At 40.6% G+C, this 72,089-nt stretch overlaps 1 long non-coding RNA gene across 1 annotated transcript; it reads right to left on the bottom strand.

Annotated features, from left to right (window-relative positions):
* Positions 1–19,562: 19,562 nt before the first annotated feature.
* LOC114676375 (uncharacterized) lies at positions 19,563–68,075 on the bottom strand. The gene is made up of 3 exons (XR_013414562.1): positions 67,861–68,075; positions 21,431–21,492; positions 19,563–19,655 (listed from the first exon to the last, which is right to left on the bottom strand). It is a non-coding gene; the product is annotated as an uncharacterized LOC114676375 (long non-coding RNA).
* Between the last annotated feature and the right edge of the window lie 4,014 nt (positions 68,076–72,089).

Genomic DNA, 72,089 nt, shown 5'->3' with positions numbered 1-72,089 from the left:
CTCCATCTTACACATGTAAAATAATAACCCAAGGTCACATAGACTTTCTGTCATTGAGCTGGATCTAGCAGTTAGGTCTTCTGATTCTCGGTTCAGTATTCCATTCAGTTAATGAAATAAATGCAGAAAGAGTTTGGGGGACGTTTTTAGTGTATTTTCTTTATGGAATAATACAGTCACATTGACTTTCATCAGCAGGCTTATTTAAATCCTACCTAGTTGTTCCCCTTTATTACCAACAATGCTTCTATAAAGTGACTTGAGGTACATGTAATTAAATGTTAACTGGAACATAGAATAACTGAATATGTAATTGTGGTGTACCAGGTAGGGTTACATGGTTACAAGGAACAAAACCTGGACAACTGAAGCCAAAAATGAATGTGTTGAAGGACTTGAGGGATCACACGGAATCAAAGCAACACTTCAAGAACAAGATCCTGAAGGGCAGAAAGCAGGGTAGTACTGGGGTCTCGTTATCCAGGTAGCAGAATTGGATCAAGCTTCTCCAACTCAGCGCAATTGGCCCTTCATATCTGTAGATTCAGCATCTACAGATTCAACCAACTACAGATTGAAAATGTTCAGGAAAAGCTAATAAAAATAATACAACAATTTAAAAAAGATAATACAGCATAACAACTGTTACATAGCATTTACATTGTATTATGTATTGTAAGCTAGAAATTATTTAATGTATACAGGAGGATGTAGGTAGGTTATATGCAACTATTATGCCATTTTATAGCAGGGACTTGAGCATCTGTGGATTCTTGTACCTGCTGGGGCAGATGCCAAGGATGAATGTATGAAGTTTTCATTGATGTTGAAGTTTTTTTGGTCCATGTATGACTCTGCTCAAAATTTGAATTTCCAGGAGGATGACTCTGAATGGCAGAACTCAGGGCACTTACCTATCCTCTGACATTAAAGCAAGACTGTGCATGTTAGGGAAATGGGAGATTAGGTACTTTGAAAAGTTCAGGATGAAGTTACCAACGGAAGGGTGAGAGGATGCTGGACAGCGGAAATCACTTCCATCACTCTTGGCTTCCCTTTAGGGCGGTAATACAGTCCTCTTTGACAAAATCTCTCAAAGTCCAAGCATCTTTAACTCAAGCACATCTTTTAGAAGATGTGACATAAGGACAGGGACAACTTTCTATGTTTCTTTAATGTTCTCCCCCCATCATCCTCTCTCCTCTCTTGCGCCACAACCAGGACTTAATAGGCACTTATTATTAGATTGACATGGACTGAACCACTCAACTAAAGTCATTTGCCTATTGAACAATTGCTCATGGAATGAGACTATTCCATGAGGTTTATAGTCTTATGGACTATTAGAGCCAGGAGAGCTACTTCATAGACAGTTGAAGTAAATATCATGGACTCTGCAGTGTCATGGTTGCACATCATTTAGTTTATTTGTATCATCAATATCAATGCTAGGAGGACTCAAAAGCACATGTGCCAAGGCCAGATTACCCAAAGTTGAGTACATTGTGCCATTAACCACCTATGTAATTTTAGACAAGTTATTTAAACTCTGTATGTCTCAGATTCCTCATCTGTAAAAATGGAGTTAATAAGCACCTATTTTATATTTTGTTGAGGAGTAGACAACTTAATATATGCAGAATACTTAGAGTACCTAGTTGATGACAACTTAGTTGCTGTCATTATCACCATTATCAACATCATCATGGAAACTTTCAGACATTTTAGTTGACATTTGAGTCAGGATGGGTTGCATTTTTCTAGTTTCTGTGCCCTTTTTGGGATGTGGCATAAGATGGGTTGTAACAACAAGATAATGTTTAATAAGCTAACTGCATTTGCAACTTGTGCTAAAGGTTTACTTTTTCCTCTTAAGCTCTTCCTTAAAAATTGCCTTGACAATTTTTACTTTCTTTGTAAATACAAAACTTATAAGCAGAATCAGCGAAATTCATGGAAGATCTGCATTTATTTCTTTGTAAGGGTTCGGATCTGCATTTACAATGGCTACACATTTAATCAGTGAATTGTGTTGTGATTATTCACTGCCCATTAATCAGCTTGCCCCCTTAAAAGGTGACAAATGGTGGTTCCTTTTAAGTTTCAAAGAGGCCAGTTTAATCTGGGCCTTCTGTTGCTTTGTTAGGGAAATCAAACTCCCAGAATTGTTCTTTGGCTTTCCCTTGTTGCTCAGAGGTCATGGGAAAGTCGATGTGAGAACCGCAGCGTGATTCATCATTGCCTGATGAAATAATGTGACGCCTAGAAACCACATTCTAACCAGTGGCACTCACATTCTCTGTTAAATCATCTACTAGAAAGCAAATGCAGTGGTGACTCTGAGCACGATAGGTAATATGTGGTCACTCCTGGTGTTAAAGCTGTTTCCAACTAGAGTGATATAAGTGACAGAAGATAATTGGGTTTTTCAACCCCAGTTTGTGTCTGCCTCTATGAAGAACATTTTTAGAACCTTCCTTCTTTCCTTGAGTCTTTACTTTTTATGCATTTGCAATAAAGGTGATAAAATAACTGCATAAATAAAACTTCGCAGTCCATGTCAAAGAACAGCCTACTCCGAGAAAAGGTATTTAAATATGGCCCTGTGAGCAGCTGTCTACGTCTTGTAGATTTTTATGCTCAGGATGTTCTACACAGTGAATTTCATTACACAGTGAATGTTCTCATTTTGTAGAAATTAGAGAATTGTCTGTTGGAGACCAACTTCAGTCTCTTGATTAGTGGTCAGCTTGGTGACTTCTATTTCCTCTCCTTTTTCTGGCAGAGAGCCTTCCTTGATCTCAGAGAGGGAAGAAACTTTCATCTTAGAGGCAGAAATGTATCTGGAAAATGCATCCAGTTATGACAGCTACATGCTTACATGCCTTCAGTGTACAACCCCTTTCTGCTCAAAACTACATACCTTTCTTTTTTCTCCTTTCTTTCCATTCTCTCCTTCTGTCTCCTGCCTCTCCTTCCCTCTCCTTCCTCCCCCTCCTCCCTCCCCCTCCTCCCTTCACCCACCTCCCTCCCTCCCTCCCTCCCTTTCTTCCTTCCTTCCTTCCTTCCTTCCTTCCTTCCTTCCTTCCTTCCTTCCTTCCTTCCTTCCTTCCTTCCTTCCTTCCTTTTCTCAGCATCTTGCTCTATCACCCAGGCTGCAGTACAGTGGCATGATCACAGCTCATGATGACCTCGACCTCCCCAGGCTCAGGTGATCCTCCCAACTCAGCCTCCCGAGTAGCTGAGACCACAGGCGTGTGCCACCATGCCTGGCTAATTTTTTGTATTTTTTGTAGAGATGGGGTTTTGTCATTTGCCTAGGCTGGCCTCAAACTCCTGGGCCCAAGCAATCCACCCGCATCAGCCTCCCAAAGTACTGGGATTACAGGTGTGAGCCACCATGCCCGGACCTTCCTTCCTTTTGTTTCTTCCTTTCTTCCTTCCCTCTCTGTTTCCTTCCTTTTTCCTTCCTTACACATATTAAGCATTTACTTTCAACTCCTATGTGTCATCTCTGTACTAAGCCCCTCAGAAAGAGACTAAGACAAGGTCCTGTCCCCTGCCTTCATTTTGCCCAGAGACAACTGGGGAAACAGACAAGTAAACTAACATGAAAAGGTTAGAGCCTCACTATTCCAAGTGTGATCCCCTGGAAACTTGTTAGAAATACAGAATCCCAGCCCCAACCCAGACCTACTAAGTGAGAGTCCACGTATTTGCAAGTTCCCCAGGTGATCTTGTTAGATGTATGTGCAAAGTGCTGTACTGTGAAAGTCTAGGGGCCAGAGAGCCAAGTGAGGGCACAGGCTGTGAAACCATCTTAACTCTGTGAGTTCCATGTCTTCCCACGCACAATCCCATAGTAACCCTGCAGTCCAGTTAGCACTGTGTCCTCAGGACCATGCAGCTGTACTGTGCCAAGAGTGTGGGGGAAAAGTAGGTCAAACTCTGCAGACTGCAGGCCACAGCTCCAGGGGGTGTGACTCACACCCCCTTATATGCAACACCATTAGGTATCCCTAAGGCAAAGAATAAGCCTTTTGCTCTTCTACTCACCCACAGTCCCTACAGAGGAAAGGGAAAAACTTAGGTCAAAGGTCAAAGCCCCTGAATAGCAGATTAAGTGAGGTTGATCTGGTTATATGTATTTCTCTAGTAAGTTTTCTGTTTTCACCCTCCTACTTCTAATACTTCTTTGAAAATCTGATGAAAGTTATGTGTCTTTTTCCCAAACACAGAGGGAAGATACATGAATTTATACATCCTTTAAGACACTTAAAAGACCCCTCAAACCCAATTCAGGACCCCTTAGGTTCACCTTTCTCCAGGAGGTTAAGAACCACTGACTTGCAGAAACGTTTGATGGATTTATAATAGCTACATTTTCTATAGCATATTGAAAGCTTTTACGCCATGCCAGAAATTATACTGAGCAATTTCCAAACATTTTATTGATTAATGCTTGCAGCAGTACTGTCTGGTAGGCCTTTATGAACATCATTTTACAGATGAGGAAACTGAAGGATAGAGAGGTTTTCAAATCGTCCAAGGTCATACCCTACAAAAAGACAGAAGTGGAAATCAAACAGCAATCTATTAGACTGCAGCACGCATGCAACTTCATCACACAACTGTCTCCTCAGGATGAAATACTACCTTTGAAAAAAAAAAAAGGCAACAAATACATGTAATGTCATTGAGCTGCATACTTAAAAAATGGCTAGAATAATAGATTTTATGTTATATACATAAGGCAACAACCAAGAATATATGCCTCGCAGAGCATGATGCTTGGAAATGTTCAATGTTTCCAAGTCCCTCTGGACTCCTTGATTCACCATCCTTTTTCTTATAAGGTAATGAAATATTGTCTGCACACGGTGGCTCATGCCTGTAATCCCAGCACTTTGGGAGGCCAAGGTGGGTGGATCACTTGAGGTCAGGAGTTGGAGACCAGCCTGACCAACATGGAGAAACCCCATCTCTACTAAAAATACAAAATTAGCTGGGCGTGGTGGCACATGCCTATAATTACAGCTTCTAGGGCTACTAGGGAGGCTGAGGAAGGAGAATCGCTTGAACCTGGGAGGCAGAGGTTGCAGTGAACCGAGATCGCACCATTGCACTCCAGCCTGGGCAACAAGAGCGAAACTCTGTCTCAAAAAAAAAAAAAAAAAAAAAAAAGAAAGAAAAAAAAGTAATGAAATACCAAACCAAAATTTAGGCATCTCTGTCCCTTGCTCACCACAATTGAAAACCCTAACTACAGAATGATCAAACTACAGACCTATCTAAAGTCCCCAAGTACTGTTTATAGGATAGACTTTCAACTTGTGGTTACCCTTGAATATGCCAGATATTTGATATATTCATGTAGGCCTTTCAAGTTATAGAACTTTTTTTATTTCAGTTGGTTTTCAGGAGCAGGTGGTATTTGGTTACATGAATAAGTTCTTTAGTGGTGATTTCTTAGATTTTGGTGCACCCACAACCCAAGCAGTGTATACTGTATCCAGTGTGTATTCTTTTAGCCCTCAAACCTTCCCACCCTTTTCCCTAATTCCCCAAAGTCCATTGTATCATTCTTATGCCTTTGCATCCTCACAGCCTAGCTTCCATTTATGAATAAGAACATATGATGTTTGGTTTTCCATTCCTGAGTTACTTCAGTTAGAATAATGGTCTCCAGTTCCATCCAGGATGCTGTAAATACCATTATCTTGTTCTTTTTTATAGCTGATTAGTATTCCATGGTGAGTGTATATATATATATATATATATTTATATATATATGGCTGAGAAGTATTCCATGGTATATAAATATGCAATATATATATCACATTTTCCTTATCCACTCGTTGCTTGATGAGCATTTGGGCTGGTTCTATAATTTTGCAATTGTGAATTATGCTGCTACATGTCCAATTTGATCAAGTTATAGAACTTTTAAAGAAACATCATTGTTCTTTATTCTATCCTTAGCTAGCAATATGAGAAATCCTATCGAATAGCAATGTTTAAGTATTTTATTCCCAGTGTTAAGGGCCACCTAGAAGAGTGGTTTAAGAGCATGGATTCCAACTGGTTCAAATCTTGCATTATTAGTTCTGCAATCTAGGGCAAGTTTTACCCTTTATATGGCTTCACTTTCTTATCAGTAAAATGGAGATAATAGTGAGATAAGCCTTCCAGGGTGGTTGTGATGATTAAATGTGATGATACAGTAAAATTTCTTGTAGAATGCCTGGTCCATGAAGAGTGAGTGCTTAACAAATACTAGTGTTGGTGAAAAGGGGATGATGATATCGTTATTCAGATTCTGAAGAGTCTCCTGAATCATTCGGCATGTCATCTCATGACTGACTTCCTTCAATACTCCATCCCTGTGACCTTGATCTCTGTGGATTTTCATTGTTGACAAAATAAGCACCTTTTCCATTTTATGAAGAATAATTGAAGTACACCAAAATACACATACTTAAAATGCATAAGTTGATGTGTTGATGTTTGTATTTACCCGTGAAACTATCACCACAATCAAGATAATGAACATATCCATCACCCCCAAAAGTTTCTTTGTACTCCCTTTGTTATCCCTCCCTCCCTCTCCCAACGCCAACCCCAAGCAACCACTGATCTGCTCTCTGACAGATTCCTCTTGAGGTATATTAAAGCATACTGAGGTTTCCTCTGCGTTTTCTATTTGACTGAGCATATCATTTTGCCCTCTCCTTAAATGTAATTACATATTTAACTTCTCTTAAAAGTGACAAGGGTTTCTGATGGGCAGGTGTTCAGCAACGTAGCCTTTCAAGATACATAATAGCCTTTCAAGATACATAAATCAAAAATGCCAACCTCTCCTCACTTTGAATTTCCATGAGTTATCCTGACAAATTTCGCAGATTCTCCTGCTGTTATTTGCGTTGCCTGCTGTGTTACCAGCAGTCCTCTGCTTACCACATATATTTGTGTTTCAGGATTGCATCACAGTATTACCATTTTAGAAAACACCTGACATGTTTTCTAAATGCATAAAGCAACTGTCAGGTGTCCCCAGGTTCAGTTAAGATTCACAGGACCACTGTGAGGTGTCGTTTCTAGAAATGCGTCCATTTACTTAATATGCAAGGGAAGATGACATCACAATTTATTTCTCTTCTTTGAAAGTTTTTTTTTTAATTTCAATTGTTAGATGCATCTCAATTTCAAAAATATTAAATATGGAAGGAAAGATGTGCATCTTAGGACCCAAGAAAGGTGGTAACTCTCAACTGCCATTTGGTACTCTTATTTAGCTTTTGTTTTGTTTAAATGATTTTCTTCCAATGGGGAGATGTTGGTCAAAGGGTACAAAGCCTCATTTAGACAGGATGAATATGCTCTGGAGATCAATTATACAGCATGGGGATTATAGTTAACAATAATGAACTGGATACTTGAAAATTGCCAAAAAAGTAGATCTTAATTGTTCTCAGCACAAAAACATTATATGTGTGTAAGTGGATGGATATGTTAGTTTGATTTAATCACTTAACAGTATACACATATATCAAATATCACATTGTGCTCTGTAAATATAACTTTTATTTGTGCCAGTTAGACTTTAACTATAAATTACGTTTCTTTATACTCAATATAAGGCCTAACACATTGCTCAAATGCATACGGACTCGCATACACAGAAAGAAAGTCGAACTTTATTTAATCTATTCCTCTCATTTTGCAGAGAGGCAAACAAATGATACATACATGCCTGGATTCACATCGTCTTTACAGAGTCAGGATTTGATTTTAGATTCCCTAGTTCTCTGTCTACTGGTCATTTTAGCACAGGCAGGATGGAAGCTGGGAAATGACACTTTGAAAGCTCCCCAGGCAGGTAATTCTTATATGCACTAGGATTTGACTTGCTGTCCACGAGATTCTCAGAATTTGCACTCTCGGTAATTCTAGTTTCAGCCATTTGAGAGATAGCAGGTGTATGAATATAATTGCTTATAATTTTGCTGAGCCACTTAGTGAAATTATACCGTAGGCTATAAAACAAATATTTGAGTGTGAGTCAATTACCTAGTGACTGAGGCTTACTGATCACCCTACATCTGCATTTAAATTCTGTGTCATTCATTCATTCATTTGTATATTCATTCATTCAGTCATTTATTAAGCTCCTGTTCTTCGCCAGGTACTACCCTAGGATTCAGACACCATTATGAGGATGCAGTGCTGAGTAAGACTGGCAAAGTTCCTGGCTTCTGGTGCAGAGGAGGTAAACAATAAATAAATAATTAATAAGGCAGGCAAATAATACAGCCATTGCAAGCCTTAACAAGCATTGCAAAGGAAAATAATAGGAAGTTGTATTCATCCTGAAACCTGAAGGAGGAGCAGAAATCATAGGTGAAGAGTAACTCTTGACAACATATCTCAATATTTTCTTTGGACACAAACACAATGTAATATTAATATCTAATCGTGACTCATACTCCATAGTTCTAAAAACTAGAACATGCCTAGTGTTTTTATTCCAGCTGTTATGTTCCAGACGCCTAAAAGACTCTAAGTAAACATTTTATAGATGCCTTGGGAAGCAGCAGAATGCCTTTGAAAGGAACTTGCTCATGAGCTGAAGTCCTGATTCTCTTTTCTTCTGTATCCCCAGCCCTCCCTTAGCAATGAGTATATCCTGAGTCTGGCAACCCTCCTTAAGTGTCTGAAGGAACCCTTAAATGTTGGTCATCCTTACTGCATTATAGGGTAAGATAGCTTTCAGAAGTGTTTGGGAGGTTTCAGCTCCTATGTCTTGTGCAAATTGAGTATCTGCTCTAATATACCCATGCTTCTCATGACATTTCTTTGAGTTTCATCCTAGTGAAGCTGTCTTCAATCATTTCTGCCTCCTTCAAGCATTTCACCTTATATTTAGTATTCTTTTATCCACACCCTTGGTGGAATGTGTGAGTTAGTTTTATTCTCTAGTACATATTTGGATGAATAGGTTTAAATTATTTGTTTCATAAACTTTTGTAGTTATAAAAATGTACTTTAGGCTGGGCACGGTGGCTCACATGTGTAATCCCAGCACTTTGGGAGGCTGAGGCAGCAGATACCTTGAGGTCAGGAGTTCATGACCAGCCCGGCCAACACGGTGAAACCCCATCTCTACCAAAAAAATACAAAAATTAGCCGGGCATGGTGGTGCACACCTGTAGTCCCAGCTGCTCAGGAGGCAGAGGCAGGACAATGGCTTGAACCCAGGAGGTGGAGGTTGCAGTGAGCCAAGATCGCGCCATGGCACTCCAGCCTGGGTGACACAGCAAGACTCCATCTCAAGTACTTCAGACTTTACAATTTGAGGTGAAACATATTAAATGTACCAGAGACATATGAATATCAGATATTTGGGGTGAAGCATATTAAATGTACCCAAAGACATGTGAATATCAGATAAAAAAATATTTTTCAGAGTCACGTCTAAAGAATTTTCGCTATGGGCTTGGAGCCAGCTGCCTAGATTCAAATCCTGGCTCTGCCATCTTACTTGCTGTGTGATGTGGGTAAGGTATTAAACTTATTTGTGCCTCAGTTTCTTCATATGTACAATGTGTTGTACAATGCTTATGTGCAATGCTTATGTAATAGCATTAGGGTTGTTATCAGAATATAGCAAAATGAAATTAGGTAGTGTATGTCTAGTACTCACATTAGTGCCTGGTGAATTATAAGCCCTGAATAAATTAACAGGTGTCATTATTTTCTCTGGTCTATTAACCAGTAGTACCTGATGAGACAGGATGAAATCCTCTGAGAAGTGAAACTCATTTGTTCATACAATACTATCGAAATGTTGCTATCTTTCTCTGTATCAACATCAGCCCTTAATTTTGGAACATGTAAATTCCTTCTTTGTGAACTCCAATGAAAATAAGTATTTTTTTACAAGACTGATTTCAGTAGTGCCATACAGGCAATTATGTGCAAATCATTTCAGATTCTTTAGAAACGATTGTTCCCAGAATTGCCAAAAAAAAAGTGTACCTGAGATACATAGGAGGGTAGCTCCTCCATGCAGAAATTATTGAAAGGTTAGCAACAGTAATAATAAACCACTAACTCATAAGCCTTTATTCTATATATATATTAGTCTGTTCTCACCCTGCTATAAATAAATACCTGAGACTGGGTAATTTATAAGCAAAAGAGATTTAATCGGCTCATGGTTCTGTAGGCTATATAGGAAGCATGGTACCAGCATCTGCTGAACTTCCAGGGAGACCTCAGGAAACTTATAATCATGGCAGAAGTCAAAAGAGGAACAGGCATATCACATGGTCAGAGCAGGAGCAAGAGAGTGAGGAGGAGGGCCACACAATTTTAAGCGAGCAGATCACACAAGAACTCACTATCACGAGAACAGTAATATGAGGGATGGCACTAAGCCATTCATGAGAAACCCACCCCCAGGATCCCATCACCTCCTACCAGGCCCCACCTCCAACATTGGGGATTACATTATGAGATTTTCGCAAGGACACACATTCAAACTATAGCAGTATATATTTTACTTTATTAGTTTTTCCCCTTTCTCCCCTTTTGCCCTCCCCCCACCATCACAAATCTCTTCAGGATAATAAATTGAGAGAAAATATATTTTTAAATTAGTATATAATGTTCTGTCATATAGAAGAGCCAGTTCACCCAATTCTGTCTATTCGATGAATGACAATAATTGATTTTTAAAATTTTGTTTATTATACTTTAAGTTCTAGGGTACATATGCATAATGTGCAGGTTTGTTACATATGTATACATGTGCCATGTTGGTGTGCTGCACCCATTAACTTGTCATTTACATTAGGTGTATCTCCTAATGCTATCCCTCCCCCCTCCTCCCACCCCCTCCCCTCTCCTCCCACCCCATGACAGGCCCTGGTGTGTGGTGTTCCCCTTCCTGTGTCCAATTGATCTCATTGTTCAATTCCCACCTATCAGTGAGAATATTTGGTGTTTGGATTTCTGTCCTTGCGATAGTTTGCTCAGAATGATGGTTTCCAGCTGCATCCATGTCCCTACAAAGGACATGAACTCATCCTTTTTTATGGCTGCATAGTATTCCATGGTGTATATGTGCCACATTTTCTTAATCCAGTCTATCATTGATGGAAATTTGGGTTGGTTCCAAGTCTTTGCTATTGTGAATAGTGCTGCAATAAACATACATGTGCATGTGTCTTTATAGCAGCATGATTTATAATCCTTTGGGTATATACCCAGTAATGGGATGGCTGGGTCAGAGAGTATTTTTGTTCTAGATCCTTGAGAAATCGCCACACTGTCTTCCACATGGTTGATCTAGTTTACAGTCCCACCAACAGTGTAAAAGTGTTCCTATTTCTCCACATGCTCTCCAGCACCTGTTGTTTCCTGACTTCTTAATGATCGCCATTCTAACTGGTGTGAGATGGTATTTCATTGTGGTTTTGATTTGCATTTCTCTGATGGCCAGTGATGATGAGCATTTTTTCATGTGTCTGTTGGCTACATAAATGTTTTCTTTTGAGAAGTGTCTGTTCATATCCTTTGCCCACTTTTTGATGGGGTTGTTTTTTTCTTGTAAATTTGTTTGAGTTCTTTGTAGATTCTGGATATTAGCCCTTTGTCAGATGAGTAGATTGCCAAAATTTTCGCCCATTCTGTAGGTTGCCTGTTCACTCTGATGGTAGTTTCTTTTGCTGTGCAGAAGTTCTTTAGTTTAATTAAATCCCATTTGTCAATTTTGGCTTTTGTTGCCATTGCTTTTTGTGTTTTAGACATGAAGTCCTTGCCCATGCCTATGTCCTGAATGGTATTGCCTAGGTTTTCTTCTAGGGTTTTTATGGTTTTAGGTCTAACATTTAAGCCTTTAATCCGTCTTGAATTAATTTTTGTGTAAGGTGTAAGGAAGGGATCCAGTTTCAGCTTTCTACATATGGCTAGCCAGTTTTCCCAGCGCCATTTATTAAATAGGGAATCCTTTCCCCATTTCTTGTTTTTGTCAGGTTTGTCAAAGATCAGATGGTTGTAGATGTGTGGTATTATTTCTGAGGGCTCTGTTCTGTTCCATTGGTCTATATCTCTGTTTTGGTACCAGTAACATGCTGTTTTGGTTACTGTAGCCTTGTAGTATAGTTTGAAGTCAGGTAGTGTGATGCCTCCAGCTTTGTTCTTTTGGCTTAGGATTGTCTTGGCAATGCGGGCTCTTTTTTGGTTCCATATGAACTTTAAAGTAGCTTTTTCCAATTCTGTGAAGAAAGTCATTGGTAGCTTGATGGGGATGGCATTGAATCTATAAATTACCTTGGGCAGTATGGCCATTTTCACGATATTGATTCTTCCTATCCATGAGCATAGAATGTTCTTCCATTTGTTTGTGTCCTCTTTTATTTCATTGAGCAGTGATTTGTAGTTCTCCTTGAAGAGGTCCTTGACATCCCTTGTCAGTTGGATTCCTAGGTATTTTATTCTCTTTGAATCAATTGTGAATGGGAGTTCACTCATGATTTGGCTCTCTGTTTGTCTATTATTGGTGTATAAGAATGCTTGTGATTTTTGCACATTGATTTTGTATCCCGAGACACTGCTGAAATTGCTTATCAGCTTAAGGAGATTTTGGGCTGAGACAATGGGATTTTCTAAATAGACAATCATGTCATCTGCAAACAGGGACAATTTGACTTCTTCTTTTCCTAATTGAATACACTTTATTTCTTTCTCCTGCCTGATTGCCCTGGCCAGAACTTCCAACACTATGTTAAATAGGAGTGGTGAGAGAGGGCATCCCTGTCTTGTGCCAGTTATCAAAGGGAATGCTTCCAGTTTTTGCCCATTCAGTATGATATTTGCTGTGGATTTGTCATAAATAGCTCTTATTATTTTGAGATACGTTCCACCAATACCTAATTTATTGAGAGTGTTTAGCATGAAGGGCTGTTGAATTTTGTCAAAGGTCTTTTCTGCATCTATTGAGATAATCATGTGGCTTTTGTCTTTGGTTCTGTTTATATGCTGGATTACGTTTATTGATTTGCATATGTTGAACCAGCCTTGCATCCCAGGAATGAAGCCCACTTGTTCATGGTGGATAAGCTTTTTGATGTGCTGCTGGATTCGGTTTGCCAGCATTTTATTGGGGATTTTTGCATCGATGTTCATCAGGGATATTGGTCTAAAATTCTTTTTTTGTTGTGTCTCTGCCAGGCTTTGGTATCAGGATGATGTTGGCCTCATAAAATGAGTTAAGGAGAATTCCCTCTTCTTCTGTTGATTGGAATAGTTTCAGAAGGAATGGTACCAGCTCCTCCTTGTACCTCTGGTAGAATTCGACTGTGAATCCGTCTGGTCCTGGACTTTTTTTGGTTGGTAGGCTACTAATTATTGCCTCAATTTCAGAGCCTGTTATTGGTCTATTCAGGGATTCAATTTCTTCCTGGTTTGGTCTTGGGGGAGTGTATGTGTCCAGGAATTTATCTATTTCTTCTAGATTTTCTAGTTTATTTGCATAGAGGTGTTTATAGTATTCTCTGATGGTAGTTTGTATTTCTGTGGGATCAGTGGTGATATCCCCTTTATCATTTTTTATTGCATCTATTTGATTCATCTCTTTTTTTCTTCTTTATTAGTCTTTCTAGCGGTCTATCAATTTTGTTGATCTCTTCAAAAAACCAGCTCCTGGATTCATTGATTTTTTGAAGGGCTTTTTGTGTCTCTATCTCCTTCAGTTCTGCTCTGATCTTAGTTATTTCTTGCCTTCTGCTAGCTTTTGAATGTGTTTGCTCTTGCTTCTCTAGTTCTTTTAATTGTGATGTTAGGGTGTCAATTTTAGATCTTTCCTGCTTTCTCTTGTGGGCATTTAGTGCTATAAATTTCCCTCTACATACTGCTTTAAATGTGTCCCAGAGATTCCGGTATGTTGTGTCTTTGTTCTCATTAGTTTCAAAGAACATCTTTATTTCTGCCTTCATTTCATTATGTACCTAGTAGTCATTCAGGAGCAGGTCATTCAGTTTCCATGTAGTTGAGTGGTTTTGAGTGAATTTCTTAATCCTGAGTTCTAGTTTGATTGCACTGTGGTCTGAGAGACAGTTTGTTATAATTTCTATTCTTTTACATTTGCTGAAGAGTGCTTTACTTCCAACTATGTGGTCAGTTTTGGAATAAGTGAGATGTGGTACTGAGAAGAATGTATATTCTGTTGATTTGGGGTGGAGAGTTCTGTAGATGTCTATTAGGCCCACTTGTATAGAGCTGAGTTTAATTCCTGAATATCCTTGTTAACTTTCTGTCTCGTTGATCTGTCTAATGTTGACAGTGGGGTGTTAAAACCTCCAATTATTATTGTGTGGGAGTCTAAGTCTCTTTGTAATTCTCTAAGGGCTTACAAAGTCATATTTTGACATATTGTATCTTTATCATTTAGTAAAATTATGTGCCAATTTTCTTTACAACTTTTTCTTTGATCTTCGAGTTATCTAGAAGTATACTGTTTAATCTCCAAGTATACTGTGTGTATATATATACACACACACACATATGTATGTGTGTATATGTGTATGTGTATATACAACATGTATATATATGTGTATATATGTGTATATATATTTTAAACTTATTTCTGATTTAATTTCTGTTTGGTCAGAGAACACACTATGAATGATTTTATTTCTTTTACATTTGTTGAGATTCATGCTGTGGCCCACCAAATGGGTGGGGTGCATGTATTAATAATTAATATGCATACTTGAAAAGAATGTATATTCTTCTATAAATGTCAACTGGATCAAACTTTGATACTGTGTTCAAATCTTCCATATCTTTACTGATTTTTTTTCTATGTAGTTGTTTTAATTGCTGAAAGAGGAAAATTAAAATATCTAAGAACTCTGGATTTCTCTATTTCCCCCTTAAATCCTGCTAATTTTACTTCATGTATTTTGATACACTATTATTAGGCATATTTGCATTTATACTTGTTACACCTTCCTGATGAATGGATCCTTTACCATCATGAAATATTCCTATTTATCTCTGGTAATGTTTTTGCCTTGATGTCTATTTTTTCTAATGTTAATATACTTACTCCAACATTTTAAGGCTTACAGTTTGCAGGATGTAGCTTTCTGGTCTGTTAATTTTCCCCTATCTCTCTCTTATTAATATTTAAAATTTGTCTACTATAGACAGCATATGGTTGGATATTGCTTTTTTTTAATTCATTCTGACAAGTTCTGCCTTTTAATCGGATCATTTCATCTATTTACATTTAGTTAAATGATGTAGTTCAATTCAGGTTCTACTATTCTGTCATTTGTTTTCTCTATGTCCACTCTGATGTTCCTTTGGATCTTCTTCCTTGCCTTTTATTGAATTAATTGGATATTTTTAAAATTCCATTTAAATCTATCTGTCGACTCATTAGCTATCTCTTTTCATTACTTAGGGTTTCTTCAGGGAATACATTCTTAACCTTTCACAATCTACTTAGACTTAATATTGTTTCATTTTACATAAAATGTGTGGGACGACCATTGCAACATTTATTACTCTATCACCATCATTGTTGCTATCATCATATTATTGCATTTATTTGTTAATTAATTTATTTATTTATTTGGAGATGGAGTCTCACTCTGTCACCCAGGCTGGAGTGCAGTGGCACAGTCTCGGCTCGCTGCAACCTCTGCCTCCCAGTTTCAAGCAATTCTCCTGCCTCAGCTTCCCACGTAGCTGGGATTACAGGCATGTGTCATCACTGCTAGCTAATTTTTATATTTTTAGTACAGACAGAGTTTCACTATGTTGGCCAGGCTGGTCCAAACTCCTGACCTCAAGTGATCTCCCTGCCTCAACCTCCAAAAGTTCTGGGATGACAGGCATGAGCAGAAATTGTGCCACAGCACTCCAGCCTGAGTGACAGAGCAAGACTCCTTCTAAAAGGAAGGAAGGAAAGAAGGAAGGAAGGAAGGAAGGAAAGAAGAAAGGAAGGAAGGAAGGAAGGAAGGAAGGAAGGAAGGAAGGAAGGAAGGAAGGAAGGAAGGAAGGAAGGAAGGGAGGGAGGGAGGGAGGGAGGGAGGGAGGGAGGGAGGGAGGGGAAGGGAGATTGACTGTAGTTCTTAGGTTTTACGTTTTTTTTAACCCAGTGGTTCTTTTAGAAACAAGTTCTTAGATTTGATCGTGTGTCAGAGTCTCTATATTTCTTTTGAAATTTTTAAGGTCTATTTGAAATGCCTTTATTTCACCATTTGTCTTAAATAATTTTTTGCTGGATTCAAATTCTGCATTTTTTTTTTTTTTTTTTTTTTTTTTTGAGACAGTCTCGCTCTGTCACTCAGGCTGGAGTACAGTAGTGTGATCATGGCTCACTGTAGCATTGGCTTACCAGGCTCAAGCGATTCCCCTACCTCAGCTTTCCAAGTAGCTAGGACCACAGATGTGTGCAACCATGCTCAGCTAATTTTTTTTTTTTTTATTTTTAGAAACACAGTTTCCCTATGTTGCCAGGGCTGGTCTCAAACTCCTGGGCTTAAGCAGTCCTCCCATGTCTGCCTCCCAAAATGCTGGGATTACAGGCTTGAGCCAATGCACCTAACTTTGGATTTTTTTACAAAAACTTTTAGCATTTTAAAGATATTGTCTTATGACCTCCATTGTTTCTGATGAGAAGTCAGCAATAATTCAAATTGTTTTCCTATAGGTAATATATCATCTTCCTCTGGCTGCTTTAAAGATTTTCTCTTTAATCTTGGTCTTCAGCAGCTTGATTATTATATGCCTAGGTGTGGTTTTCATTGAATATGGCTTTTGGTTTGCTGACATTTCTGAATCTGTTTGCTTTTTATCAAATTTGGAGATTTGTTATTAGTTAATAATAAAAATAATATAAATAAGATAAAAATAAAAAATAATAATATTAAATAATATAATAAATAATATAAAATAATAAATAAATATAAAATAATACAAATATTTATAAATAATATAAAATAATAAATATTTATAAATATTTATAAATAATATAAAATAATAAATAAATAATAAATAATAATATAAATAGTATAAAAATAAAAATAATAGTTATTATTTCCGTAAAAATGTTTGCTCTATTCTTTTCTTTCATTCAGAAACTCAAATTATATGTAATTTAAATAGTTTTATATTGTCCCACATGTCCCTGAGGCTCTCTACTTTAATTTTTTTTCTAGTAGTTTTCCTTTGTGGAAAATTTCTATTAATCAATTTAAAATTTACTTACTCTTTTTTCTGTCATCTTCAATATGCTAGGCTCTAACAGTTCATTTCAGATATTATATTTTTCAGTTATTGATGTGGTTTGTACCTGCCAAATCGTATCTTGAAATGTAATCTCCAGTGTTGGTGGTGGGGCCTGGTGGGAGGTGTTTGCATCATGAGGACATATCACTCATGAAAGGCTTGGTGCCATGCCCTTGGTGATGAGTACGTTCAAGGGAGATCTGGTTGTTTAAAAGTGTCTGGCACTTCCTTCTCTCTCTCCCACTCTTGCCAGGTGAGATGCCTCCTCCTCCTTCACCTTCTACCATGATTGTAAGCTTCCTGGAGCTGTTAGCAGAAGCCAATACCGGCACCATGCTTCCTGTAAATCCTGCAGAAACACAAGCCAGTCAAACCTCTTTTTAAATAAATTACCCAGTCCCAGATATTTCTTTATAGTAATGCGAGAATGGCTTAACACAGTTATGGACTTTATGTTAGGTTCGTTTTTATTCTTATTTTGAGACAGGGTTTCACTCTTTGTGCAGGCTGGAGTGCAGTGGCGCCATCTTGGCTCACTGCAACCTCCACCTCCAGGGCTCAAGCAGTTCTCCCACATCAGTCCCCATAAGTAGCTGGGACCACAGACTCATGCCACCATGCCTGGCTTTTTTTTTTTTTTTTTTTTTTTTTTTTTTTGTATTTTTTGTAGAGATGGGATTTCACCATGTTGCCCAGGCTAGTCTCGAACTCCTGAGCCCAAGTGATCGGCCTGCCTGGGCCTACCTTCTTGCAAGGGAATTACAGGCCTGAGCCATCAAGACCAGCCTGGGTTCATTTTTAAAGTTCTATTTCTCTGCTGAGATTTTCTTTCTTTTTACTCATTATAAGCATTTTTAAAAAAAACCTTGACATCTGGGTTATCTTGAAGTTGGTCTCTGTAGATTTTTTTTTCTCTTTTACTGGATTACGTTTTTTATTTCTTCATATTTTGAGTAATTTAAGATAGGATTGGAAACATTGTGAATGATATCATAGAGATTCTGCATTCTGTTGTCTCTCTCTGAAGAGTATTAGGGTTTTTTTGTTTTTTTTTTTTTTCAAGTAGTGCTTAACTTGACTGAACTCAACTTGATAAGTTTGTCTTCTCTGCAGTGGCTTACAGCTAAAATGTTAATTTGCTTCTTTTTTAGCCTCACATGGGCTACTTGGAGTCTTCTACTCATGCACAGTTCAGAAATCAATTTGGGCCAAAGTTTTTTTTGGTTTTGTTTTGTTTTTAAACTTTCATTTTAAGTTCAGGGGTACAAGTGCAGGTTTGTTACATAGGTAAACCTGTGTCATGGGGGTTTGTTGTGGAAATTATTTCATCACCCGGGCATTAAGCCTAGTACCCATTAGTTATTTTTCCTGATTGTCTCTGTTCACTCTCCAACAGGCCCTAGTGTGTGTTGTTCCCCTCTAGGTGCCCATGTGTTCTCATCATTTAGCTCCCACTCATAAGTGAGACCATGTGGTATTTGGTTTTCAATTCCTGCATTATTGGGCAGAATGTGTAAATAGAAATGGGTGCTTTCATTTTCTGAATCTCTTCTTTTTGGAATTTTCTCCATTGTTTTCCAACACCTCTAGTTTCTCTAAACTTTGTCCTCTGTTACCTCAAGCCAATAAGACTACAGGTGTTCTGTCTGAATTTAGCCAGCAAGGAACAGACCAAAACTTAGCATCAGGCTGAAGGTTGTAAAAGATCAGGAAATTCATCCAGTGCCATTCCCTTCTTGCAAGGGATAATTCCCCTCCAGTATCAGTGCCTCCAGAAAACATAAAAACATACTTGTTTTTATGTTTCTATTTATGTAAGGGCATTGCCTGTTAGGGGCTACGTGGTCACCACTAGAATCAGAATCCATGTATGTATTCTTGGTGCCTCTTTTTTCACCTTCTCTTGCATATTCACTTATCATTGTATTGAGAACCTACATAATATACTCACATTTTTCTCCTTGTTGTGGAATATCCTTTACTGTTATCTTTCTGACAATCTCAATATCCTATGGAATAACTGCCAGATTCCCGACAGCTCAATGAAATATTGATACTCTCACCAATTAAAACTTAGAAGTGGATATTCAGACAGCTTTTTGGTTCAGGCAGTTTACTCAGTGCCTATGTCCTTTCTCTGTTGACAAGGTGGAGGGTATAATAACCACATCTACTTGTGGTAGAAATAAATATCTTTCCATGTCAGGCAATCAGGTTCCCAAATCAGAGTAAAAACTAGTATGAAACATACGTAAGGATTAAGCTAATCTTTATTTGAGTTCCATCTCTGCAACTTTTAAGTTGTGTGACTTTGGGCAAGTGGTCCTGGGCCTTGGTTCCATCATCTGCAAAATCCAAAAAAAAAAATAGTTTTGACATGTAGTAAACCATTACTAAATGTTCACTGTATATATATTTTGCATTTATGTAGATTGATTACACTGATAAATTTGATGTAGTGGGTATATCAGTCAGGGTTCTCCAGAGGGACAGAACTAATAGGATGTATGTATATATCATGGAGAGTCTTTTAGGGAGAACTGGCTCACACCACCACAAGACCAAGTCCCACTATAAGCTGTCTGCAAGCTGGGGAAGAGTAGTGGCTCAGTCCAAGTCCAAAAGCCTCAAAAGCAGGGAAGCTGACGGTACGGCCTTCAGTCTGTGGCTGAAGACCCAAGAGCCTCTGGCAAACCAGTGGTATAACTCCAAGAGTCCAAAGGCTAAAGAACCTGGATTATGATGTCCAAAGGCAGGAGGAGCGGAAGGAAGCATTCGGCATGGGAGAGAGAAGAAAGCCAGAAGACTCAGCAAACCAGTTTATCCCACCTTCTTCTACTTGCTTTGTTCTAATTGCTTTGATTGAATGATGCCCACCCACACTGGGGGGAGGGTCTTGCTCTCCAGTCCACTGACTCAAATGTCAATCTCCTCTGGCAACACTGTCACAGACACACCCAGAGTAATACTTTACCAGCTATCTAGGCACCCTTCAATCCAACCAAGTTGACATCTAATATTAACCATCACAGTGGGGAATCGAATTATATGAAGACCTGATTTCAGACTCTGCCATAGGATGGAATTTTGGCTGTTGGTTTATTGGAAGGGATTTTATTTCATGATATGATATGATAATATGTTCTTACTGAAAAACAAAACAAAATAAATTGTTTCTTCCCTTTAGAAGTGACTTACTGGATCAGGTGTGGTGGCTCACACCTGTAATCCCAGCACTTTGGGAGGCCAAGGCGGGTGGATCACAAGGTCAGGAGTTCGAGACCAGCCTGGCCAACATGGTGAAACCCCGTCTCTACTAAAAATACAGAAAAAACAAACAAAAAAAATTAGCCAGGCGTGGTGGCACGCGCCTGTAATCCCAGCTACTCCAGAGAGTGAGGCAGGAGAATTGCTTAAACCTGGGAGGTGGACATTGCACTGAGCAGAGATCATGCCACTGCACTCCAGCCAGGGTGACAGGGCAAGACTCCGTCTGGAGTGGGGAAAAAAGTGATTTACTGTCATCTGTCATTGGGGACCAAAAGGAAGGGATTTATAGGCTCTTTGATGTCTCCTTGCTCATTGGTTCAGGACCAAAATAGAAGGTGAAGAAGTTCTCTGTGTTCTGGGACGTGGAGCTCAGAGCAGTTTTGGAAAGCTAGAGAACAAGAACACACTGGCCTTGGAAGTTTAAGTGTGACAAGTTGGGCCTTTCTAGAGCTAGAGAAAGCTATTGGGGTTATTACAGAAAGCAGAGTACCTAAGGTTTTCCTACATGCTTTCCCACATTCTGGCTTAAAATTTAATAAAAAGATTTAAGTACTAAATTAAATAACTAAATTCTGTCAGTGGTATAGTACTTCATTAGTACACATCACACATTGTCTCTTTTAAAAGGAATCAAAGAGAACAAGGAAGACTAGGATCTCTTAATTCTTGTAACTTTAGAAATCTTAGGAAAATAGAAACCATTCAGACAAAACATTTATTAAAATCTAACTTCTATTATAAAATAATATCTGATACTAACTTATGCCCTTATTATAGGCTAAATGTCTACTAAATAATAATGTTACATGTTAATTACTACATCTTCATAAATGATCATTAATAATAATACCTTTCACTTTTCTTATGTTTTTCAAAGTAGCTTCTTACAGCAGCTCCTTGTTACAGTACAACCTTAAAAGGTAGATAGGACAGGTATTATTAGGACAGGAAGCTGGCACATAGGGAGATACAATTATTTTTTTTTCTTATCCTTAGAGAGAAATAGCTGAGTCAGGTCTAGGACACTGTCTCCTTCAATTCAGGTAGAATGAAACACGGTGTTCTGTCTCCTGAAGAGATAATTGCCGTTTACATCATTTGTTACTCAAAAGAAAACAAATAATATAGGATATCATTTACTTTTTCTTATGAGAATGGCAATAAATGCCATGTGGAAAATACAGAAGAATACGAGAATCAAATTGCCTTCTTATTACCCAAGATAATGTATTCTTTGATGTTTGTTTTCTGTGCATAAACATGGAGACTTATATCAAATTTATTTTACTGAATTGGAATATTGTGTAATACTACTTTTTTTTTCTTTTCGCTTTACGGTGTTGGAAAACTTTTCCATGTCTGCAACATGACTGTTAATAGCTCTTTAATTTTCCATCATGTGAACAGGCCAAAATTAATGTAATCCCAATGGTACTTTTAGTTTCTCTCTACTTTTCATGCTATTATTGATAATATGGCCTTGAGCATCCTCAATGCACATCTCTGATAATTTCATTAGAACATTTTTATAGAGGTAAGGCTACCAAAACAAAGGATGACCTATACAATTTTAAATCCTATATTACTTGTATGGCTTAATTAATAGACAAAGATTTGAAGTCTTCCCTCACTATAAGATCTTGGCTTTTTTGAGCTTTTACAAAATGCCCTGGAATGCTAGCTTTCTGGTTATATGATTCACTTTGCAGGAAAAAGACTTACATGTCGTATTTCCCAAAATATTATTTAAACACTATAAATGTATATTAAAATGATTGAATTCAACCTAGATGTGTTTTTAAAATTTCATAATATCCCCTGTGATAATTGATGACAAATACATATCAAAACCAAGATTGGGAATTAGTGGTCTAAAGCCCACATAGCACCAAAGGATTTATTTAGGCTGGTGACTTTGCTAAAACATTTCTAAAACGATTTCACTTTATATTGCTAAGTTTTAACAACTATCAATTTCAGTAAACTATCTGTCCAATAGAAATGAGCATTAAACCCTCTGCTCAATTATATACATCTAATACCAGTTTTCATAGCTTCGGCCCTTCTGTTATAATTTGCGTAGTTTAATATGATCAGAGTGCCAAAAAGCTTAATGTGCCTGGGTGATTTCACAGGATAGATGATGATCATTAAAATATTATGTTGTTTATTTCACTTGAGATAAAAATGAGTGATTAAGAGCTGAGAGATGGAAATGTCATTGAAATGACCCATTTCTTCCATAATAGCAATAACAGGTTTTGTTTTCTGCATGGCAATAGTGTGTTAGTTGGGACTTTTAGTCCAGCAGAGCAGAAATACAGTGCAGGTAGCACAAGCAAAAGCAAAGGATTGTTATAAAGGATAGAGATGCAGCTGGCCTGAAAACTGAGCTAAAATCAGTGCCTTGAGCACAAGGAGAAATCCTGGGAGTCTTCTCCATCTTTCATTTCTGTGACTCCTTTGTATTTTAAGACTACATTGTGTCTTTTTTTTTTTTTTTTTTTTTAAATGGAGTCTCGCTCTGTTGCCCAGGCTGGAGTGCAGTGGCGTGATCTCGGCTCACTGCAAGCTCCGCCTCCCGGGTTCACGCCATTCTCCTGCCTCAGCCTCCCGAGTAGCTGGGATTACAGGCGCCCACCACCACACCCGGCTAATTTTTTGTATTTTCGGTAGAGACAGGGTTTCACCGTGTTAGCCAGGGTGGTCTCGATCTCCTGACCTCGTGATGCACCTGCCTCGGCCTCCCAAAGTGCTGGGATTACAGGCGTGAGCCACCACGCTGGGCCCATTGTGGCTTTTTTATACTTCTACCGCAGAGAAGAAAATGGTCACCAACAATAGCTAAATTTACATTTCAGCCATTCAAGAGACTAGGTAAACTGAAGCTGAGATTGTTTCATCTTTATTTAAAGTTTCCAAGATGAAATTTACAACAGCATCAAAAAGAATAAAATACTTAGGAATAAATTTAACAAAAGGTATAGAAATGTCCTCTGAATACTACAGAACATTGTTGCAAGAAATTAGACATCTAAATAAATGGAAACATATCACATCTTTCTCCCAAGTCTTCATAGATACAAAAACATGGTATTTGTTAAGATTGTAATGCTCCCCAAGTGGAACTACAGATTCAAAACAATCCCTGTCAAAATTCCAGATGCCAGTCTGGCAGAAATTGATAAGCTCATCCTAAAATTTATATGGAAATGCAACAAACCCAATATAGCCAAAACTGTCTTAAAGAAACAAAGTTAGAGGACTCACACTTCCCCATTTCAAAACTTTCTATAAAGCTATGGTAATCAAGGAAGTGTGGTATCATAGATCAATGGAATAGAATTGAAAATTCCATTCAAAAATAAACCCTGGCATTTACGGTCATTTGACTTTCTACAAAGGTGCCAAAACAATTCAATGAAGGAAGAGTAGCTTTCCAGTAAATGGTACTGTGGCAACTGTTCATCCACATACAGCAGGATGAAGTTGGACTCCTACCTCATTTCAAACACAAAAATTAACTCAAAATGGACCATAGACCTAAAACTATAAAACTATTCAAAGAAAACACATAAATATATCTTCATGACTTTGAATTAGGCAATACCTTCTTTATGAAACATGAAAAGCCACAAGTGACAGAAGAAAAAGTAGATAAATTGAACTACATCAATACTTCAGAAAACTTTCCTATTGTAAGAAAATGAAAAGAGGCTGAACACAGTGGCTAACTCCTGTAATCCCAGTGCTTTGGGAGGCTAAGGCAGGAGGATCACTTGAGACCAGGAGTTCGAGACCAACCTGAGCAACATGGCAAGATTCTGTCTTTTAAAAAATAAAAGAAAAAAAATAACTGGGCATGATGGTGCACAGCTGTAGTCCTGGTTACTCAGGAGGCTGAGGCAGGAGAAATTGCTTGAACCCCGGAATTCAAAGCTGTGATAAGCTAGGATTGTACCACTACATGTTTGCCTGACAGACTGAGACCCTTTCTCTACAAGATAAATGAAATAAAGAAATGAAAAGACAATCTAATGAATGAGAGAAAATATTTGTAAATTATACACATAATGAGAGACCTGTATCAAAAATAGATACATCTCAGGCTATATTGCTGTTTAAGAAAAAAATATGTTTTTATTGAGTTATAAGATATATATATAATAAATTATATATTTATATGTTATATATGTAATATATGTTATATATTATACATAAATATATATAAGTTATATAAGTTATAGATATATAATATCTATAACTTGCAACTCAATAAAAAATGAGCAAAGATTTCAATAGACATCTATATAAAGAAGGTATACAAGTGACCAATAAGGACATGAAAAGATGCTCAACATCATTAGTGGTTAAGGAAATGCAAATAAAAACCACGTAAGATATCACTGCATACCCAAGTGTTGGTGAAGATGTGGAGAAATTAACACCCTCATTCTTTGTAGATAGGAACGTAAACTGACGCAGCCATTTTGAAAAACAGTTCGGCAGTTCCTCAAAATGAGTAATCACATGAGTTACCAATTTTCCTCCTTGGGTAAATACCCAAGACAAATAAAAACATGTCCACACAAAAACTTACATGCAAATGTTCATGGCAAGCAGCATTATTCATAATACTCCCAAAGTGGGAACAACACAAAGGTTCATCAACTGATAAATGAACTATGATATATCCATACAATGGGATATTATTCAGCCATAAAAAAGAATAAAATTGGTACGTGCTACATTGTGGATACACCTTAAAAACATTATACTAAGTGAAAGAAGGCAGTCACAGAAGACCACATATTGTATGATTACATTTTCATGAAATACCCAGAATAGACAAACGTATAGAGACAGAAAGTAGAAATAGTGGTTGCCTAGGCCTGGGGATGGGAGGCATTAGGGGAGGGCTGGGGTTGAGGAGGAGGCGGAATGAAGACTGATTTCTAATTGATATAAGATTTATTTCTGGGTGATAAAAATGTTCTAAAATTGACTGTGATGATGGTTGTACAATACTGGGAATACACCAGAAGCCATTGAATTGGGAAAAAAATTCCCTAGGGATAGAACTTGAATGATCTGGTTTGGGCTATATATCTACCCCTAGAACCATCAGCTATGGCCAGGAAGATGTTTAGTGAACATATCTACTTCCATAAATATGTGGACAGAAGGATGTGGGGGAGGGGGGAAGGGGTAGTTTTCAAAAAGAAGCTGCCTAGATAGATAAGTAACACATCAGATGACTCAGAGCTAAATATTCTCTCTAACAGCACACTAGTAGATTAGTATGATGAATATGAATACATTATTTAAACTTACCCTTCCCTCTTTTTTATTTAGTCCATTGTAGGGTAGCTAGAATTTGTTAAAAACATTACTGGATAATATAAGCAATATTTTAACTTACATACAAGTTTTGACTCAATATTATTTTTCTTTTGTCTCTGAAAAGATATTTTTAACCAAAGGCTGTTAGTGAAAAGGCAACTGACGTTTGCTTTATTTGCCTGTCCTCTCAGAACACAAATACTCCTATGTGAAATGCCACCTGGAGACAGTGGCTATGGCCCATAAATTTAATTACTAACCTTTAATTCATAGCTGGCAAGATCAGTTCTGGAAGCATCTAAGCTAATCAGGCTTCTCTGACAATGCTAATCAATTGTTCAGCAGTCTACCTTTGGCTTAATTACTCGTGCACTACATTACATTTTCAAAATGTCAAGAATCCTCTTCTGGAAATGCAATAAATCATGCCTACATGGTGTAGTAGAGAGCCCGTTATTCCCTCACACCTGACCCTGGCTGCGTGAAGTTGAAATTGATCATTTACTGCAGTGGTGCAATGTTACAGAGAAAGGAGCTTCAATAAGAATCATAGCACAAAAGAAACAAAGAAAAAACACAGGAAGGGTTTTCAGCACATCCTTTCTTCAGCTGAAATGAACCAGGTGCCGTCAGATGTTTTTAAAGGTTTCTACGTCCGCAGTAGTATTTTCTGAAACAGATGAGTGTTGAAGCTTTTACACTTCTGAAATTGTTATCTAAGCAGCATAAAACTACCATCTCAGCAGAAATCCATTTTGAGTCTCACTAGAAATTCAAATCCAAAAATGACTGCTTCTTCTTCTGCTACTTTCATGTAAATTTTGTTAAAAGTCATCCACAAATAATTCTCAGAAAATCAAAAGAAAGGAGAAAGGCGGGAGAAGAAGTTTCAATGTTGAGATTTAGTATATGGTTTAGAGTTGGACCTGGGTTCGATTCCTGTTGCACCACTCAGTATCTGCATGAAGCGGAGCAAGTAATTTAGCCTGTGTATGCTTCATTAGCCTCATTTGTGCACTGGGTGTAGTAATGGGTTCATGCCTCTAAAGAAGTGGTTAACCAGCAGTGATTTTGCCCTCCAGGGGACATTTTGCCATGTCTGGAGACATTTTTGACAACCACAGCTGGATGAGGGGTGTATCAAGTGGGTAGAGACCAGGGATGATTCTAAGCATTTTACAGTGCACAGGACAGCCCTCATTACAAAGAATTACCCAGCCCCAAATGCCGATAGTGTGGGAGTTGAGAAGCTCTGTTCTAAAGCACTTAGCACAGTTCTTGACACAGAAGAAATATTCAGTGAATCATTACTATTACTATTTTGATTTGTTTGATTTAAATAAAGCCACTCCTACCACAAATAAAAATTCCCTCTCTCTCCTTAGCTGATTGATATTAATACATCATCAATAAAATATTCTATCTGTAGATAATATTAGAGTTTTTTTTCCTTAATAATAAATGAAATAGGGCTTTTTCTCTTTACTAGTATTTAGTGCCTTTAAATGATCTCAAAATAGTGATTGAGATAGTGGTTTTTCAGTTTTAAAGTTGTCTACCATGAGTGAATATGTAGATCAGCTTTTAAAATCTCATTCAGTCTTTCAAGGACAAATCTTTCTTTGACTCATAGACTCTTGGAGGCATGTCACAGGATGATATAAGTCTTAGATGTCATTGGGTCTGATCTAATACACAAAGCAGAACTCCATTGGGTTTAAAATAATTATTCCATGATTATAATAAATCAGTAGCTCGGTTCACTTCTTAGCTTACTGGTTCTCACATGTAGGTTGGAAGACAGAGAAGGCAGAGTTTCCATGGGTGCCCTGCCTGGTAGGCCTCACTACGAGTCACTCCCAGTGATTACCAGTACATCTGGCTGGGGTACTGTCCAGTTGCCGTTCGCCACCCTTCCTCTGCTCTCCTTTGTATTACAGGGGTCTCTCTCTACTTATTACATTCTCTAGGCTCCCTTGCTAACTGATCTCTGACTACATTAACCCATGACAGCCACTGATGGGACACAAAACAGGAGAAGGCAAGAAGCCAGGGCGACGGCTTTCTGTCTCTCTCTCTGCTTCAAAAATCACCTCTCCATGGTCCTGCCTCCAGCTAGGTGGCCCTGATTCCTGGATTCTGGTATCAAGCATCTCTTCACCTTGTCCCTTAGCTGAGCGATGATATATACTTCCATTTTGTTAATCCCTGAGTTGTCTCACCATCCCATTTGAGATCTTCCAGCATCTCTTTTTGCCAGCATTTATTTTGTAAACTAATTTTTCCATGTTGAACATCCTCACTATATATATATTATATTAGAGAATATTTGATTCTGCCATAGGAAACAAGCAAGTAAAAAATGATAGAATTAGGTATAGAAGCAAATATCTTACAATGTGTTAGGCATAGAAAGACCTTGTCCAACCTGTGACCCATGGGCCACATGCAGGCCAGGATGGCTTTGAATGCGGCCCAACACAAATTTGTAAACTTTCTTTTTTTTTTGAGATGGAGTCTTGCTCTGTCGCCCAGGTTGGAGCACAGTGGTACGATCTTGGCTCACTGCAACCTCTGCCTCCCAGGTTCACGCCATTCTTCTGTCTCAGCCTCCCAAGTAGATGGGACTACAGGTACCGGCCACCGTGCCTGGCTAATTTTGTGTATTTTTAGTAGAGACAGGGTTTCACTGTGTTAGCCGGGATGGTCTCGATCTCCTGACCTCATAATCCACCCACCTCGGCCTCCCAAAGTGCTGGGATTACAGGCATGAGCCACTGCGCCTGGCCATAAATTTTCCTAAAACATTGTGGGTTTTTTTGTGATGTAGCTATTATTAGTATTAGTGTATTTTATGTGTGACCCACAACAATTCTTCCAGTGTGGCCCAGGGAAGCCAAAAGACCGGACACCCCTGGCATAGAAAATGTGAGCCAAGCACAAGTGTGCTTGGAAGGCATAGAAGGACCAATACAACTTTAAATGTCTCTGAAGCACCAAATATTCACACTACACCAAATAAACATGAGGCTCTGGAAGCTCTCAATATCTGTGATGCTGTAATTGGTGACACCCATTCTGGCCCTTCATCTCCTCTGCCCACAAAGCACTGGCTGATTGGTGAGTCACATCTGTAGCTGGGTGCACTTGACCCTACACCCCTCCCACAGAGCAAGCATGTTGGCTCTGAGCTCCTTCCACCTGCCAGGCCCTTTGCTGAAACTTTAACTCTTGTCTTTGTGGCTAGTGGGGAAGGCTGATGCAACACAGTTCCTAGCCTAGAGTAGGACATATAAACATGGCATATCCTCAGTCAAGCACAGTGGCTTACGCCTGCAGTCCCAGCACTTTGGGAGGCTGAGGCAGGCAGAATGCTCGAGCTCAGGAGTTCGAGACCAGTCTAGACAACATGGCAAAACTCCATCTCTGAAAAAAAAAAAAAAAATTAGCTGGCTGTGGTGGCACCTGCCTGTAGTCCCAGCTACTCAGGAGGCTGAGGTGGGGGGATCACTTGAACCCAGGAGGTCAAGGCTGCAGTGAGCCATGATTGTTAATGACACAGGCAGACACTGTCTCAAAAAAAAAAAAAAAAAGAAGAAGAAGAAGATTGCGTATCCTAGGTGTGGTCCTTCCAGCCCACTTGCACCCTAATCTAAGTGTTAGTCCACATCTCTCACTTCTTGCTCTTTGGTAAGTGTTGTAGATTAATTCAAACCAGGTGCTTCCTGACTCTTAACTAGGCCCATGAGCCTTTCTTTTCGATGGCTTCTAGGAGAGCTTTCCTCTTAGTATACTGGGAAGTTACCATCCATCAAGGTAGTTTCCCACATGCCATTTTGAATCAGGCTTTGGTTCATGTAAAGACCCTGACATGTTTCTAGGGCCCGCATGTTGCCCCTCAGGAACCATCTCTCCAATCCAAATAAGAGACATTTTCCATCAGCTTTCTGAAGAGTGAAATCTCAGTGTGTCAGAACTCAACTTGGATTTTATGTTCTCTAGTAAAGCACTGGGAACCTAATCTGGTAGGGCTTTTGACAAGTATGGTCTAAAAGTTCAACCTCCATGAAAAGCAAACCGGCCTGAAACTGAAGGCCGTTCACCAAAAGAACATACATACTACGTCAGGCTGGCCAACAGTCTTTAAAACCTGTTGTGGGTCTTGGTTGGTAGAGATGAGACAGACATCCCAGGTGAATAACAGAGAAACTAGTTTAATGAGGTCAACAATGCACCTAAAATATGCCCAGCTCTGTACTGGGCACTTTATATAATTATCTCACTTAATCCTTGAATAATCCCAAAGGTAGATAATATAATCCCTATTTCACAGAGGAGGCATTAGAGGGTCTGAAAAGTTCATCCCACAGTCACTGAAGCAAGAAGTGGGCATTTCGTGCTGAAAGCACAGACTATGGAACCAGGCTGTCTGCATTCAATTCCCAGTTCTGCCACTTTCAAGGTAGATAACCTTGGATGTTTTATTTGTTCTCTTGGTTTCTTTGTTTGCAAAATGGCGCTAATTACAGCTTCTACTTCAGTTTCCTACTTCATTGAGTGAAGATTCGATTAATATTTTAAAAGAATGTATAACAGCTCCTAGCCTAGAGTAAGTGCTAAAATGTTGGTTAAATTTTTAAAAACCCAATCTTCTTGACCCCAAGTCCACTATTCAGCTTTAGCTCACTCTAGAGCACTCTAGACTTGCTTGTCAGGGTATGGCCTGCAAATGTCTCTAGTGGGTTTACTGGAAGCCTGGCTTGAGATAGGGTTTCATATGGAAGTACAAGGCAATGCCCTCTGGAGAAATCTTTCAGGAAGTGAGGGAAGCAAGTGAGGGAAGGAAGTGAGTAAGGTATGCAGTTTCAGGTGAGGTTTAGCTCCAGCCTGCTCCCACTCTGCTGAGGAGCTCTGAAGCAGAAACTATACCCTGAGTTTGGCATCTTGCGGCAAGGGGGCTGGGCTTTTGGGCCTCTGTATCTGTGAGTTACTGGATACCAATTGCAGAGAATGAGGTGGGGAGGGGCGAGACATGAACAATAGCCCAAGGGCAGTCCTTCAGAGACTTTAGCAGCAAAACAGATATCCACTGGGGAATGGATACGCTGAATCTGGTAAAAGGAATCCCAGTGGACCCACGTAAGGCACCAACAGCTAGACTCCTCCACTTTGGAATCCGTGGCATTGGCATCACCTTTTGAAACAGGAAACATTTCCTTATTCCCTTTGCAGGGCATGCGATGGGGGTGTGGCTCGCTTCATTGGTGCCCCGCTGCTCATACCTCCAGGGGGAGCATGCAAAAGGTCAGGTTGTGGGGAGTGCTGACCCCACAGCAGCATCTAGGCTTGAGCCTTTACAGCTCTCGAAGCCCCAGTGGGTGTGTGTTACAGCGTGCGCTTTCAGTTTTGCCATCTGCTGGCGGCTTGTGTTAGTCAGCTCAATTAGACCCTCTGCCTAATTGCAAGGACAGAGGGCTTTCTGTATTCCAGGTTCTTGCCTTAGTGTACCAGAAAAATCCGATCACGTGTGGGCTTGGAGAATAAGTGCAAGGTTTTTTATTGAGTGGTGATAGCTCTCAGTGAGGTGGATGGGGAGGTCAGAAAGGGAAGGGGGTAGGAAGGTGGTCTTTCCCTGGAGTCAGACCACCCAGCAATGGGACTCTCCTCCAACCGAGTTCTCCTCGGCATCCATGTTGTTCTGCCTGCCGGAGATGGCCTGCCAACGTCTGCCGGTGTGTTCCTCTCGACGTCCAGCTGCTTGTGTCTGTGCCTGCTAGGGTCTCGGGTTTTTGTTTTTTGTGAGATGGAGTCTCACTCTGTCACCAGGCTTGAGTGCAGTGGCATGATCTTGGCTCACTGCAACTTCTGCCTCCCAGGTTTAAACGATTCTCCTGCCTCAACCTCCCGAGTAGCTGGGACCACAGGCATGCGCCACCACGCCCGGCTAGTTTTTGTATTTTTAGTAGAGACAGGATTTCACCATATTGTCCAGGATGGTCTCGATCTCTTGACCTTGTGATCCACCCGCCTCGGCCTCCCAAAGTGCCGGGATTTCAGGCATGAGCCACCACACCCAGCCAAGTCTCGGGGTTTTTATAGGCACAGGATGGGGCATGGTGGTCCAGGGTGGTCTTGGAAAATGCAACCTTTCGGCGCAAAATCAAGAGTGCCTGTCCTCACCTAGTTCCAGGGACACAGGCCCGAGGGTGAAGCCCTAGCCAGGGACCCCACCTTTCTCTACCTAGCACTTCCCTTCCCCCCTCCTGTATCACTTTGAGTTTGTTGGAAACAATTTCAGGATCCATCCCAGACCTTGTAGGTCAGAGACTATGTTTTACCAAGCTCCCCAGATGTTTGTTCGTTGAGGATTGAGAAACTCTTTTTTAAAGAAGTTTTGTGTGTGTGTGTGTGTGTGTGTGTGTGCGTGTGTGTATATACGCCCATGCACATGAATACAAATCTTCAGTACCACCTCCAAGTCAAAAAACATTTCTATCAGAGAATACCTCTTATTTCCGTATTCCAGTATTTGGTAAACCACACCTGTAGCATTCCCTTCAACAAAATGGATAAGGAGGCAACAAATATTGTGTCTTAAAAACAACAAATTGGAAAACAAGAACCAGATGCCGAGCTTTAACAGGGATCCGTAGCTAAACTTTGCAGTTTTCCAGAGCTGGAAAGCCTCCAGGAGCTCACTGAACCGTATGAGTAGGACGTGGCATGTGCCAGCAAAACACATGCTCTCCAGGGCCTGGCTCTGACCTGGCTTTAGAGTGGCAGTCGATGAGCTTCACAAATATTTGTATTCATTTTACTGGAGGCAGAGCTCTCCCTGACATGGGGCCAACAGAAAGCTACAAAATGCCCTGGAAAGAAAGATCCAATTTAGAGTTCTGATCAGTGGAATTTTTACAGCCAGAGCAGGTGGCCAGTATTTTGCATCATAATGTTTGTGAGGTCTGGCCTAGGGATTTAGAATGGTTGTACTAAAAGAGGTGAATTCATACGCCATCAGTAATTTTTGCCAGGCCTTTATACTTTAATAAGAATTTAGTGGAAAGGTTATTTGTGATATTCTTACTTTTTAAAAACCCAGAATGCCTTCAAACTTCTTTTTACCCCAAGATCCTACATTTCTGACATCTGCATACATCTTATAGTGATAATACTTTAACTTTGTGCTTCTTGTAAACCAGGCATACACACACAGAAGAGGTGACAAGTGACCATCCATCTCTATTTCTCACTTACTCCCTGGAGAGTAGATTTTCCAGATCCTTTTGGTTTAGACACACCCATGTGACTCCTGCCCAATGAAATGTGAGTGGAAATAACACATCAACCTTTCTGGATGGAAGCATCTAAGAATCAACGTGCTAACCCACATCCTCTTTCTCAGTGATTCAAGTTGGAGAGGATCTGGTTCTCTATTTCACAGGACAGAGGGAGTGCCTTCTGACTGACCTGTGATTGACTTTGCATGAGTGAATAATTTTCTTTGCTGAGCCACCGAGATTCAATTTGTCTACTGTACAATCTCAGTTCCTTACCCTGTGTATTACAACATTAGCAATCAAGACCATGGAATTTTGTTGGCTAAAATATTAAGATAGCCTAAGAGTTGTGGATTTGGAGTCAGAAGACACAGATTCAAGTCTCAGCTCCAGCACTTACTAAGTGTGTGACATTAGGAACACCATTAACAGTCTCTGGACTTAAGTAAAATTAGATTGAGTTACATAATCTCTAAGATCCCTTCTTCCCCAACTCTAGCATTCTATGATTCTTTAAAACCCCATACCATGTTTTCTCCTTTTAGACTAAAGCTACTCCCTACACACTTTTATTGGAAAATGATTAAGTCATTGCATGTATACACGCAAGTGTATATATTATGCAAATTCTACAAGGATATTCTCTATAAAGAGTCATGGAATCAGTTGGTGCCTCTAAAAATACAGTATTTTTTTCTGTGGAGAAAGTTTTATAGTTATATAAGCTATATTTACAAGACCATGCCTTATATTTGCCTGACTTATTCATCTACCCGATTCACAACGGAGTCTAAAGGAGCCATTATTGTCACATTGAGGGGTCTGCCCAAAAACGAAACTCATATGAAACTGAGCTATTTTTGCTACCACTAAACGGATGACTTTCCATCTAGATTTAACCATAGTCTAATCTTCAACTTGAATACAGGAGATCAAGGTAGATTGCAGCTGAGAAATGTATTCTCTCTCAAATTTTAGGAGCTATATTGACCCTGACTCCTTTGAACTGCAGGTTACCACTTAGTAAATTACTTGTATGTAGATTGATTTGGGGGTCTTCAAGTCTTCCTCTCCAAATCCTCCTTTTGTTTTCAATGCTATTGCCATGACACTGAGTCTCTCCTCCTTGTTCCACACATGCATTCACCACCTTCTCTTTTTACTCTTGCCTTTGATACGTCAGATCTTACACTCTAGAGTTTGGACTGCAGCAGACACCAGACTTCTTATTCACCTTTGAAAAACAGACACAAACATTCCACATTGAACATGAAAGAACAGCCTACTATAGGTTTTAAAACGCTGAGCTCTCGGCCAGGCGCGGTGGCTCGTGCCTGTAATCCCAGCACTTTGAGAGGCTGAGGCGGGCGGATCATGAGGTTGGGAATTCAAGACCAGCCTGGCCAATATGGTGAAACCCCGTCTCTAATAAAAGAAAACAAAAACTAAAAAATTAGCTGGGTGTGGTGGCAGGCACCTGTAGTCCCAGCTACTTGGGAGGCTGGAGCAGGAGAATTGCTTGGACCCTGGAGGCGGAGCTTTCAGTGAGCTGAGATTGTGCCACTGCACTCCAGCCTGGGCAACAGAGTGAGACTCCGTCTCAAAACAAAAACCCTGAGCTCTGAATATTGATCTGAGGGAAAACTCAGGGGATTGAACTGGCAGAAGGGAGAAATTGGGGTGAGGAGGGGCAGGTAGGAATAATGCAGTGGTAATTTCATATGGTGCATTGTTCATGAAATGAATATGTCCTCCCAACTTGTTTCATCTTTTCAGAGTTCTTCTGAAAACAGAATGTATTTGGTTGGTGCAAAAGTAATTGTAGTTTTGCCATTACTTTTAAGCAAAAACCACAATTACTTTTACACCACCTAATATTTGCTTTCTCAGTGCCTATTTATGGTTTGTCCTTTCTGGGGCTGTTCCAGCCACTGGAGCCTCGATCCCTGCTGCTCCTAGATTAATTATCTTGGGCCTCCTGTTTCGGTGAGCCGCTATTTCAGAAGGAAGGCCCTTTTGTCCCAACCTTCTCTGGCTTCACAGCTCAAATGCATATTCAGGAGTCCCAGAGAAGAAAAAGCACTTCCATCTACGAGGAAATGCAGAGATAACTGCTTTCTCGCTACAGGGCAGAAAGAAAATAGATTTTTCTCATCTTTTCATAGTGGGTGAAAGTCTGTGAGGACAGACTTTAAAGTAGCAGACAACAAAAAATATTGGTGGAGTTTTGGGGATTTTGTTTTTCTGCATTTGGTCCTTTTGTTTTTGTATTTCGGAACTGGATTGGAAATCTAGGTACTTCTAAGTTGTTCTTTATCAAGTTTGGATAAATAAAAGCTGCTATTGTAAAAGGGAGCATTTTTCCAAAAAAGTCATACTAAAAGGAACATTACATTTAGTTGTATGTTGTACAGTAATTTATTCTCCTATAGTCTCTGAAGTCCTTGTAATCTTTAGAGCTAAACTTTAATCTTATTTTTATTCTTTGACTTCAAGCACACATGTGTTGTTATTGAACCCCCTGATTTTGTCTGTCCCCATATTCAACAGACTTTGAAATTGCCTTTCTATCTCTACAGGTTTCTATTGCCATTAGTCCTCTAGAGTTTGTTGTCTTCCTTCCTTCCTTTTTTGGAAACATTTCAATGTATCTTTTCTTTTAAATATTGTTGTTCTACGCCCCTTTCCTGTCTAACCCTATTTCCAAGTTCTTAATTATTCTTTGCCTTTTTCTTTCCAACTTGTCTCAGAATCCAAATCAAATCTACTTCCTTTTATCCCACTGTTAGTTGTTACGAATTATATTAGAGTGCAGAATAACAAAATATTTGACTCATTTGTTTACCAAGAAATTTAAGTGTTTGTGATTCTTGTAAGGGTAACATTCCTTCTGTGTGCTGGTAGCATAAGGAAGATAAAATTCCATCAAACCCAACTCACCATAATCTTATTCTTCATGAAATATTGCTAATTTATCTTGATAGCAAATTAAAGATAGCCAAAAATGTTTGATCTCCCATTTAGAAATGGGATGTCCTCCTGAATTGGGATGGACTCTGACTTCTTTAATCCATAAAATGTGGTAGAAGTTTGACTGTGCTCAGTCAAACAAAAGTTTGACAGTATGAGGGCTCAGGCCTAAGAGACTGACACCTCTGCATCCTCTCTGTTGGGACACTCATTCTTGAAGCCCTAAGTCACCATGAAAAAAAGTCCAAATCCCCTTGATGATGCTGGAGAAGCCATGTGTAGATGTTCCACTCAATCGTCCCAGCTGAGCCCAGCCTTCTATGCAAGACTCCAAACACACAAGTGAAGCTATCATGAGCTCCAGACCAGTCCATCCATCAGCTGAATACCACCCCGGAACTTCCAGTTAATGCCATAGGGAGCAGAGGAAGCACTCTGTAAAGCCATACCCAAATTTCTGACCCACAGAATTCTGGAACATAATAAAATAGTTGTTTTGAGACATTATGTTTTGGAGTAATTTGTCACCTAGCAGTTTATAACTATAATACCTTTCTTTAATGCCACCAAGCTTGACCATGAACTGGTGGGCCAAGAGGTACTCTTGAAGGAAACATAGTTTTCCCTTGGGCCAACATGGAGACAGAGAAGCAGTTGACCATACTTCTTCCTGGTCACTTGAGCAAAAGGATTATATCCTACTTGGCCTGAGGCCAGTCTAGGTGATTTGAATCTCAATCTGCCATGTCATTGTGTGAGAGATTTAAATTTATTTTTATCCAAACAACTTCTTCTTTAAGCTTTTATTCCACTTCCACAGTGATCATGGAATCCTTCCCTTACCCTGGGATCAACAAACTATGACCTATGGGCTGCCTGGTTTTTTTTAGGTCCTCCAAGCTTAGAATGTTGATGTTATTGTTTTACATTTTTAAACTGTTGTTTTAAAAAAGGAAAGAAAACTATGCAGCAGAGACAATATGTGGCCTGTGAAGTATAAAATATGTGCTGTCTGACTCGTACAGAAACAAGTTGCTAACCTTTGGTAATACCCTGGGTATTGAGAATGATATATCAAAGAATGTGTTGGTGAATATTTAGTGTCAACTTGACTGGATTGAAGGATGCAAAGTATTGTTCCTGAATGTATCTGTGAGGGTGTTGCCAAAGGAGGTTAACATTTGAGTCAGTGGAGTGGGAGAGGCAGACCCTCCCTCAATCTGGGTGGGCACCATCTAATCAGCTGCCAGCGTGGCTAGAATAAAGCAGGCAGGAGAAGCTGGACAGCAGACTTGCTGAGTCTTCTGGCCTCCACCTCTCTCCCATAGTGGAAGCTTCCTGCCCTCGTACATCAGACTCCAAGCTCTTCAGTTTTCGGACTCTTGGACTTACACAAGTTTTGCCAGGGGCTTTCGGGCCTTTGGCCACAGACTAAAGGCTGCACTGTCGGCTTGCCTGCTTTTGAGGTTTTGGACCTCGGATTGATTCACCACTGGCTTCCTTGCTCCTCAGCTTGCACATGGCCTATTGTGACTTCACCTTGTGATTGTGTGAGTCAATTCTCCTTAATAAACTCCCTTTCATAGATACATCTATCCTATTAGTTCTGTCCCTCTAGAGAACCCTGAGTACTACAAAGAGGCTCTGGATTCTGTTATGCTCCTTTGAAAACTATTTTTGGTTATTTTTGCAAGCAGCAAGTTCACTTTGCTGAACACAAAACTGCAAACTATTTCTCCCCTGCTGTGAACAGCAGCTGAAATCTTAGTTCATTTAGTCTTAGCTGGATTTCTGGGCATCTGACCCATGCATGTATGACTTGGGACCAGCCACAGATTACGACAGCATTTATACACAAAATTTGCAGCTCCCTCTCTCTGGCTCTCTCCTTCCTATTATATACCACACCCTTACCCCCAACCCTGCCATTTTCCAGCTACTGCAATCCCCTCAGACCCTGACATCTGATTTTTCAAGCTAGTATAACCGCAAGTGTTCTGAATGTATCAGTTGCCCTACATAGCAGACTACAGACTGCCCTCAGGCAAAAAAAAAAAAAAAAAAAAAACCTAAAAATATGGGAAACTCACCAAGTGCCATTCCCTTGTTTTGAGTGTCAACTCTAATGCAGTATCTGCTTTCTTCTGATTTTTATCCCATGCCTTTAGATAGTTGTTTTGTTGTACTTTGTCCAGAGTTTATAGTTATTATCGCCAGGAATGCTGGTCAACTTAAAAATACTCAAACAATGCCCAAAACAGAACCCTCCCACTCTTTTTATAATTCTTCAGTTACTCATATATCTTCCATTCGTTGGAGAGCCCTTTACGAGGCTGTATTTTGTTCATCTGTATTTATGATGCCAAGAGTCTTTCCACTCACTGTGTGATCCCTGGACCAGAAGCACTGGCTTCGCCTGAGAGCTTGTTAGAAATGCAAAGTCTCAGGTTCCATCCAAGACCTACTAAACCAGAATCTGTGCTATAACAATGTCCCAGGTGATATCACTGCACATTAAAATTTCATAAGCACAGACACAGGGCACACTAAGGGCCACATCATGGGCACTTGGAAAATGTTTATCGTAAAAGTAAATAAAGAAATTCCTCAGCTCAACATCCTTTTTCATTTTTTACAGTTTTATTAAGGTATTATTGACACACAATAAATTACACATACCTAAAGTATAAAGCTTAGAGATTTTTGACATGTTTGCTCTGTGAAACCATCACATAATCAAAATAATAAACATTTGTATATTTCCAAAAGTTTCCACTTAATCTTTGTTACCTTTCTGTCCCATTCCACATCCCTTTCCAGGCAACTACTGATCTGCTTTCTGAGACTGTGTATTAGTTTCCATTTCATAGATGTTTACATGAATTAAATTGTGTAGTATATACTCTTTTCTGTCTAGCTTCTTTTCAGCATAGATATTTAAGATACATCTTGTAGTAGTATGTATCAATGGTAAACTTTTATCATTGTGTAGTATTTCATTATAGGGATACATCACAGTTTGTTTTATCCATCTGCCAGTTGATGGACATTCAGGTTGTTTCTAGTTTTTGACTTTTGCAAGTAAAACTGCTATAAGTTTTTGTCTGAATATGTGGTATATCTAGGAATAGAATTCACTGGGTCATACAGCAGGTCTATGTTCAACTAGTTACAAGCTGCCCAGTAGTTTTCAAAGGTGGTTGTATCATCATACATTTCCACCAACACTGTATGAGAGTTGGTTAGAAGAATAACCTTGTTTTTCTCAAATTATAATCAAGAATTAGTACCTGACTCCTCAGGGAATAGAAATTAAAATCCTGAGTAATAGTCCCTTGAGGACCTTTTGTCTTCATTAAAAAATTATATGCGGTTGGGCGCGGTGGCTCACGCCTGTAATCCTAGCACTTTAGGAGGCTAAGGTGGGGGGACTGCCTGAGGTCAGGAGCTCAAGACCAGCCTGGCTAACTAACATGGTGAAATCCCATCTCTACTAAAAATACAAAAATTAGCCGGGTGTGGTGGCGCATGCCTGTAGTCCCAGCTACTCTGGAGGCTGAGGCAGGAGAATGGCTTGAATCCAGGAGGAGGTTGCAGTGAGCCGAGATCATGCCACTGCACTCCAGCCTGGGCAACATAGCAAGGCTCCGTCTCGAAAAAAAAAAAAAAATTCATGCTAAATGTACCAAGCAAGGTCTCCTGGAATGAAATTCTTTTGATTCCACACAAAAATAAAAAATATGTTTTGAATAAATTAAATAATTTGCTAATGATTTTGGAGATTGTTGACTAAGCCATGGAAATGCCTCTTCAGAACAGCTCATATCTTCTGAGGATCTCAGGTCAACATTTACTACTAAGTAAGGCATGCTTGCATTAAGAAATCATTTTCCTTTCAGATTTCAATGTCAACATCTAATTCCAAATATTTTCCTCATCAGAAAACTCTTCCTAAACAGGTGGGAAATTTTGGTTGATAAATATGGGTGTAAACAATAAAGCAGAACTATTTTAAAGTTCTGTCTAAACACAGAAAATGTGACCAATGCCGGCCACTTTGTTTAGAGGGGTGCCAACATCGTGTATGGTTGTAATTGAAATGAGAAATTTTATGGATCAATTTTTCCATCTACTTTTCTAAAAAGTTTCTCCCCCAACCTCTAGGCTGGAGATGAAAATCTCTCTCAAAAAAGAATCTTCCACCCCCACTCTATGCATAAATTCACCCAGATAAAAGCATTCTTCTTCATTGGCAAGCAAAGCTGATGATAATTATGGTCTCTGGCAAAGCAAACCCTGTCATAAAAATATTTCTGATAAATGTTTATAGTTTAGGAAACTACAAAATAATTTGCAAATATAGAACACAGAAAAAGCTTGACACAAACCAATTGAGTGTACTCCCTTTACATTTAAAAATGATCCTACCCAGGTAAAATTTTCTTCACTCACCTTCACCTAATGGTGTCCTTGATGTGATTTTATGTGTTGCCTTCTTTAAAGGAAAATTATAATTTAGGAGCATCCAAATGAAAAGCCATGCCAGTGAACAAAAAGAACCAATAAATACTGAAAAGTTACAGAGAAAGCAGACAAAAAAGACTCATCAAGAAGAATTTGTAAAATATATACAAAGAAGCAACAAAAACATGTTTGTGTATGTGAACCTTGATCATTGTTTGGCCCATGAACAAGACAACAATGTCAAAATTCTTACCTATAATGAAATTAATTAGTCTAACATTCCTCCCTTTCAAAGTGATCTGTAATTCCTATTACTACATAGTAGGCATAAGCTAAAGTAGTTATCTCTTTTTTTATTCTGGGTGTATAATGTTATTATTTAAGAGTAATTTGTAAAAACGATGCTTCTAAATAAGAATGGAACAACACATTTAATAATAAACTGTCTTCAAAATGAAAAACGTCATTTCTATTTGAATGTCAAAGCAAATGCCTTTCTTAATCAATATTTAAAATAGCTATCAATATTTGCAATCAGCTAATACTTGGTAGCCATGCGTTCTCAAATTCTAGAAAAGGAGAAGCAATGGAATGACTACGGAAATGAAGAAATAGGTTGTCAACATTAAAATGGACAATTTTCAGTTTTTAGTAGAAGTGGGTATTAGTATTGGCCAAGAATGTAACTGTTAGCTAATTGTACTAATTTGTTGAAAGCTTTAGCCAGATCCCAGTGGACCAAGGGCACAGAATCCCTTCCCCTTGACTTTCAGTGGGCTCACTGCTAATGGAGAATGTGAGTCCATTTCTATGGATTTTCTATTATTGAAAGATCATGAGTTAGCAGCATGAGTTCTAGGGTCAAACAGTTTAAACTGGCTCCACCATATATTAACAATGTGACCTTCTGCAATGTAATGAACCATTGGTTGTTTTAGACAAGGTCTTGCTCTGTCACCCAGGCTGGAGTGCAGTGGCATAATTATAGCTCACTATAACCTCAAACTTCTGGGCTCAAACAATCCTCCTGCCTTAGCCTCCTGAGTACAATGTAGTGAACTCTTAAACCTCCATTTATCTTTAGAATGAGAAGGAGTTATAATCTCCCTCATCTCGTAGGACTGTTGAAAGAATTAAATGAGACAATTCATGGAATGTCATTAATTATATTATTATAGTGCTTAACATGGAGTCAGCAGTCCATGAGTGGTTACTTCTCCACCTCCTTCTCCTCTGTCTCATCCTCCTCCCTCTGCTCTTGCCATAAGATTTTCAGAATATAAAATCTGTTCAGTGGGTGGTAAGTGATATGGAAGTAGGAATAATTTCACACTAGATACTGAGAGGTGACAGTGTGCTAGCAGCCCTCACTCTCAGCACCTCCTCAGCCTCCACGTCCACTCTGGCCACTCTTGAGGAGCCCTTCAGCCAGCCATGGCACTCTGGGAGCCCCTCTCTGGACTGGCTGAGGCTGGAGCCGCCTCCCTCTGCTTGCTGGGAGGTGTGGAGGGAGAGGCACGGGCAGGAACTGGGGCTGCGCTCGCGGGCCAGTGTGAATTCCAGCGGGCGAGGACGCGGACTCGGCAGGCCCCGCACATGGAGTGGCCAGCCGGTGCCGCTGGCCCAGGGTAGTGAGGGGCTTAGCACCCGGGCCAGCAGCTGTGGAGGTTGCGCCGGGTCTCCCAGCAATGCCTGCCCGCCGGCACCTCACTCAAATTCTCGCGGGGCCTTAGCTGCCTCCCACGAGGCAGGGCTCGCGACCTGCAGCCCGCCATGTCTGAGCTTCCCCCTGCGTTGGACTCCCACGCGGCCTGAGCCTTCCCTACGGGAGCCACCCCCTGCTCCGTGGCGCAGGTCCCATCCACAGCCCAAGGGCTGAGGAGTGCATGTGCCGCTCCAGACTGGTGGGCAGCTCGGCCTGCAGCCCCAGTGCAGGATCCACTGGGTGAAGCCAGCTGGGCTCTCTGAATGGGATGGGGACTTGGAGAACTTTTATATCTAGCCAGAGGATTATATGTGCACCAATCAGCACTCTGTATCTGGCTAACCTAGTGGAGACTTGGAGGAGTAGCACTCTGTGACTCTGTGTCTAGCTCAGGGATTGTAAATGTACCAATCAGCACTCTGTGTCTACCTTAGTGTTTGTAAATATACCAGTCAGCACTCTGTGTCTAGCTCAGGGTTTGTAAATACACCAATCAGTACTGTGTCTAGCTCAATGTTTGTGAATACACCAATTGGTACTCTGTATCTAGCTAACTCTGTATCTAGCTAACTAGCACTCTGTGACTCTGTGTCTAGCTCAAGGATTGTAAACGCACCAATCAGCACTCTGTCAAAACGGACCAATCAGCTCTCTGTAAAATGGACCAACCAGCAGAATGTGGGTGGGGCCAGATAAGGGAATAAAAGCAGGCTGCGGGAGCCAGACAGGGGCAACCCGCTCTGGTCCCCTTCCACAGTGTGGAAGTTTTGTTACTTCTAAATTTTGCTGCTGCTCACTCTTTGGGTCCACGCTGCCTTTATCAGCTGTAACACCGCGAAGGTCTGCAGCTTCACTCCTGAAGCCAGTGAGACCATGAACCCACCTGGAAGAAGGGACAACCCCAGACGCGCTGCCTTTAAAAGCTGTAACACTCACCACGAAGGTCTGCAGCTTCACTCCTGACAGCCAGACCTGAACCCACCAGAAGGAAGAAGCTCCAGTCACATCTGAATGTCTGAAGGAACAAACTCCGGACACACCATTTTTAAGAACTGTAACACTCACCACAAGGGTCCACGGCTTCATTCTTGAAGTCAGTGAGACCAAGAACCCACCAATTCCGGACACATTACCAGCCTTAATTCTAGAATGATGTCTCGAGCAGCATTGTCCAACAGACTCCCTGTGATGATGGAAATGTTCTAACCTGGGTTGCCCAAAATGGTAGCCACTAACCACATGTGGCTAAGGAGCACTTGAAGTGTGGCTAGTGCAACAGAAGAGCTACATTTTAAATTTTATTAATTTTAATTAATTTAAATATAAATACAACTAGCTGCACGTGGTTACTGGCTACTGTATTGGACAATGTAAATCTAGAGCAAGAATCACAAGCTCCAATACAATACATAACAAGAGCAGACGAGTAACATAAATGAATGCAATGTGGTCAGTAGCTAATAGGGCCAGTGGGACTTGTGTAACTTATGCACACATATCTTGTCTAAGGGACTCAGCCAGTCTTAGCCTCAGCCAATGCTGCTAGGTAGATATAGGTCCAGTTTTCTAATGTTTGAGAAGAAGCTAGAAATGCATGTTTTCATGCGAGGCCTCCCTATTCTTTCAAGTATCAAGTAACTAAAAAAATTTTGGAACACAGTGCAGGCCAAACAAAACATATTTACTAACCGAATGTAGATCACAGAACATGAGCATGCATCCTTTACTTCGGAACCTACCCCTGAAATCATGGAAAAGTCTTCAAATTAGACTGTCCGAGGGAAAAGCAGGGAGCATCAATCTTGTTACACATGAGGCCAGATTTGGGAACTGCGTTAATATTAGCCTCACTGCCTTCAGTGGGCTTAGCAAACCTTCAGAAGCTATCTCAGTCCTGGGACCTCCTGAAAATCAGCTAGTCTTAGAAGAACCTTGCAAAGACATCAGTGCTTCCTGGTGCAGCTAAACCCCAATGCTGAGTGTCCGCTGATGTCAGCATCTCCCCCAAAGAGGAGAGTGAGAGGGACAGTAACCAGGTCAGACCTCCATGTTGGAAATCCTTAGGACTTGAAAGCAACTAACTCCCAATTGATGGAAAAATCGAAAAGATTTGTCTGGCTTTAAACATGAAGCTAACTGGACACTATTAAGCTACCAGAGTTCCCTCCAGTGTATTTACTCATTCCTTCATTGATTAAACACATATTTTTTAAGCGGCCCTTCTGAATCACCAGCGCCATCTCCGTGCCCACCACATGAATCTGAATGGTTGCAGAGTCAGCTTTCAGCCTGGTTTTCCTGGAGGAACTAGATACAAAGGCAACAGAGCACCGAGGTTAACAGCATTATCTTTGGCCTCAAACAGGGCTGAGATTCAGATTGCACACGTCCTATCTATGTGGCCTTAAGCAAGAGACGTCTTTACTTCTTAGTCACTCATCTACAAATTGGGAAAAGTAAGAGTGCCTTCCTTATAAATTAGTGAGTAGATTAAATGAGAAACTTGTGGAAAGGGCTTAGCATAACCATAACAAGCCCTCAATAAAGAAGACATTTCCAGTTAATAGAGTAGTCTCTGCTCCACACAGTTGCATACTAAAGTGAGGCTGTGATGGGGGTTCTCTGGCCCAGCCAGGAGGGGTATTTTTTCAGTGACTTTATTTAGAATTGCTGGTGTAGGTTGGTCCCCCTTGGAATCATTGGTCAGTTGTGTATATATTGGTGAGTTGAAATTAGGTGTCATGCAAACGTAGACTAAGAACTTAGGACGTAAGGTGACCAACGTGTACCAGCGTGCCCGAGACTTTCTCACATCGAGCACTGAGAGTTCCATCTTCCCTCAGTCCTGTGCAACGGGGACAGTTGGTTATCCTGTACCTGTCAGGCATTAAGTAAAGATGGTGGGGAAGATAAGAAGCCTGGGTTCAAATACCAAGAGTTTGAATGGCATTTGTATAACAACAAAAGAGAAAGAACTACTCACTAAATGTGTGCATGCATGTGCACACATATGCACACACAGATTCATAAGTTTCAGAGCTTGGCTCACATAGGCTTTGCCAGATGCCCTGCCTTTAGCCTCACACAAACATCTGCCTCTACCCACTGATCACCTCCATATGCCCAGACTCATTTGGCTGAGCCTGGAAGTAGTGAGTTAGCAACCATCTCCTCATGCCCTTTCTTGTCTCATGTGTTTTGATGTGCCTGCTAAGGGAATGTTCAACATGTTCTCAAGGAGGCCACACAGACATGCAGTCTGAGCCAAACTGATCACTGCATAATTGATAATAGGCCTTTTGTATTCACATTCTATTTAGATGATTGTATGGAGCAGGTGACAGGTGTTCCGAGAACATTACCCAAGCTGCCTGTTGCCGAGAACATCCTGAGACCAGCTGGGGCGAGGAGCCCAGAGGAAATCCCCATAGTAATTTAATAGTTCACAGGGCTTTGGGTTTGTGAGGATTACAATGAAGAATTAAAGTGATATTGACCACCCACCGAAGAAGGGCCTTTGTGCTTTTCCCTTGATATTTCTACATTTATTATTTTGTTCCCAAGGAAATTGCTACAGGGTGACCAAAAGCAATTTTTTCTTTCTTTTTTTTTTTTTTTTTGCAAAGGATGTATGTTGCCACTTAACTGGAGAAACAAACAGGAGAAACAGAAACCATGTATTAATGTTAGTGAGAAGCCTGCTTTGAAACACCCAGCTTAGGGTATACCAGTTTTGGGGTGGATGAGGATTGCTAACTACTTTTTTCAAAGGATTTGTACCAGAGCCAGATATTTAAGGAAAATCGTAGAATGTGACTTTCAGAATTAGAAGTGAGTTCCAAAACAGAACTAGGAGGAACATTTTACTTGATTTCTCACAACTCATACTCTGGGTTCACAGACACCTTTTTCGAAGTTGATAGAGCCACTACCTGGCTCTGCATTCTAAAATTTAGTTTCAATTGGCCTCACCTGCTTTCGCAGGCAGTTTGGTTGCTTAGAACAAGCTTGGGTCAGAATTTATTCATTGGCCCATTCCACAAGCATTCATCAAGTGTGCCAACTATATTAAGTCCACTCTGTGAGACACAGTTCATTCAATATTCATCTCAGAGATACTTCTGCGGCATCAGCTGTGTGACACACCCTCAGCAAGCCAAGCACTGGAGACACAGTCTGCACTTGGAGCTTACATTCAATGAGGCTCATGGAAACTTCTAATGATACTTGCTTTGGAGAAAAATTAAGTCAGGTAAAGAAAAGGGGCCGGGTGCGGTGGCTCACGCCTGTAATCCCAGCACTTTGGGAGGCCGAGGCGGGTGAATCATGGAGTCAGGAGATCGAGATCGTCCTGGCTAACACGGTGAAACCCTGTCTCTACTAAAAATACAAAAACAAAATTAGCCAGGCATGGTGGCGGGCGCCTGTAGTCCCAGCTACTCGGGAGGCTGAGGCGGGAGAATGACGTGAACCCGGGAAGCGGAGCTTGCAGTGAGCTGAGACTGTGCCACTGCACTCCAGCCTGGGTGACAGAGCGAGACTCCATCACAAAAAACAAACAAAAAACAAAAAAGGTAGGAAGTGCTGGAGTAGGGAAGTCGAAGGTAATATTTGAGCAAAAACTTGAAAAAGGTGAACAAGCTAAGTGGATATTTGGGTGGGGGAAATCTTCTGACAGGACAAAAAGCCTGTGCAAAGGCCGCAGGGCAGAAAATACTGGCATGTTTGAAGCTATTGTGAGGACTTCAGCTTCACTCTAAGTGGAAAACCTCCGTGGCGCTTGGACAAAGTAGTGTGATCCAAGTGAGGTTTTAACAGGATCACCTCAGGGTGCTTCTTGAGAAATAATGTAAGGGGAGAAAGACATATTCTACCCCTCAACAGGCAGAAACAGACATTTGTAACATTTTATTTTACATGAGGCAGAAAGAAATAAAAATGAAATAATAAAAGGCCTGCTGAGCAAAGGGTGGTTAATTTCAAACATGAGGGACAGCTTCTTAGAGGAAGTGACTGTAAGAAAAACTTTTTTTCCTTCTCATTCTTTAAGTCCTCACTTCCTCTCTCTCTTCCTTCTTCCCTCTCTCCATCTTCCCATATGTCTTTCAAACATTCTCCAAAGTAGATAGGTATGTCAGTCTATCTACTTTTGTGAATGTTTGAAATGTTCTCTAATAAAATGTTTTTAAAACTCATTAGGTCATTCACATGAAAAACTGCAATCCATAACATTAAAGGCTTGGCATGTTTCAGAAATTATATCTCTGAAAGCCTTTTTGTGGGGAACCAATCTCTGAATGCAGTGGTTCATAAGAGCAAACATTTCAGGAAATAACCATTTTAAATACAGTCGTGAGCCATACAATGATGTTTCAGTCAGCAACAGAGCACATATACAAAAATGGTCATCTAGCAAGCTAAGATCAATTTACTGTTGAAGAAAGAAAAAATACTTTTAATAAATCCAGAGTAACCTAAGTGTACAGTGCTTGTAAAGTCTACAGTACTGTGCAGTAATGTCCTAAGCCTTCACATTCTCTCATGACTCACTGACTCACCCAGGGCAACTTCTTTTTTTTTTTTTTTCCCCCATTTTTTTTTTTCATTATACTTTAAGTTCTGGGATACATGTGCAGAATGTGCAGATTTGTTACACAGGTGCACACATGCCATGATGGTTTGCTGCACCCATCAACCCATCATCTACGTTAGATATTTCTCCTAATGCTATCCCTCCCCTAGTCCCCACACCCCCTGACAGGCCCCGGTGTGTGATGTTCCCCTCACTCAGGGCAACTTCTAATCCTGCAAGCTCCATTCATGATAAGTGCCTTTTACAGCTGTATCATTATTTATCTTTTATACTGCATTTTTACTGTACCTTTTCTACATTTAGGTATGTCTAGATACACAAATACCATTATATTACGATTGCCTATAGTATTCAGGACTGTCATATGCTGTACAGTTCTGTAGCCTAGGATCAATAGGCTATACTGCATAGCCTAGGTGTGTAGTAGACCATCTAGTTTTGTGTAAATACACTCTGTGATGTTTGTACAATGACGAAATGATTGAACAATGCAGTTCTCAGAACATACCCCCATCATTAAGCAACACATGGCTGGATATAAACAAGATAGTGCATGTTTTTCTCTGTCTCTTGATTTAACTTACTGATGTGCCACCACTTATTTTTTACTCTTAGTTCCGTAATATTGTCTTAGTTCCATAATATGTAATGCATACCAAACAGAGGTACTTCAAAGGAAGGAGGGTGCTTTGAGGCAGTCATAGAAAGAGGAAGATCTTAATCACCAGGTTGTAGCACATGGTAGATATGTAACAAATATTTGTAAAACTGATCTTTGAAACAATTTGTATCCAAGTATCTAATCACTACTAGACTTAGTCTATTAATTCTTAAAAGAACAGAACACTAGAGGTCAGTCTTCACATTGAGAAAGAATGGAAAATATAGTAAGATAACACAATCTCTTTGAGTCTTTTAAATAGTGAGAAAATTGTTAGAATAACTTTCACAAATATCATGCAACTTTCATTATTAATACAGTTTAGAAGTACTAAAATCATTTAGATACACAGTATATAAATGTATATGTGTTTACATTTTCATGGAGTATATGAGAAGTATTGTATCACAAATTGGATTTTTTTCCAGCACTCAGTCTAATACGACATATTTTAAGAATTTTTTTTTTTTTTTTTTTTAGACAGAGTCTCATTCTGTCGCCAGGCTGGAGTGTAGTGGCGCCATCTTGGCTCACTGCAACCTCCACTTCCAGAGTTCAAGTGATTCTCCTGCCTCAGCCTCCCAAGTTACTGGGACTACAGGCGTGCACCATCACACACAGCTAATTTTTGTATTTTTAGTAGAGACAGGTTTTCACCATGTTGGCCAAGATGGTCTCAATCTCTCGGTCTCATGATCCACCCACCATGGCCTCCCAAAGTGCTAGGATTACAGGCGTGAATGACCATGCCCGGCCTATTTTAAGAATCTTAAGCCTAAATTAGAAGACAGAAAATTGAAATACAAAGTCAGACAGGTTAAATAAACTCTCTGCAAACATACCCTGTAAACTCCAGAGCAGTTTAAATGCTTCAGCAGAGACTGGCTTCTGTCACTGCTTCTTTTGAACCAATTTTCCTTCCCAGGTAGTGGCTGGGATGGACCCGGGGCCCTCAGTTCCTCAGCTTCCAGATAACTAGACCTTTACCAGTTGTTTAAGGCTACCAGATTCTTCTTTCTTCAAATGTCCCATTTTCTTCCCTTTACACAGACTATATCTACCAAAGTCTTGGACACTAGCATATTTTCTCCGCCGAAATTCTGCCCATTTTCTTTTTCTGTACTAGAAGAGTCTTCATTGTTTGCTGATGCTGAGACAGCATGTTAAACTCACACAGAGTAATTTCTCATTCTCTTCTGAAGCTATGTCCCTAATAATCTCCTAAGAGGAAAAAAAAATCTCTTCATTCTATAGTTACAGATCTGAAAGAGAAACAAAAAGCATTTTAAACAGCAATAAATGTTAAATTACTGGCCGGGTGTGTTGGCTCACACGTTTAATTACAGCGCTTTGGAAGGCTGAGGCAGGCAGATCACTTGAGCCCACGAGTTTGAAACCAGCCTGGGCGACATGGTGAAATCCCATCTCTACAACAAAATACAAAAATATTAGCCAGGCATGGTGGCGCGTACTTGTAGTCTCAGCTACTTGGGAGACTGTGGTCGGAGGATTGCTTGAGCCCAAAAGTTCAAGGCTGCTGTGAGCTGTGATTACACCACTGCACTCCAGCCTGGGCAACAGAGTAAGACCCTATCTTAAAAAAAAAAAAAAAAAAAAAAAGTTAGGCCGGGCGCAGTGGCTCACGCCTGTAATCCCAGCACTTGGGAGGCTGAGGCAGGCAAATCACCTGAGGTCGGGAGTTTGAGACCAGCCTGACCAACATGGAGAAACCCCATCTCTACTAAAAGTACCAAAAATTAGCCGGGCATGGTGGCGCATGCCTATAATCCCAGCTACTTGGGAGGCTGAGGCAGGAGAATCACTTGAACCCAGGAGGCAGAGGTTGTGGTGAGCTGAGATCGCGCCATTGCACTCCAGCCTGGACAACAAGAGCTAAACTCTGTCTCAAAAAAAAAAAAAAGTTACATTACTAAGAAAAAATAAACATAGTTATTTTAATGCCTCAGAAACATACCTTTAAACTATAAGGCAAATGTTTCCTTAGAGAAAGCCTAGTTAAAGCAGGTGGGAAGACAAGCTACAGAATGGGAGGCAAATAAATATATAAAGAGCTCTCGAAATTCAACAGGAAAAAAAATAAACAATCCAATTACAAAATGAATAAAACACAGAAATAGACATTTTCACGAAAATGATGTACAGAACAGCATATGAAAACATGTCCAAGCTCATTAGCCATCAGAGAAATGCGGGTTAATGAGTTACCACTACCCACCTGTCAGAATAGCTAAAATAAAAAGAGCAACAGCACCAAATGCTAGGGAGCATGAGGAAAAACTGGATCACTCGTATATTGCTAATGACAATGTAACGTGGTGCCCTCCCTCTGGTAAACAGTTTGGCAGTTTCTCATTAACTAAATATAGTAACCAGAAAGCCCAGCAATCATACTTTTAAGTATTTATTCCAGAGAAATAAAAATCTTTATATCCACATGAAAACCTCAACAGGAATGGGCATAGCAGCTTTATTCATACAGTCTCAAACTGGAAACAACCCAGATGTCCTTCACCGAGTGGATAAACAAGCTGTGGTGCATCTGTCCATACCAGGTGATGTGGTTTGGATCTGCATCCCCACCCAAATCTCACGTCAAATTGTAATCCCCAGTATTGGAGGTGGGACCTGGTGGGAGGCGATTGGATCATGGGGGTGGTCCTTCATGAATGGTTTAACATCATCCCCTTGGTGCTGTTGTCACGATCGTGAGTGAGTGTGTGTGTGTGTGTGTGTGTGTGTGTGTGAGAGAGAGAGAGAGAGAGAGAGAGACAGAGACAGAGATCGAGATCTGGTTGTTTAAAAGTATGTAGCACCTCCCTGCTCTCCCTCTTGCTGCTCCAGCCATGAGACATGCTGGCTCCCCTTTCGCCTTCCACCATGATTGTAAGTTTCCTGAGGCTTCCTCAGAACCTGAGCAGATGCCAGAATCATGCTTCCTGGACAGCCTGTGGAACCATGAACCAATTAAACCCCTTTTCTTTATTAATTCCCCAGTCTCAAGTATTTCTTTATAGCAGTGCAAGAATGGACAAATACACCAGGGAATACTACTTAGTAGTAAAGAAGAACAGACTATCAATATTGCAGCAACTTGGATGAGTCTCCAGGGAGTCATGTTAAGTGAGGAAAAAAAAAAAAGCCCAAAAAATTACACACTAGTGACTCCATTTATAGAACATTTATGAAATGATAAAAATTTTAGAAACTGAGAACAGATTAGTGGTCGCTAGGGAGATAAGAAACCATAGGAGGAGGATGAAGAGAGGGAGGGAGTTGGATGTGGTTGTAAAAAGTCAACATGGGGGATCCTTGTGGTGATGGAACTGTTCTCTGCCTTGACTGTTGTGGTGAATATATGAACCTACAATGTGAAAAATTATATAGAACTAAATACAAACACAGCAGCACAAATGAGTCCAAGAAAAACTGAAAAAAATCTGAATATGATTGGTGGATTATATCTATGTCAATTACGTGGTTTAAAATTATACTGTAGTTCTGCAAAATGTCAACATTGGGGGAAACTGGATAACAGGGATACAGAATCAGTCTCTCTGTATTATTTCTTACGCCTAAATGTGAACCTTCAATTATAGCCAGAAAAACTTTCAATTAAAAGTATACATAAAACAATGGTTAAAGAATTCAATCAATACAGCCAGTCAGTGAATGGAGGTTTAAATATGGCTTCAGACTCTTAACCAATTTTTTCTGCTTGTTCAGACTTAAATTCTATATGACATTATCTGCAAATTGGTTGTTTCCATGTCCTGAGTTTACTGCTAAAGAGTTGATCAAAATAATCTGAGATGACAGTTCTCCAAGGCAAAAGAAAAAAACGTAATTTTCCAAGTAGATTGGTCATTTGAAGAATTGCCACCAAAATTACAGTACTGGAGAAGGAAAATGGTAATGTTGTGGCAGCACAAATCTTCCCTTGCTTATCATGCTTTCAGAATATTTTGCCAGGCTGTGTGGATGAGAACAAGAAATGGAGTCTCTAATTGGTGTGTGCATTCACATCATGTGGGGAGTGTTGGCATTAAAATCTTTTTTTTTCTCGCCTTCGACAGAATAAGCCCATCTATGCTTCTGCCGCCACCCTTCTTCTCACATTATTATCAGGTCTGTTAAACACCAAATTTCCCAGGCATTCATTTCTCAAGAAGCCTCACTTTCCCAAACCAATTCAAGTAACATAAATTATTTTCTAAATAACTAAAAGCGAAGGAAAAATTACGCATGTTTCCCCCAACCCCTTCTACCATCCCAGAATCACCTCTGATCTCCCAAATGACCAGAAGAAACACTTTAATCAGTAATTTCTGGCCAAAAGACGACTTTCCAGGAATTAGGTGGCCTTTAAGGTCACACCTGAATGTGGAAGAGCTGGGTGGATCAGGCAGGGTAGGGAATCTCTGCTGTGATAATAACATCAAAACCTTACAATGACAGGGTTAAGCTGTACATGTGACCAAATCACATGGTACCTCCCGCTCCCCCACTCCCCCTACACACAAAGGACTGCCTCTAAAAACTGGAAAAAAACTGCATAAAGTCTTTAGTCTAGCTAATAGTGCTATACCAACGTCAGTTTCCTGGTTGATATCATACTACAGTCATGTACCGTGTCACCACTGGGGGAAGCTGGATGAAGGGTTCCTGGAACACTGCATCCTATTTTTGCAACTTTCTCGAAATCTACAATGATCCCAAATAAAACATGCCAGGTTTCCTTCTCACTCACACAATTCTCCCTCTGCAACGGGGCCAAGTTCTCTCTAGGCCCAGGCTGAGAGGACAGTTCCCATCTGAAACGTTGCCCAGGGAAAGCAAGCTTAGAATTATCCAGCCCTGGCCAGAAGCAACACACGAAACTGTTTCTCACCACTTGTTGCCAGATCTCCTAGTCACAAGGGTGGGCAGAAGGGGCAAGGAGCAGGGAATTATGTAATCTTTCTAAGTGCTCAGAAGGTAAAAACCTGAGAATATTTGGTGAATAGCACAAAGTATGACCACACTGAATCAAGTGACAAGCTGAAAAACAAGCTGTCCCTGTTCTAAATATAAATTCTAAGCCCCTAAAAAAGATATTCAGAAAGGACCTACTCACCTTATTAGAAAATAAACCTCTTTTTCCCCCAGGTGAATTCAGGTTTCACTACTTATTAGCAATGTGACTTGGAGCATATTACGTACACCAGGTGCCTCTGAGCTTTAGTTTCTTCATCTGTGAAACAGGCTTGTGGGGAAGATTAAAGGAGATGACATATGCAAAATGCTCAGTGTGGAGTCTGCAGGGAGGCATTCAAATAGTAAATACACAATACATGTTAGCAGTTACTGTTACCATTACTATTTTGCTATCATTATTTTGTTGTTATTAATTGTCTCCACTATCACTTGCCCTTCCAGGAGTGATTAGAACTCAGTCCATCAAGACTTAATATGAAGGAGACTTAATTGAAGGAGAAATAGGGAGAGGCATGCTGGAAGTTGAAGGACATCCATTTATAAATAATTTGATTGAACTATTATTCACTCCTCTTAAACCTTGATTCTTATACTCTCACGTATCCAGTGCAATCTCTCTGAAACCCTATGAATCTTAGTATATTAGTAATATTAATATGTTAAGAAGGAATATAGAACAGTGGTTAAGATTGATTCTGCAGCCTCACCACCTGGGTTTGAATGTACTTTCGTCATTTATTAGCTATGTGACCCGGAGCAGGTTACTTAACCTCTCTATGTCTCAATTTCCTCATCTAGAAAACTGGCTGTTATGAGATTAATTTGGGTTTATATTTTACACCAAATACCAGGGAAACAGCATCAGCCACACAAGACATGATGTCCCTTTCTCCTCTCACTGATCAAGTAGACAAATATTCTGAAAACACACAAATTCACTCATACTTAATAGTCCAGTTCTCTCAAAATTTCAGCACTCCAGTTTTAGGTGGTGAGAAAAGCAAAGGTGTGTAGCTGAATAGAAAGGAGCTGATTTTAGAACTTTTTTTGTTTTTTAATTAAGGAAACCTAGGATTCACTCTGGGTGGTGAATAATCTCAGAGTTCACAAAAGTAACTCCTTTTCTTGGTTAATCGTATGTCACCTTTGCACAAGGCAGAAAAGGGACTGCTGTTTCCCTGCATGGTGCAGAGGAGTAACACCTGTTCATAGGTAGAAATCCTCTGGAAATGCCCCGAGGACTCCTTCATTTCCTCATGGCTGGTGGAGTTGGAGGCTAGTCCCAGAACCTTTTATTCAGACGACATTTTAACAACTGTGTCCCCTGTGCTCTTGCTGCATTTCCTCAAAGGCTAAAAAAAAAAGCCTATCTAATCTGTCAGAAGGGCCAATCTAATCTGCCTTGTTAACTGTGTTTATGGAATAAAATGTTTTATAACATTATATATCATAAAACTCAACATATAAAGCAGATGCAAAATGTCCCTGAAACTGCAAATATTGACCAATCTCTTTTCCTCCCCAAGCAGATAAACGTGTGATATAAGAAATGTATTATCTGTCATCAAAGGACAATAATAGAGAAAGTCACAGTTGAACTGCTTCACCCACCACATCCACTTATTCAGTAATGGCCATTATGGCCCAAGCTGCCTAGAAACATTTTATAATAAAGCACGGTTTTTAAACTCTTTTTCAAAATTACATTGGCTACTTTAAATCTGCATGTAGTCAAGTGCACCATATCTAAAGCTCTAGTCAAATGTTTCCCATCACCTACTATTATTTCTTAACCTCCAACCTAGTTTCTCCCAAAGTGTAGCCCACACAGCCAAGTAACTGGGGAAGCTTCTTAAAGATGCAGGGTCCCAGGCCATGTGAATTAGAATCTCTGAGATTAGGGCCCAGGAAACATCATCTTGGAATTGCTGCAAGCCCAACAAACATTTAATAATATATTAATAGTTATAATTTAAATATAATTTTAAATGTTTTAAATAGATAAATTTGTACTATATTTCCTCCTTTAAAAAATGTCTTTTTTTTTTTTTTTACCATTTCAAGTCTCTGTGTGCCTTGTTAATTCTTTTGCATACATCTTTCAATCTCAACAAACCCATTTCACAGATGAAGAAACTGAAGCTCAGAGACAGCTGGTGTAATACGCCCAAAGTCACATAATTAATAAGTAGCAGAGCCTGAATTCACACAGGGAGAAAAATAGGTTTATTTTTTAATAAGGTGAGTAGGTCCTTTCTGAATGTCTTCATTAGAGGCTCAGAATTTGTTATTGTTAATTCTTTCTTAGAGTTACATACTTTACCTTATAGACCACAAAAACACTATAGATAGATAGATAGTAATAAATAGCTATAAATTTGATGGATATATAGAGAACTTTAGCTAACTCTAAAAATTAAATTCCCTACAGTGCAAATAGCAAATGCTTTTTAAAAGAAAAAACAGTCCAGGCACAGTGGCTCACGCCTGTAGTCCCAGCACTTTGGGAGGCTGAGGCGGGCGGATCACGAGGTCAGGAGTTCAAGACCATCCTGGCTAACACGGTGAAACCCAGTCTCTACTGAAAATATGAAAAATTAGCCGGGCGTGGTGGTGGGTGCCTGTAGTCCCAGCTACTCGGGGAGGCTGAGGCAGGAGAATGGCGTGAACCCGGGAGGCAGAGTTTGCAGTGAGCCCGAAATCGTGCCACTGCACTCCAGCCTGGGTGACAGAGGAGGACTCCATCTCAAAACAAAAAAAAAGAAAAAAAGAAAAAACAACAACTATCTTACCCAAAAGTAAGTTTTTTTTTTTTGGTGACCCTTATTAAACCTAATAAGAACATGTATTTTTGAAATTTAAGAGACTAAAGGGATTGTTGTTAGTTGTTGTTATTTGTTTTTTCATTATGTTTTGTTTGACTTAAGGTATTTTCTCTCATGAGCAGTGTGGTAGTTTTAAAAAGATTAAAATGCTGGCCGGGCGCAGTGGCTCAAGCCTGTAATCCCAGCACTTTGGGAGGCCGAGACGGGTGGATCACGAGGTCAGGAGATCGAGACCATCCTGGCTAACATGGTGAAACCCCGTCTCTACTAAAAAAAAATACAAAAAACTAGCCGGGCGAGGTGGCGGGCGCCTGTAGTCCCAGCTACTCGGGAGGCTGAGGCAGGAGAATGGCGTGAACCTGGGAGGCGGAGCTTGCAGTGAGCTGAGGTCCAGCCACTGCACTCCAGCCTGGGCGACAGAGCGAGACTCCGTCCCAAAAAAAAAAAAAAAAAAAAAAAAATCAGTGACTTCAAATTAAAATGCAAGTCTTAGTAAGAAGAGAAAGGGCAACTATCACCCTTAATTTTGCTGAATGACAGGTCAAGCCTGGTGACAACATCATCCTAAACCAATGCTTTCCAAAGCAGTTTCCAAGAACACTAGCCCCATGGGGTGCACCTCTAGGGAAGGGTCCTTGTGCCCAAATATGTTTGCAAATTGTGCCAAACTCTCTTTCCTGGCCCCCACCACAGTGCTTCACAAAAGTACGTGTTCACATGAACAGCTCTGTAAAGTCCTGCAGTAAAGCAATTGGTGAATTTTGATCAGGCAAAAGCATTTTGCAAGCTTATTTGTCCTTAAATCCCCCTTATTTTAAATTGCTTATATCACTTTGTGAACAGTTCCACAAAGCAAGGGAAATTTGAGGTTGCAATAAGCAGCTCTCATATCTGTTGAGTCAGGGCTGTGGGGTTAAATTTCATTTCCGTACGTGTCAGTTGGATAAATCCTGTTCCGTAGGCGGAGACTTTACCCTCCCCCCTCATCTTTTAAATCCAGGCCACTGGTCATTAGTGGCAGGAACCTCCAAAGCACCCGCATTCCCACTGCCAGAAAGCAGGCTGGAAACCCATGCCCTATTTACCAATGACACAGCCTGGCATAAGCAGGACAAGGTGTCAGCATTTGTGGCCCTAGGCTGATATCTAGACCTCTTTAAGGACTCCGAAAAAAGTGATTTCCTAGGCTCCCTTCCTAAAGGATGTATCTCTTCTCTCTCAGAAATCAGAGATTTCTGTCTAATAAGCTCCAAATTATATGTGGTCAATGTGGTCACCTAGGGCCATACGTTCCAAGGCCCTGTATTAGCAGTTCTGGAATAGCTGAGTTGTGAAATACTACACGTGGGTAGTCTTTCAACTTTGCAGTTTAATACTTCTTAAATGATTTGTCTAGCTCTGGGGTCCAACAGCAAGAACTTCCCCCCTACCCATTGCCCATTGGATTTCAGCACATCTTGTTCACCACTATCCCTGGTGCCTAGAACAATAATGTAGCCTGTAATTGGCGTAGAGTGGACATTTGATGAATATTTGTTGAAAGAATGAATTAAGCAGAAAGGCTGTTAATCTAGAGCAGGGATCCCCAACCCCCTCCCCCCCGCCCCACTCTCCCCACACCCCTGGTTATGGACCAGTACCAGTCTGTGGCCTGTTAGGAACTGGAACTGCGCTGCCCAGCAGGAGGTGAGCAGCAGGTGCGCGAGCATTACCACCTGAGCTTCACCTCCTGTCAGATTCACAGCAGCAGTAGATTCTCATAGGAGCACAAACCCAATTGTGAGCTATGCATTCGAGGGATCTAGGTTGTGCGCTCCTTATGAGAACCTAACTAATGCCTGATGATCTGAAATGGAACAACTTCATCCTGAAACCATGCCCCCTGACCCCAATCCCTGGAAAAATTGCCTTCCACGAAACCTGTCCCTGGTGCCAAAAAGTTGGGGACTGCTGCTCTAGAGCATCTCTGGGACTGATCCATCAAAATCATACCTATTCCCTTAGGATGGGCAAACCTCCTGAAACTTGTGGCCATCTTCCATACACTCCTTCCACTTCCACAACTCTTGTTGCCTTAGGGCAGGGGCAGTGTCCTTAAGATCCTGTCTGAAGGCCCCTAGAGTACTGAGTGAGTGTACAAAACCAATGCCTGCAGTCAAATGCATAAAACCGGTTCTTGTTCCATCCATCACTAAAGGAAAATCACTAAGCAAAATCAGTGATTTATTAGAACAGGATAAAGGAGAAATAAAGTCCAGATTGGAGAAATGACCACTGGGCTGCTAAGAGTACAAAGGTCTTTATGCAGCCAGGCTCTCTCTTGAACCTATGTCATGCCCACGTCCACCCAAATATGCTGGGGGCATGTCTGACACACTGATGAAGGAGCCCCGCATTTTCTCTGATTCTGGGCTTTTTTGCTTCCTCCAAGAGGACTCCCCTCAAAATAAAAAGATAAGTGGCACAATAAACTAAATAATAAACCTAGTAATCAGAGAACTGAAACGATTCCAGGGAAAGCTTGTTGACCGTTACTCCAGGGACTCATCTCCGGAGGAGCCCTCTGAGGACATGTCTAGCTTCAAGAGAGAGGGACTCTGGTAAACACTGGAAGTGCCATTTCCCTACATTTTAGGTCAAATTAGTTGAAAATGCCTGTTTAGAGCCTTGTATTAGTTCATTTTCACCCTGCTGATAAAGATATACCCAAGACTGGGCAATTTATAAAGAAAAGGAGGTTTAGAATACTCACAGTTCCACATGGCTGGGGAGGCCTCACAATCATGGTGGAAGGCGAAAGGCACATGTTACGTGGCAGCAGGCGAGAGAATGAGAGACAAGCAAAAGGGGATTCCCCTTATAAAACCATCAGATCTTGCGAGACTTATTCACTGCCATGAGAACAGTATGGGAGATTCCATACTGATTCAATTATTCGTATGGAATTAACCCCCACGATTCAATTATCTCCCACTAGGTCCCTCCCACAATATGTGGGAATTATGTGAGTTACAATTCAAGATGAGATTTGGGTAGGGACACAGCCAAACCATGTCAGGCCTCTTTAACAGAGCATCACAAAAATGAAAAAGTTATTCTTTTCTCCTTCTACCAGTCTCATGCACGGTTTTTGTGCACAGAGGGCTCAGTGTGTCTCTCTCGGCAGGGAGCTACAGTTTTCGGCAGATCAGAAGGAATGCTTCCTTCCCTGAGAAACAGGCCAAGTTCTTTATAGTGCCTGGAGGCCGGGCAGCCACCACCTGCAAAGAGCTCCCTGCTCAGGAGAGCCAAGACTGGTGCCTTGAAGCTTCTCAGATACCATGGGGGTAAACTTGCTCCCACAGATATTTGTGGGGAGGACTCTGTGGGAAGCTGGACATCTTGTATGTGCACAGGCACAGGTAGGGGCCAGGGGTTGGGTTGTTTTATTGCAAAATAATAAGTTGACTGTAGGAGGATAAGACCTTGATGGCCAGTAAGTTTGGGCTTTAAGGACCTCCTCCTTTGGGATATCTTGAGCATGTCTACATGGATTGGGAAACTACCATTTTAGAATAAATGTTCTAAGAGAGGAACTACAGACTCAGGTTATAAAAATCAAATAATTTCAGTTGTAAGATGAACTTTGAAGGTGATTTCATTCAAATGTGTTATTTTACAGATGAGGAAACTGATGCAAAAAGGGAAGCATGGAAGGTCATTTAGTTAGGGGAAGGAATAATTGCTTTTTCCCCAAAACCATAGTATTAAGTGATGGTTCTATTTCAGTGAATCCTGTCATGGCCATGACGTTTCAAGCTGGGCTCTGGGCCTGGTGGTAGACCACTGTGCAGCATACAGAGCAGCAAATGCGATTAGTGCAAAGTTCATCACTGGGGAAAGAGCCTTGTTGCCCTGGAGATATCTAAGCCCACAGTCATTGATCTCCAGAGCAAGGCACCTACTCCAGGCATAGCGGGAAACACCACCCTCCAAACCCAAGTCCAGAGTTCTGCTAGAAAGGCTGCTCATGACTGCAATGCCAGTCAATTGGCCCCAGAGGTGTCCTGGGAAGTCAATGCCTCTGGTAACACACTAAGCTGCCCACCATTAGAACTCCCTGGGCTCCTGGGTTATGTTAGCACAGGAATACACTTCTCTTTCCTTTCCCATGTGAGCTGCACCATGGCAGTGAGTTGGAGTGAAACAAACCCTTGGCAGCCATCTGCAAGGGGTAAAAAAGACTTCAACTAATCACACTTGCAGATAAAAGGCCCAACTCCTCCCTGATCGCAGGGGAATCTTTAAAAAGGCCCTTTCTTGGGCTGGGCACAGTGGCTCATGCCTATAATTTCAGCACTTTGGGAGACCTAGGTGAGCAGATCACTTGAGGTCAGGAGTTCAAGACCAGCCTGGCCAACATGGTGAACCCCTGTCTCTACTAAAATTACAAAAATTAGCCAGGCATGGTGGCACATGCCTGTATTCCCGGCTACTGGGGAGGCCGAGGCAGGAGAATCGCTTGAACCTGGGAGGTTGCAGTGAGCCAAGACTGTGCCACCACACTCCAGCCTGGGCAACAGAGTGAGACTCCGTCTCAAAAGCAAAAAACAAAACAAAGAAAACGGAAGGCCCTTGCTGGGCCTATTCTGGGAAGAGTCCTCCAGCAGACCCAGAGAGAAATTGTTGGGGGGGGGGTTCTCTTAAGCATTTCAATACTAAACTACTCATGGCTTTGTTGCAGGCCTCTCCAGAAATTCAAAATCATACAAATTTGAAGAACAGACATCGTAAATTTCACACGAGGATAAGCACAGAGAGGATCAGTTGGAGTCTAGGCATCACAGACCCACCCCACCAGCTTTTTTTTTTTTTTTTAAGAGACTGGTCTTACTCGGCTGCCCAGGCTTGACTGCAGTGGCATGATTATGGTTCACTGTAATCTTGAACTCCTGGCCTCAAGCGATCCTCCCATATCAGCTTCCTGAGTTGCTAGAATTTACGGTCACATGCTGCCACACCTGGCTCCCCCGATCCCCTCTTCTACCAGTTCTCCACCTGCACAAACTGGATCTTCTTTAACTCTCACTTTTTTAAGAGAGAATACTTGCCCAGTAATCCATTTATCCATTCATTATTTATTTAGTGAGTCCCAGACACTGCGCTAAACATCAGGGATGCAACCATGACATGACATATGTTCCTGTCTGCAATGAGGCTGTGGTGTCTGGAGATCTCGATGACTGCTCCACAGGTAACAAATGCCGGGATTGGCATCAGTAGCGAATGACAGGATAATGCACTGGAAGGGCACCTGACTCAGACTTGGAAGGTCAGGAAGGGCATCTTAGAAGAAGTGATGTTTTAACCAGGATCTTAAGAATAATCCAGTCACTTGTGAAAGGTGAAGGTACAAGGGTGATATAAGATAGTGGGACTGCACATAGAGGAAACAGTTTGTAAACTAAAGCTCAGGGGCGAGAAAGGATTTCTGGTTCATCTAGAAATCTGAAAGATTAAGATGATTTCGATTAATGAAAAGAAAAGAACATAGAGATCGGAGTCCCAGGTCCACGGCTCTGGGGCTGGCACAGTGATGTACTAGCAGTGTGACCTTACACAAGTCACCTCTCTTGGAGCCTCGGTTTCCTCATCTGTAATACAAAGGGATTGGCCTAGGAGACAATAGAGAGTAGAGGAACATAAAGCCCCCACCCCATGTCACTGGCACAAAGATCCTTGAGGGACTTGTGCTGGAGGGGCAAGGCCGGTCACCTTGGTCTCCGTCTTTGGAGCTACTCCATGTTCCTGCAGTCATGTGGGAAGGAGGGCACCAGGGAGGCAGTGGAAACTTTCCCAGGACCTGGGGCCACTGAAGTCGCCAACGAGTTCTATTATCAGAAGGAGACATTTGTACAGTCCTCGCTCTTTGATAGTCTGTGTCTAAAATGTTTTGTTAAGCCTGGAAAAAGGCAAATACTTAGGTGTGATTAGATGGCATGCTGAAAGAACTTTCAATGCTAATGAATGGAAAGCAAATATTGATTGGAACTTGTTAAAATGGTGTATAGCATAAAAAACAATGTTTACTAAGGCACTTATGCTTGTCCTACACATAGTAGGTACTTAGTAATTATTTTGGCTTGATTTAAATAAACATGTATTACATCTAGTAACCCTGATACTAGATGTTTGTTACATAGGAATTGTTACTATTTGATTTCCAAAAAAAAAAAAAAAAAGTCACCTACTTTTAAGCCAAGTTTTCAATGTATTAACTTAAACTCATGGGATGTTTTTCTCCATGTAAATAATTTTCTTCTGACTTGAAACAGTACCCGTGGCAGTGACCAAACAAATGTCAGTCAAGGCAAAGCCGTATCATCACACCACAACATGTTGTAATCAAGGTCATAGACCAAACTCATGCTTTATCTCTCATCTACTAAGGTCTTTGTGCTGCTGAGAACAACTGTTACAAATACTGGAAGATATTGCTTAAAGGCAAACAGAATGAGTACTTGGAGGAGGTGGCCCCATAAATTATATATTTGATAACTGATTCCACTTTTAAAGGAAGCTGCTTCTGTTTTTAAATACCCATGAGATAGGTGCCCCCTGCAGAGCTATAACCTATAGTCTTTTAAACTATACATAAGAACCATTTAAAATACGTTGGTAGGTAAGACTGTGTTAACAGAAACAAAGAGGTTAAGTTTGGGAAGGTTATACTTTGGTTTCACGAAAACACATGTCAAGCTGTTCAGCCCACGTTACACCTGGTGCAGACATCACACTGTAATCACTCAAGCCATGCGTCATTTCATCTCCACTCACCCAAAACAAGAGATGTCACCAGTGAAAGATATTTTCTAGGTGGGAGAAGTTCAGGTAAGGATTTCAAAGGCAAGATAATTTAAAAGCAGCTAGTGTGAACTTTTTCTCAAAAAACCCTAAAAGTTAGAGAAGAGCATATGCGCTCTTTGGAACAGACATGTAACTGGAATGTCACCACCCCTTCTTGAGTTTGAGAGGCACCAATATGTATTCCCAGACCATGTGTTTTCAAGCACCCTCACTTGTCTGAGAGCCACCTAGGAAATAGCTGATAACAGCTCCAGAAATCACCACAAGGGGGAGCATTGACCTGGCGAGTTAAGCCCTAGGGGACAGTGTCAGGTGGAGTCTACAGTCTGGACTTAACAGGGCATGTCATGAAGCCAACTTCCATCATTCACAGGTTCAGCCATTACCCAGGCTGCAAGCCAGCCCTGTAACACTTAGTCCATGTGAGCTGAACATCTACCACCTTTTAGGATCCCAACCAAACTCTTTTTTTTTTTCTTCTTTTTTTTTTGAGACGGAGTCTCACTCTGTCGCCCAGGCTGGAGTACAGTGGCGTGATCTTGGCTCACTGCAACTCCGCCTCCCGGGTTCACACCATTCTCTTGCCTCAGCCTCCCAAGTAGCTGGGACTACAGGCACCCGCCACCTCGCCCGGCTAATTTTTTTGTATTTTTAATAGAGACGGGGTTTCACCGTGTTAGCCAGGATGGTCTGGATCTCCTGACCTTGTGATCCGCCCACCTTGGCCTCCCAAAGTGCTGGGATTACAGGCATGAGCCACCGCGCCCGGCCCCAACCAAACTCTTATCCTACAAGTCACCCCAGGGGTCTGGAAGCTTCTCAAGCAAAATGTTTTCTTTACTCCCTGTCCTGAACATTGGAGTGTACTGCGTAAACCTCTCAAGAAAGCTCAACTCAAATGTCTGCAATCCTTCTTAGAAAGGGGAGGATCTGTCTTTGGGGCCCTATGGGTAATTTCTAATGCTGACCACGGGGACTCCTCAAAAACATTTCTACTAGAGCAAGAATGTTGAACAATTTGTGTAACCTCTCCCAGGTACCTACTATAACCCATTCTAGAAATCTAAGTAGAAAACTCTGTTTTTCCATCTAGTGTCCATGCAAGGATGGTGCATTTCTGCCAAAAATAAGTTTGGGGTCTGGCGTGTTATCTCTAGTTGATTCTTAGAAATGACTGACCAAAGAAAGTGAAGGGGAAAAGAAAACAATTTGTGGAAAACTCGTAAATAACTCTTTGTCCCCCTCCCCCAAAACTCTGTAAATGTAAAGAACACAACGTATAAGGAAAATACACCCAAATTTAATGTGCAGTTTGGTTGCCATGTAGCTGTTCATACATATTTTGCCACCTAAAGAAAATTGTACAGCTTCTAATTGTTTTGTTCTGTTTTGTTTTGTTTGAAACGGAGTTTTGATCTTATTGCCCAGGCTGGAGTGCAATGGCTCAATCTCGGCTCACTGCAACCTCCGCCTCCCGGGTTCAAGTGATTCTCCTGCCTGAGTCTCCCAAGTAGCTGGGATTACAGGCATGTGCCACCACACCCAGTTAATTTTTGTATTTTTAGTAGAGATGGGGTTTCTCCATGTTGGTCAGGCTGGTCTCGAACTCCCGACCTCAGGTGATCCGCCCACCTTGGCTTCCTAAAGTGGTGGGATTACAGGTGTGAGCCACCGTGCCTGGCCTCTAATTGTTATTGTGACATATTTTCTTCTGGCTTTACAATTTATTTTTGTAACTGAGGCCTTAGACCCTAGATCCTAAGACAGTGCGGGTCATTTTTGTGTAGAAAGTTACGCTGATCTTGACAATTCACTTTTACTTGACAATTCACTTTTTGGCCAGAGGAAATAAAAAGAAAGTATATTGGCGTGCAATATACCAGCTTTGGAAAATGAGAACAGTTTAAGGATCTGTTTAGAATTTACATGTCTCCCAACCCAAAACTCACTGTTGTTCCTATTATTGCAGTTTCATTGGAGTAGAAAATTTAACCCGATGACCAGGAAACTGAAGAGACTCAGTAGCCTAAGAAGGGGATTATTCAAAGGAAAAAGGTCCTAACTTACGTGTTGAAATTCTCCTGTTCAAAATCTTCTAAGGGAGAGAATAGGCCATGTAGGAACATTACTGATATTGGTCATTTGTGTTTCTGAAACTCTTCATAGGAAACCACCTTGGCATACGTTGTTACTTTGAATTTTCACAACAACCCTGAGAAACTGGCTCGAGGGCAGTTATTATTCTTTACAAATAAGAAAATTGTAGATGTCAGGCTCACAGTCACCCAAATAACTGGCAGAATCAGCCCTCAAGTCCAGACCTTCTTTCTGAATTTGAAAGTTCACTGCTTTTTTTGTATTCTTGCTGCTACTTCTTAAGAAGCAGAAAACAGCCTCATTTGATTGTGAGGCCTTTCAAGAGTAACTATACTTGCAGGCAAATAGTGTCTCCACAATAAAACTGCCTACTTCTTTGCAAGAGATTTCACAAAAAAAGGCTTTTTCTACTCATGCTTACTGTCAGCGGTGAGACATAAAACTGAAAATGTCTTAAAGGACTAAGTTAGCATTTTGATGCCGTGAGCCTTTTAAATACCCCATTGTCTCTGAAGAGAAGGACAATCAGCCTTTGTACTGCCGGGGCATTCTTCATCCATCCCGGATCCCTGGAAGGCCCCCATTCCTCAGAAGGGCTGTTGTCTTTTTCCTGCCACAACATCAGCGCGACATATCTCACACTTAAGACGGCAGCCTACTCAGTCCCCATTCATAGATTCCTCTGGAAATTAATGTCTGCTACCTCCACCCCCTCAAAAAGAAAAAAAAAGAAAAAGAAGCTCTGGCTTTGTGAAAAGAGTTATTGGAAATAGAACTTGTGAAAAACCCTTACTATGCAATGGGAACTCAGACAATAATGTTTTGTAACAGTTCTGTTTGATGTGTACTGACGGGAATTAATCATTTTAGTTAACAGAATTGCTCTTTGTTATGTAAACTTTGTAAAGTCTGCCTCATATGACCTCTTGCGTTTGGGGAATCCACTGTTCAAAACTGTCATCTTTCTGTGGACAGCAGTATTCCTCTGGCCACTTATGGGACCACATTACTACTTGACTTCAAAATCTGCCCCGCTGCTGGGTTGGATGCCAAGCTAAGCAAAGATGAAAATACTGTAAAATATGTACACATACAAGTCCCATTCCCCAAGAAATGATTAAGTGGAATGAATATTTGTTTTCCCACTTCGCCTTTTCATAAATAGCCAGCCTCTATCAAAAATGACCACAACCCTAAAAATACACCATTTCTAGATTAACACACTTCTGTTCACTTCAGATCTCTGTCTCTTCTAAATGTATAAAATGAATAAATTGAGTGCCTTGGAGAACATAAATAGTTTGGCCTGGGATTGTGTGTTTTTATGTTGGATATTTAAGGTAGGTTCCCACCAAAATCACCATCTCCCCAGTCCCCCTAAAGATGGAATTCTCTCCTCACATGGTTTCCCTAACCTCTCTGATATGGCTTGAGCCAGCTCTTCCCATCTTAGCTAGTAGGTTTGCATTCTGTAAAACAGCCCACCGCCATCATCACAGAGATTATCATCAGACTGTTAGAATCCATTCTTCAGTCTCTTTGTGCCCATGAGAATCTAGAATGACTTCACTAACAACCAAGATTCATCAAGACCCCTTGAACTAGAGCTAGACTCTGTCTCCTAGGTTAACCTCCTACAGTTGGCTGTGAAGTAGTCAGTCCCTATGTTTACCACAAGTGTGTAGCTGATAAGCCCATTGTTAGCCTCAAATTGTTTATCTGCAAATGCAAGGGACATACCAATACATCAACATAACGTACAGAGAAAGAAAGCAGGTGTCAGACTAGAAAAGATCTGAGGTTGCATTCTTTTTCTGCTACTTGCATATAACCTGTATGATATTGCAAAGAAATGTCTCAGGACTTATTTCTCTCTTGTATAGTAAGGACAACACATGGTGGAAATTGAACTAACACATACTAAAGCAGAACTTAACACATGGAGCGTAGTAGGTGTTCAACAAATGACAGCTGCTATAATTACTATTGTTATAGTCTCTGCTATGACTCCTTTCTATTACTAAACTAAAGTCAATTTTCCACATGGTTTTCAAGAGAAAATTAGGAAACCATCCCAGGAAATAGATCATTATTCTATTTAAATTCTAGCTTTTTTTTTTTCCTTTTCTACCCCAGGTTTTCAGATATGTAAATCTTTAAACCCCTGTGGAATGCTCATTGACATCAATAAGGACACATGATAATTTAATCATTTGTTCTTGATTCAGTTGGTTTTTTAAAAGAAAAGGATAACATAATGGAAAATTACAAAAGCAAAGCACTTAGCCCCTAATACTTCTTTCTTTGAGGTGACAGAAAAAGCCCTTACTGGTTTCACACAAACTTTATCTGCCATCTAAGTGAAACAAGATTAAAGTTCTCATCTATGCATTTAGCACAACTGATAATTTTGTAAATGCAAAAAAAAAAAAAAAAAAAAAAAAAAAAAAACACTAGTGGGAGCGTGCTATTTGTCAAGCACAACGGTTGCCTTATAACCCTACCTGGGTCTTCAGTGATCCCGCAACCTTATCAGAAGCTGATGGGAAATTCAGGGCACTTGTTCACCAGCTGCAGGGGGATACTGTGGCTCCTCCAAATAAAGGTAATGACAGGCATAGTCATTTGAATACTTATCTGCCAAGGTATCTGGCAGCCCATCAAATGTTCGCTGGTAAACAGGTAATCTGAACTGGTGAATTCCTGCAGACAGGGAGCAATTGAGGTCCTCTTGCCAGAGAGGGAAAGAAGAATTTGCCTGATTCAGAATGTAGGTGCTGGGCCTGCTGGCTGCTGAATAGCCTCCCATTAAAGAACACAGAAGCTTTTGCATTGGTATCGAAAGCTTGGGCATATGGGCATTGAGCCCGACTGGGGCCTGAGGTATCTTCCTACGAAGACATCTGAGACCAGACTAAGCCAGCAAAGCTGGATCCCAGGCTTCCTCCAAGGAGACCTCCTTCTGCTCTTGCAAAGGAAACCTTCAGCACAGATGTTATTTAGTTTTTCTAACGCCGTCGACTACAGCAATGTAAAAACAGATGTATTTGAAACACATATTTGGAGAAAAAAAATATGGAGTTTATTCTATTTTTATTTATTTTTATAACATGTATTAATTTAATACAGAGAAAGAGAAAACAAATGGGCTATAATCTTACTGCCCAAGAATTTCTCTTGGCATCATTTTTGGACCTTTTTTCCCCAGCTTAACACATACAGAAATATGTACAAATCAAAAGCATAGAGCTTGATGAATCTTCACACACTGAACACACCTTTGTTGCTGGTACCAGCTCCCAGATCAAGAGAAAACATCGTCAACCCTCCTCCAAGTCTCTTTGGTGCCTTCTAGGCATGACCCACCTCCAAGGGCAATCTTGAGCTGAACTCACAGCATAGATTAGTTTTGCCTTGGCATTTTTTTTCCCTTAATCAACACAAATAATACAGTTCTGTGTAATCAGAGAAACTTAGAAATACAGAAATATAAACTTGAAAGCAAAGCCCTCCCTTTCTTCTTACCTCCTTGTCCCTCAATGCAACTTCCATTAATAGACTTTTTGTTTTGTTTTATTTTTGCCTTTTTCCAGGGAAATGTGTATGCTGTTTGCTAACATTATTATGTCTTCTTCTCTTTCTCCTCCTGCCCTCCTCCTTCTCTCCCCTCCCCTTCCTCTTCCTCCTCCTCCTCCTCCTTGTTCTTTTACTTTACACACAGCACATCATATATATGTATTGTCCTATTAGTTGCTTACCTTCTTTGTACCACTTTTCTTCATCGAGGGCTGTTTGTACAAATTTCATACTACTCTGTTAACAATGTTTCAGTAAATACTTTGGGAGACAGGGAGGAGCAACATTTCATGTTTTGTAACCAAATAAATTATGTTCTTGAATAGTAGAAAGAAGAAAAATTTTAAAAGATACCTTTTTGTCCCCTTATGTAAAAAGGCAAACAGTGGCTCACATCTGTAATCTCAGTACTTCAGGAGGCTGAGGCGGGAGGATTGCTTGAGGCCAGGATTTGAGACCAGCCTGGACAATGCAGAAAGACCTCATCTGTACAAAAAAATCTAAAAATTAGCCAGGCATGGTGGTGCACACCTGTAGCCCCAGCTGCTTGGGAAGCTGAAGTGAGAAGATTGCTTGAGGCTGCAATGAGCTATTATCACACTACTGCACTCTAGCCTGGGCAACAGAGCAAGACCCTGTTTCAAAAAACAAACAAAAAAGTGAACTAAGTTCCCTGTGGCAATTCCTTTCTCTTCTCCAGATTTCTGGGTTCTTCTATAACAGACATGAGAAAAGAAAACCCACTCAGCCCGTGTGAAGGACCCTCTATGCTCAGACTCCAGGAAACTCAGCCCCATCAGGGGTAGTCCTGCAACAACTGTAGAAAAGCCCATTCCTGATCTATGGTGTTTGTTGGTCTAGTATTTCATGAATATTTAATATTTTCTTTGCTATCAGGTTGAAAAATGAAAGCCTTTCTTTCCAAAACAAAATACCTAGAGATCACCTAAGTTTCCTTCAGTGAGCTGGCTTAACTTTGTTTTACTTTGGCAGAGGAAATTGCCATCCTAGAGAGGCATTTTTCAGTATTGCAGACTTTAAGCCTGCAACTTTATTTTAATTAAAATATATTTTTTCCAATAGGTGGCACTAGTGTGTTTAGCAATGCATGCCCAGTGAGGGGAATTGTGCAGTTCAAAGTAGCTGCACTTAGCACTTATCAGCACCTTTCCCATACACTCCTAGAGGCTGTCTTGACTTCTCAGCACTTCCAATGAGATTGCAAGATACCCAAACAAGCATTTCACAAACTGGCCCTTGACTTGTGGCTAATGAAAAATAGATTACAGAAAGGGGAGAATGGATCGCCAATGAAGAATATGCCCTTTGCCCTTTAGTTCATTTAAGGAAGTATTAATATCTGAAATTTAAAGTCCAGAACTGACATTTTCCCTGTACATACAACTAAACACTGATGAAATACTAAAAGGCTAGCAGGCCTAGAAGTCAGCTACTTAACACGAACATCCAAAGAGAGCCATGCACTTTGCTTCTGTTTCAGATTTTCCATTTGTGAGAAAAAAGTAATAGTGTCTTTCCCCAAAGAATCATTATATTTGATGATGTCTCAAGAGAAGACATCAAGAATGCACTCCATTCAAGGTCAATTTATATGATGCTCTCAAAAAGACTTTAGCCTCCACCACCTTTCAGCGATATTGTAAAGGGAAAATTAGAGCTACTCTGTGCATCACAGAGTCTGGGAGAATATAAAATGATACACCATGTGGGTTGTGTTGAGTACAATCCTAGTTTCTTCCCTTTTCTGACTGTATCACCATGGAAGAGTTATATAAACTCTTTGCTTACTGTCCATCTGAAAAATGGAATTCAATATAACAACTTATTTTATTATTATTATTATATATATATTTTTTTGAAATGGAGTCTTGCTCTGTCACCCAGGCTAAAGTATAGTGGTATGATGTCGGCTCACTGCAACCTCTGCTTCCTGGGTCCAAGCGATTCTCCTGCCTCAGCCTCCTGCGTAGCTGGGATTACAGGCACCTGCCACCGCGCCCGGCTAATTTTTGTATTTTAGTAGAAATGGGGTTTCACCATCTTGGCCAGGGTGGTCTCAAACTCCTGACCTCGTGATCCACCTGCCTCGCCCTCCCAAAGTGCTGGGATTACAGGCGTGAGCCACTGCGCGTGGCCTCCTTTTGTTATTAAGAGTAAAACAAAAAGCCAGGTCTTTTCAAATCTTCAGGCTTGAGTTATGGATACGGTCTTATTTTTTCATAGATGTAATATTGTGAAATATATATCTGGTCTTCACCCAGTTTTCTGTCATGTAGCTCCTAAAATCCTCAGACTCTCCAGAGTGATGAGTGTCTTTTGTATGCTAATGAGATGATTGGCGGTCTGGGGCTTGCTGGGTAGCTTCAGGATGGGAGATGGTCATCAGGCAGACCAAGCCACAATTAGAGGGTCAGCCCCACCCCCCAATCTCCAGGGAGAGAAAAGGGCTGAAGGTTAAATTGTCCAGTGGTTTAATCAATCCTGACTATATAATGAAGTCTTCTTAAAAACCCAAAAGGACAGGGTTCAGAGAGCTTCTGGATAGCTAATACCTGGAAGTTCCTAAAAGGCGGCTGGCCATGGGAGGGCATAAAAACTCCATGCCCCTTCTGGCATGCCTTGACCTATGCATCTCTTCATCTATATCCGTTGTGAAATCTTCTATAATAAACCAATGCATGTAAGTATTTTCCTGAGTTCTGTAAGCTGCTCTAGCAAATTAAGGGAACCCCCAGGCAGGGTCATGGGAACACTGACTGATAGCCAGTTGGTCAGAGGCACAGGTAAAACAACTTGAGGTTTGCCATTGGCACTGGAAGTTGGGGGCAGTCTTGTGGGCTGAGCCCTCAATGAATGGGATCTGATGCTATCTCCAGGTAGATAGTGTCAGAATTGAATTGAATTGGAGAACATCCCACTGGTGTCTGCAAGAGAATTCCCACAGAGTCCACTGGAGAACTAATTGGTTCTGGTGGGGAGAACACATTTTGGTGACCAGAGATGAAGTGTTGTGTATTGGCTATGTGAGAGTAGAGAAAATACTTTGGTGGGATTGTTTTCCTCCAATATCTCTTTAAAATACTGTTTTTTACATTTGATGTATTTCATAATCAAACATTAAATCGTTAATTTTCTT

The sequence above is a fragment of the Macaca mulatta genome, chromosome 2 (genome assembly GCF_049350105.2).
Source record: "Macaca mulatta isolate MMU2019108-1 chromosome 2, T2T-MMU8v2.0, whole genome shotgun sequence".
NCBI classification, from domain to species: Eukaryota; Metazoa; Chordata; class Mammalia; order Primates; family Cercopithecidae; genus Macaca; species Macaca mulatta.
The sequence above is the reverse complement of the archived record's forward strand: the minus strand, read 5'-3'. Positions and strand labels throughout refer to the sequence as shown.